The sequence below is a fragment of the Falco rusticolus genome, chromosome 7 (genome assembly GCF_015220075.1).
Source record: "Falco rusticolus isolate bFalRus1 chromosome 7, bFalRus1.pri, whole genome shotgun sequence".
NCBI lineage: Eukaryota > Metazoa > Chordata > Aves > Falconiformes > Falconidae > Falco > Falco rusticolus.
In genome coordinates, this window is record NC_051193.1 from 16,572,975 (window position 1) to 16,643,571 (window position 70,597).

At 43.4% G+C, this 70,597-nt stretch overlaps 2 protein-coding genes across 4 annotated transcripts; both read left to right on the forward strand.

The window, feature by feature from the left end:
* Positions 1–2,415: 2,415 nt before the first annotated feature.
* LOC119150909 (tropomodulin-3) lies at positions 2,416–27,715 on the forward strand. 2 transcript variants are annotated; one of them, XM_037394051.1, is made up of 10 exons: positions 2,416–2,531; positions 9,015–9,201; positions 10,633–10,789; positions 18,334–18,456; positions 19,060–19,149; positions 19,673–19,803; positions 20,989–21,096; positions 22,568–22,711; positions 23,064–23,208; positions 25,622–27,715. In XM_037394051.1, exons 2-10 carry the CDS (start codon positions 9,076–9,078, stop codon positions 25,651–25,653), a joined length of 1,056 nt encoding a protein of 351 aa, XP_037249948.1. In that variant the 5' UTR covers positions 2,416–2,531; positions 9,015–9,075; the 3' UTR covers positions 25,654–27,715. The 2 variants fall into 2 exon arrangements, with proteins under 2 accessions (XP_037249948.1, XP_037249949.1); XM_037394052.1 differs by lacking the exon at positions 2,416–2,531 and adding an exon at positions 2,803–2,822.
* A 1,314-nt stretch (positions 27,716–29,029) lies between these two features.
* Positions 29,030–42,552, forward strand: LEO1 (LEO1 homolog, Paf1/RNA polymerase II complex component). Of its 2 annotated transcripts, none has more exons than XM_037394456.1 (12): positions 29,030–29,150; positions 30,121–30,846; positions 31,107–31,211; positions 31,867–31,961; positions 33,210–33,355; positions 34,750–34,834; positions 35,172–35,266; positions 35,551–35,685; positions 36,289–36,424; positions 36,735–36,921; positions 37,190–37,287; positions 41,206–42,552. In XM_037394456.1, the coding sequence occupies exons 1-12, from the start codon at positions 29,093–29,095 to the stop codon at positions 41,308–41,310; spliced, it is 1,971 nt and encodes a 656-aa protein (XP_037250353.1). In that variant the 5' UTR covers positions 29,030–29,092; the 3' UTR covers positions 41,311–42,552. The 2 variants fall into 2 exon arrangements, with proteins under 2 accessions (XP_037250353.1, XP_037250354.1); XM_037394457.1 differs by having other exon boundaries at positions 37,190–37,286; positions 41,209–41,278.
* The last annotated feature ends 28,045 nt before the right edge of the window (positions 42,553–70,597 follow it).

The window sequence follows — 70,597 nt, forward strand, 5'->3', positions numbered from 1 at the left end:
TGTATAGGATTACATAGGATAGAGGATCTAGGCATCACTTTTTATTATCAACTAGTTGACTGACAATATCTTTCCTGTCTATATCCTGAGTGAATTCCCCAGCCAGGAAGATATTTCTGTCTCAAACCATATACACTGAACCCATGTTCTCCATTTGTACATCAGCATTGTGGAAAGTAGATATATTACAATTTAATCAGTTTAGGATTATGTCTGAGGCTTTGGATGTTCCTTCCCTGCCATGCGCAGCAGAGCTCAGTGAACGGCAGCAAGGATGCCTCATGCTGTATCTGCTCTTGCTTTGCATGTGCATCCTTTCAGCACTCGTGGCAGTTCCGCTGCTGTCCAAGTTTCCTATGTCCTTTGAGGTTTCATATTTGCAATACTTCCCTCGCCCATGTATGATTGTCATAAATTATATCACAGCCTTTGAAAAAGAAATCCCTCTACTAATCCTTTTGAGAACATTATGTTTGCCCTCTGATAGATGCATTGGTCTGTCAGCTCGGAAAATGCCAGCCTTCTAATGACTGGAGGATTATGAATCTATTGCTGAGCATTTGCAGAAGTGCTCTTGTGGTTATAAAAGCATCTCTTCATTCACCCGCGGGCTCGGTGCCAGAAAGCCTCAGCATGGCTTTGTGGGTCTCTTGCCTCCAGCACCGAACAAGTGAGACTCTCACACGAAAGCCCAGCTCCATCCCCTGCTGACCACTCGCAGCCTCCTCGGCACGCACTGGGAGTTTCTTCCTTTGCAGCGGAGCGTGCCTAGATGGTTCAGCCCAACACATGGGACTGCACAGTTCTGAAGTTAATATCATTTGTCAAATGGATTTCTGTTCCTATTAATAATAGTAAGAGCCTCAATAGTGACTTCAGCACAGCCAGGACTTTGCAAAATATCTTTAATTAATGTATTAGTCATAAGTTACTAGAATTTAAAATATTTTAAACAAACTCCCTATTAAATAAGATTATGTATTATACCTTACACTTTATGTATCTTATGGAAAGGAAACCTTGGCACTATTGAAGCAGGTGGCAGAGCTCACGCTGACACCAGAGGGGCCAACATTTCACCACCAGTTTCTTTTCCCAAATTTGCCAAGAGTTTCCAGTGAGTCTCTGAACAAATCAGTGTCTCAGTATTACCTACCATGTAAGCCTGGGCACCATTCTTCTCCAGGTCACAGCAGTGTTGTAGGGCCCTTGATATGTGGAAAACACAGGCTCAAACAGCTATAGCCATGCTGACGATTATTGGTTATTATTTTCATGCTACAAATGCCTTATCCTGAAGGCAGGAATGGCAGTGTCTACAAGGAAGGCTCCTCAATGGTTTTGACTGTAAAATGCTATTTTCCTTTACGTTGCCAGAATGTAGGCACTCAAATGGCACACGCCAGCCTTAATTTTAATTGAGTTTTGTATTTTTATTTTGAGGTGTGGGAAGTTTACGTGTTTCCAGCATCAAGATAAGAAGAAAGTAAACCCACGGTGAAAGATCCAAGCCTCTGCAGACTGCCGTCTTTAAGCAGCTCCAGCTTTCACATACACAGAAATGTGGTACAGAACCAGCTAAATCAAGTAAGATCTTCCACCGTTTTCAACACTATCTGTCCAGATCACTTTCACGTTATAAACCTTTAAAAAATTGTGCATAGCTGATGTTTTACTGGCACAAGGTGTTTACTAGTACATGGCATGACACGGCAAGAAATCAGTGTGCAGGGAGCACATGCCAGCCCAGCACCGGGGCGGGCAGGCACAGCCTGGGTGCTGAGCGCAGGGCGGGCACTGCCCCTGCTGCTGCCTCTGCTCCTGCCTCTGACACTACCCCTGCCCCCGCCCCTGCCTCTGCCACTACCCCTGCCGCTACCCCTGCCCCCGCCCCTGCCCCGCCAGTCCCCCCGCCCTGCGCTGCCGCTGGGTCAGGGCGCCCAAGGCACTCGCAAGGGCCCCGCCGCCCGGGGCAGCCGCGCAGACCGCAGGCGGAGGTGCAGCCGCTGGAGAGGCCCAAGGCAGCGGCTGCAAGAGACCCGCGGGGGGGCGCGGGGAAGGCGCACGGCAGCCCCACGGGCGGCCCTGGGCTGCCAGGGCGAGCGCGGCCCGGCCGCCGTGACCCGCCGTGCGCCGTCCTGCTCCTTCCCCGCCCGGCGCGTCCCCCGCCGCCCCCCGCCCGGCAGACCCAGCCCTCCCGCAGCGCCGCGGGGCCGGGGGGCGGCAGCCGCCACGCTTCGCCCCGCTCCGCGGCTGCGCCCGGGCCCCTCCCGCCGCCCCACTCGGCCCGCCCCGGCCCGCCCCGGCCCACCCCGGCCCGCCCCGGCCCGCCCCGGCCCGCCCCGGCCCGCCCCGGCCCGCCCCGGCCCGCCCCGGCCCGCCCCGGCCCGCCCCGGCCCGCCCCGGCCCGCCGGCGCAGGCGCAGGCCCGGGCGCACCGCCCCGCCGCCGGACTACGGCTCCCGTCGTGCTCGGGGGCGGCGCGGGGCTGCTGGTCGCGGCTGAGGGAGCTGGGTCGCTGCCGCCGCCCGGGTGAGTGGGGAGCGGCCGGTCGGGGGACGGGGCTGAGGCTGGGCAGCGGCCGCGCCGTGCCGTGCCGTGCCGGGCGGTCCCGACGGGGGTGCCGGGGCAGGCGGCGGCGGGCGCAGCTCTCTGCCCGCTGCCTTAGCGCGGCGGGAGCCCGGCGGGAGGGGCCGCGCCGGCGGCGGGAGGAGGAAGGAGAGGAAGAAGCAGCAGCAGGGGCTGGGCCGGCGGCTGCCCGCCCCGGTGTCCTGCGGCTGAGCGGGGGCACCCGGCGCCGGGGCTGCCTTCCCGCAGCGGGGGGTGCGGGCTCCCTTAGCAGAGCGCGCGGGGCGGGGTTTGCTCCGCGCACCGGGGAATAGGCGGGCGGGGGGCTGGGGGGCTGCGGGGCTGGGGGGATGCTACGGCGGGCTGAGGGAGGATGGGCGGGCTGGGGGGCTGCGGGGCTGGGGGGATGCTACGGCGGGCTGAGGGAGGGTGGGCGGGCTGGGGGGCTGCGGGGCGCCGGGGGATGCTACGGCGGGCTGAGGGAGGATGGGCGGGCTGCGGGGCGCTGGGCGGGCGTTCGCGGCTGGGCGCCGGGGTACAGCGCAGCGGCACCAGCACCCCGCGTTGCTGTGAAACCCGAAGACTGGTCACAGACCTCGCCCGTGGGTTTGGTTCACGTAACTTGCTGCTTGCTGCGTGCGGCGCCGGGCGAGGGGAGGCCGCTTCCCCCCGCCCCCCGCTCCCCCGCCGGCGCGGTGCCGGGCAGGGCCCGCAGGGGCAGCCAGGGGCTGCGGCCGAGGCCCGGGAGCCCCCCGCGCCGGGCTGCGCACCCACTGTCCCGTGTTCCCTGGGAATCTGGCACACAGACTCCCAGTGTAAGTCTCTGGAAGCTGTCTGCCCGTTTCTTGGCAGGTAGGCGCAAGTTGGGCTGAAAATAAGTGCTGTTCTAGGCAGGTTGCTGTATGCTTTAAATTTGCCATAATATATATTGTACGTATCCTTAGGACTCATGTTTTGCTACTGTGTCAGGTGTACGGAGCTTGAGGGGTGGCCTGTGATGTAAGGGAGACCCAGAAGCTGCCTACCACCCAGAAGCTTTCCCTAAGTAACATCATGGGAATAAAGTGAATTTCTTCTGCTGTCCTGATCAAGGCCTGGAAGTTTTGCCGCTTTTCTGTAATGGCAACAAATATCCGAACATTTCTATAAACATTCAGGTTTACAGAATGTATATATATAGCTTGCATCCGATGTTTCTTTCTGAATGGAACGCCTGTAGGCAGTTCCTCTGGGAGGAGAGACCGTGTGTCAGTGTCCACAGGCAGTCAGGCTCTATTGACAAAAATCCAGGTATTGTCAGGAAAAAAAAAGGTGCCAAAGCATCCCTCATCCTGGCCGGAGAGCAGCTCCCAATGCAGAGAGGGAACGGGCAGCTGGACCAGCATCTCTGCCAGAGGAGTTTCTCAGGGCGGGCGGTACCCGTGGCACCTGGGGGTTTTGGCTTACCCCGGCCATGTATTTATTTGGGATCGTAACACCTGCCCTGCAGCTAGTCTGATGAGCATGCCTGGAAGTGTCATGGAGATAGGTGCGATGAAGTGCTGCCTCGTGCCGCTGAAGCTGCCGCTTCCGTGCCCTGTGCCGCTTGCCGAACACGCGCTTCAGAGCTCCTGGCACTGTCACCCTGCTATTGCCTGGTGGATGGGTATGTCCGTATGACCCTGCAGCGTGGGTGACTGGTTTTCAGCAACAGGCACGCAGGAATAAGGTTGTATGGGACAGTGCCAACTTGGCAGCTTAGCTGTCACTCGGAGCACCCCGTCTGCAAGGTAGCTGTGTCCTAGTTGTGTGTAGTTGTATACAGGACACATAACAGAGCAAAGTGGGCTTTGTCTGGTTCCAGGTGCCCTCTGATACAGAGGAGAGGCTGTCAGGAACTGGAAATACGGGTGTCTTCTGATTTTATCAAGGAAGAATATTCGTGGTTCGTGTAGTTACTCTGCAGTAGCTGTCAGTCCCCCCTCCACTCCCCAGGGTCATTGAACGGACAAACGTGAAGTTGGAGAAGCTCACTTTGCCGGGTATAAAACTTGATGAATTGTTTCTTTGACCAGAATGAAGCCTCGGGCTTGCTTTTGTAGGAAATCAGCCCAGAACAGCTGTTCCTTACTGCCTGGAAAACACAATTTGCCTAAGCTGACAAAAAGCTTAGGCAAAGTTGAGCTGCCACCTGCTGGCTCCGTAAAGCTGCGGGCTGGGGGATGTCGCTGGTCGGTCCCCTGGGCATTGAGCCTGGTTGGCGTACTCTAGCCCAGGCTGGAGGTTTGGAGGGCTCGGGTGGGGTTTTGAGAGCTTTCTGCCAAGAAAAGCAGCATTGGGCTGTTCAGCAGAGTTATCGTAAGGCGTTACAAAAACACCCTAAGCAACCTGCTGGGATTATGTTAATATTTATATTTACTCTTTTTTTTTTTTTTTTTAAATGTCCTAGCCTTGGTAAATAAAGATAGCTCTTTTAAGTGCAGCACATTCTTCCTAAACAGTTCTGTATAGTCTTGCACAGTGGAAAATAAAATTGTTGCCATCTTAGGGGTTCCCGGGGGAAACGCTCGGATTAGGCTTCTCCAAGCAGCTGGGATGGTCTGGGGCCCTGACTGTGCAGGAATGCTGACAGCCCCGCGGACCCGCCTGCTCCGGACCCCCCTGCTCCAGGTCAGGGTCACCCAGAGGCTGGGTGGAAGGAGGCTCCAAAGGAACACATGAGATTAAAGTGAACTCCGCGAACGTGCTGGCCAAAACCGGCTGGGTTTGTTTTTCATGATGTCACTTCCATTTTAAAATCCAAGTTACGGAAACCATTTACAGTGGACTTTAACAAGACTGTAGTTTCCTGTGTGCAAGATATTTCTAAAGATCCTGTTAGGGTCCCAAGAAATTTTGTTCTTAAATATAATAGAAATTTCTAGGGAGTGAATTTTTGAAAGAAAATTGGAAGCTAGCTATTTTTAGTATCTCTTGGTTTTTAAAAAAATATTTTTGGAGAGGAGAAAATCAAAAAAATTACAACTTTTAGGTAAGACGTGTGTGAAAGTTGCTTGACAGTCTTTCACGGGATTATTCAGGTAATTATAAAACGGCCTGAAGTAAGGTTATTGCCGTCTTCTAATCTCTTATGTGACTGTGGAGTTGCTACAGTGAGGAACTTGCTTTACCTTATGGTTATATATCTGAGAAAAGAATACTAGCCCTTTTGACTTTTAATGCATGTCATGTTTTCACAGGGATGCTAAGAAGGAAACTTTAGAAGAAAACTAGCTCTGCCTATGAGAAAAGTGCAAAGTATTTGCAAAGCCAAAATTGATGGTTACAGTTTTGCCTACAATTTCGCAGTAAGATGTGCCACAAATATTCACAGTCTAAGTAACTGCTTCTTCTAAACCTTGTAATTTGTAATGCACTTACATTACAAATTACCTTTCTGCATGCTGCACTGCTACAGTGAGTGAGGGAAAGCAAATACAGTACCAAATGTGTTTAATGGGAGGTGAAGGGGCTTGTTTGATTAGATTAGGGCTTCAGCTGGCCTTTGTGCCCTTTTTAGGCAATGAGATTTCTTGACACCGTGTTCTAAAACCTGACTTTTAGCACGTTACGTACGAGTGTCATATATGCTGTGTTTTTTGTAGGGAATGTTTTCGAAAGTTGTTACCAAGCAATCTCTGTGCAGTACAGATATGCTAACCAGTGCTACCATCGTAGCTTTTTAAGGGTGCTTCATATTAAGTATGCTTTTGTATTTTAAAAAGTACTTTTGATTGACATGTATTAGAAAATGTGTTGAAAACTCTTTACATTTAAATTTGCCAGGCTACATGTGCTTCTCTTCCTCTTGCTGAAGTGAAGACTCAGTTACAGAAATAGTGGGGTTTTCTGCTCTGCTGCTTTATTTACACATTTTTTATCTTTTTTGTCTTTTTTTTTTTTTTTTTTTTGGTGTCTGAACACTGTAGCTCAGGATTTGAAATGGCTACTTTTATCATATTATAGAAACAAGTGAGACTATGGACTATAGGGCTATGACCTGAACGTTAATTAATGTATTGTAAAGGATGAGTAGTTTTCCAATGTAAAACTAAAACATACCCATGCAGTGAATAAAAGGCAGTTAATTCTGGGTGACAGCTTTGACCTGAACATTAATTAATGTATTATAAAGGATGAGTAGTTTTCCAATGTAAAACATAGCAATGCAGTAAATGAAAGGTAGTTAACTTTGGGTGACAGCATTGTACAGCAATACATGGAGAGGAGATGCAGCCTACATGAATGTAATGTATGGTTATGCAGCGCTACTCTGTATCAGAGCAAGGGGAGCATTATTCTGCAGTATGCCATCTATTCTGCTCCATATAATTACCTGTTAAAACTACACCTTTTAACATTTGAATGCAAATGGACATGCAGAAATGTGGTAAATAGCAGTGTCTTGATGTAGGATACAGATGGTGCAGCCTGGTCACAAGCATTGCAGTGTAATCAGCTGCAGGAAATGTTTTTCCCTTATGATAGTGTGTAATGGCTTAAACTGTAAGGAAGAGCAAAACATTAAGGCTCCTGGAATGAGAAGTTTGCATGCAGATTGTGTAGCTTCTGCTGCAGCTATCAGCTAATTGTCCTTCAGCTGTTGTGCACCTGAAGAAACAAATGCCATGAGACTGTGAAAACTGTTGAGGTGGCGTGCCAGGCCACAGAGACACTCCTTCAGTTACTTTTGGAACACAGCTTTGAAAAACCATGGGTGTGCTACCCTCTGCATTTTCTGCAGCCATTAAACCTGGATGTTCTCAGATCTGTAGCCTCTTGCAAAAGGTTCAAGCTCTTCCAATATGCTTGGGTTTAGTTCAGAGGAAGCCAGGCGTGTTCTTCTGATGTAGTTTGCCGTGAAATTGAGAGTTTCTTCTATTTTTTGTTATGTTTGAGAAAACTTTACCTAAGTTGGTAGTTCAGCTTTGGAATTATGTCCTATCAATGTCAGCTGTGGTTTAGAAGTGAGCTCTAGTGTTTATATCAGTAATATTTTTTAAAAGCAGACATGCTGAAAATAGCTGTAAATGTATTCCTCATTTAGGTATAGATATTGTTAGGAACTGAAAATTTACCGTTCTTGCGAAGGCGATTGTTAAAACCAGATTTACTTCACAGGTAAACCTGACAGAATGGTGTGGGTGAACCTTTATGCTCACGTCTGTTCAGTGTCCCTGAGTTATAATATCTGTGTGTAACTGACAGCCAGGGAGACCTTTCTTGATGTAAGCATCTGAGGTGAAGGAATCCTGTAAGCAGGGTTCCGTGTTGTAGTGTGTATATACAGCCCTTCTGTTGCCTCTTGAGTCGAAGGAAAAGATTTAAATTGATCTCGTTTTGAAGTACAGTCTTAAGTGCAGGTTTGAGGTAATACAGTTGGTATACGTGGTGTGAGCATCTGCGCTGAAGTGTGGGTTACTAGAGAACAAAAAACGTTTGCTGTACGTCTGATCTGTGTTGAGCGTGTGTATAGAGCTGAGCAAGGGGTTGGGGAGGCTCATGAGCCTGAACATATGGATCTAGTTTTTGCTCCCCAAGTACATGGTGGACACTCTCGCTTACTTACAGGGTCACTCAAGTCACCTTTTTGTGTCTGCTCAACTTGAAGCTGAACAAAAGGAGAATCCGAGAACTTCTTACAGAAAAATGAGAGAAACCAACTTGTCTGCTTCAACCCTGTTGTGATTAGCTGTTTGTTTTGTCCAAGCCAAACGCTCAAAAATTGTGACTGCTAGAAAAAAAGGTTCCTTGTGCTGTCCTTGTCCATGAGAAGTACTATATAGACTGCACATCTTCTGAAGGACCCCAGTTTCCTCTAAGTATAATATTTAGTGAGCAGTTACACAGTCTGTTCTGGTTTGGGGGTTTTGTTTGGGTTTTTTTTGGTAGTAGGATTGACTGGAGTGCTGCTACTTAGGAGCTGTATTCTGTAAGCCTTTCTTCAAGGTATTTTGATTTTCCTCAGAACAGAATGTTACTTCAGTGGTAGTGCTATAATTAACTCAGAGGCAAACTTCCTTTGTTCCCTCTGTACGTAATAGGCAGGGATATGAGTCAGTAATAACCAATTAACTTGTTTGTAGTGAAGTTTTCCTGCACCGCCCTCGAACAGCAGCAGCAACAATAAATGTAAAGCATCTTAACTCTTCTTTTGACTGCAATATCTGTAAAAACCAATGGCATTAAGATGGACTCATACATGTAGCTTAGTTACTGATGGAAAAGGGCATGGCAGCACAGGATTCTTGTCAGTGGAGAAGCAAGGTGTAGACAGCTTCCATGGGCTGTAACCAAGAGTAACAGGGAGATATGGATACTGGATGAAAAAGCCTTCCTTTCAGGGATGTATTTGGAGGTTGAGGGTGCTTTGTAGTTGGGATATTTACCTTAACAATGGTTATTTCTTTTTAAAACCTTTTTTTATAGATTTGGGTGAGAATAAGAATTGGGTTTTGAAGGGTTTGAGCAACTTGCTACTGCCCAAGTCATGACACTCCCATTTCGAAAGGACTTGGACAAGTACAAAGATCTTGATGAGGATGAAATTCTTGGCAAACTTTCAGAAGAAGAACTGAAACAACTTGAAACTGTTTTGGATGATCTTGACCCTGAGGTAGGTATTAGCCAAAAGAAATTTTATTTTTTCATTTGTTCAGAAACTAATCTGAAATAAACTGAGACTGATTTTTTTACTTGTACAATATATTTTTGGACAGTTTTTTCATAGTCTGCTAATGATTTTATTTACATATATATATGTGTATATAATGTTTCAACTGTTTATTTCCTGTTTGCAACGTGACTGCAACTGTAATAGAGGAAAATGGAAGAAGTGATTGTTAGGAGGAGCCTTCTGGGATTTATTTATAAATAAAAATTGGTTCTAGTCATGTTCTTAAAAAGAAAGTTTATTTAGAAAGGCCTGTTTAAATTCCCTGTTTCCAGTGTCATCAGGTAACCAGCCCTTTTGCATCCAGTTTTAGTTTTTGCTTCAACCATTGGAGTTTGATGGGAGAGGTAAGGTACTGACCCCTTCTAAAGAATCCTGGTCCTGTATCTGGTAGCCTATACCTATTCCTGTCCTTGTGCTGACTTTGCCAAGAGGAGGCAAGTAATTACTCGGCTCCTGAATGATTGTCAGCTTGCGGTATTGAATAAGGACTACTTTAGGTTTCTGTTATAAAGAGCTGAATTGTGTCCTCTACTGCAGCTAACGTCAGAGTCCAGGACTTCTGTTTTCACCTCCTGATTCTCTGTTCTTGCTTTAATAGTACTAGGATTAAGTTTAATCCTGCTGTTCAGACGTCACTTAAGAATACTGTGATCATCTATTTTGTGGCAGTGCAAGCTATTCCTGATATTTTAGTTGGCTTTGGCTTTTATAGACATTTTAACAGAGGAGAACTGGCAAAAGTGATTGGCTGTCTTTTATGACAGCCTGAGTTTCTGTAAGCTCTGTTCTTTCCATGCTAGTATCCTTGTGTGTGTGTGTGTTCAGTTTTGTTTTTTCTTTAGCTGAAATATGTTGATGATCACAAAAACCACCCCATCTTGAGTCAAGGCCAAAAGTAGAAATACTGTATGTTAAAGGCTGGACGATAGTAGAGGCAGTTGTCTTAAAAACCTAGAAACATATGGATGTAAGTGTTGGAGGAAGCAGTCTCTTGCTGAATGTCTAAACTGTAAATAGCTGAGCTGTATTTACTACTACTCATTAAACAGTGTTCATTCTAGAAAATAAATGCAAAGTAACTAGTGAGTCTAGTGCTGGGAGCTATTGTACTTAAAGAATTGCTTCAGTCCTATTCAGAGTGCAGGGTGCTCTGTTTTTAATTGTATTCTTGGTGTATAAAGAATAGATTATCTTGTATCCTCCCCTGCCCCAAAAAAAGGACGTTGGCAAGGGATCAAAGATTGCCTAAAAAGTATGGTGTATCAGGTTTGAACCTTGGGGAGAGAGGGAGAAGGAAGAGGGAAATGAAACTAAATGGGTGTTCACTCAGACTTTTAAAGCTGTACTTATTTGCTCCGTTTTGTTTTGCAGAATGCACTTCTGCCTGCAGGCTTCCGCCAGAAAGACCAGACTGCTAAAAAGGCTTCAGGTCCCTTCGACAGAGAACGACTCCTGGCATATTTAGAGAAGCAGGCTCTTGAGCACAAAGACAGGGAAGACTATGTGCCTTTTACAAGAGAAAAGAAAGGTAACGCCACCCTTTCCGGTGCAGGTGGTTATGAAATCTCTGAAGAGGGCTAGCCAGAACAGCTGTGAACCCGTTTATTGAAGCACTGGCAGCTCTAATGCTTTTTTAGCTCACAGTCTTTCCAAATGAGTGCTACTGTGCAGGGGTGGGATGCTTCCTGTTCGAGCATTTTGTGGCATTGGGCCTGGTGTGCTGTTTGCATGTAGCGCAGGATGGAAATAAGACTCAAAGATATTATCAAAGATTGCAAAGTTCTGATAGGGATGGTATCCTGGAAGTAAGAGCTACTCCTGATTTGTGTCAATAGTAACAAATCCTGTTGTGGCGCCTGTGGCTTATGCCCTGTAGTGCTGAGTACAGATAGCGATGTTTGTAATGCTAAGCTGAATTTTAAAAATAGCAGTAGAATGATGTCATAGTAGATACTCAATAATGTTCAAAGATGTAGAATGACAAGGCCAGGCAAGTGGTGTATGCAGTCATGTTGTCTTTCTGTTATCCTTGCTGGGAGGTTTAATAAGATTGCATAGTTATTATTAACCAATTACATAGCTAACATCACAAGAAGTTTTGAAACCTGGCAGTGGTTTGTGTTCTAAAAACCATGGAGGCATTGACCTAATGAGTGGACGCATTACTAAAGCCTGAGGTTTTAAATCTTTGTTTTGGATTGAGTCTTCTCCTTGACTTGATGGGAAGCATTTCCTTTTTCAGGAGAAAATTAAAAAAGAATGTGCATGAATTTATTTCCCCGCCAAAACAAGAGTTCCCAGGTTTGTTGTGCCTTACTAAGCATTATTGGTAGGGACAGAAACTTCCACCCCTGTGTTGGGCACATATGCACAGGTTTTTAGCTGTCGACGCAGTGTTTGTGTACTGCTTGTGATCGTAGCTTGCCTAAACCTTCCCCAGCGTCACAGCAGAGCTGCTGTAGTAAGACTTCAGTAAATTGTTTGGTAAGTTGTAATCCAGCTGCCAGAGATGTTCCTTTCTTCTTAAGGGTTTGAAACTCTTGAATTCTACTTAATTTTCTGGTGTGAATCATTGCTTTTTTCAGACTTGAGTCTTCATTCATCTGCTGGGTTTGTATGTATGATTGTGATTGTGGTGTATATTCAGTGAAAATTTTATTGCGGGTATTTGTATTTTTTCTGCCTGTACCAGTAGCTGTTACTTGACAGCATTGGTCTCTTTTTCTTTTCCTTGAAGTAATAGAGAGACTTTATAATGTATGCACTGTATATGACGTACTACCTCCTTAATACACCGTGTTCTGCCTTATTTGTGTAGTTTAGCACCACTTCCATTGCGAGATGGTAACTGTGATACTCCTTTGCTGATAAAGGAATGGGAGTTTGCTGCCTGAATCAGTAAGACTAACAGAGTTAAGGATAACGTGATGTATTGGATGTAGAAGGCAAAGGTACCTATAGCAGCACGGCCCTCGTGGTACCTCTGCTGCTGGGAAGTACCTGCTGGTGCCCTGTTGGGCTGTGTAGTGTGCTGCTGCTTCCTCCCGCGTTCTGCTTCTTGCCTGACATTTGCTAGTGTATGTTGGGTTTTGTGATTGAGTTCAAGTATATTCAGGCCTCGTAGCTAGTTTGGGGAATCCCTTGCAGCCCTGCTAGTTTGTGCACAGCCCCTTCAGGATGTGAGGCTGGGCGTGGAGGATTGGCTCTAGTTAGTAGCACTTCTGCTGAGTATCAGTGCTTCATTCACATAAGCGGCACATGGCAAAACTATTTGTTTGGGTAGATAAAATCTGTGAGAATCATGCAGAAAAACAGAAGGGTCCAGCTGTAACGCAGATCTTGGTTAAGAAAGACGTCATGTCCTTTATGTAATAAAGCATTACTAAGTAGCAGTCTGTCTGGATGTTGCAATATGTCATACCAGTTTAGTTAGTAAAATTTCCCGTATCTCTTTTAAAAAAACCCAAACACTAAACTTGCTATTTAATAACTTTTTCTACCATTTATTTTAGTACTGTAGAAGAAGAGAAAATAATATGAAAAATGAAATGTAGCTTACTTTCATTAAAACTAAAAATGTGGGAACAAATGTTTACTAAGGAAATTCATGCTCTTAGATGGGCAGGAGGAGGGAAGAAGGCTAAGCTAATTTTGTAATAGGTGAGGGATAACCTTTTCTTTTCCCCTTATGAATATATCATGGCTCAGCTTTGACTTGCTGCTAATGTTTGTAGCCATTTTGCACAAAGTGGCAAACCTATGCAACTTAATCCTTTAAATCAAGAAATCATGATCTTTATCTAGATGTAAAACTTGGGAAGGGAGTAGAGCAAAACTTAATACTTGTGTAGGATGTTTTTTATCTAGAGGGAGCTTTTATCCTCATGTGCTTTTCTTTAATATTAAAACAAACAAACAACTAAACTGGCTTATGATTTTTATGTTTGGTTAGGTGAATGTATTTCTGGAGAAATGCTAACAAATTGTGGAATGGGGTAGGTGAAAATCTCACTTCATTATCCTGTTACTTCAGAAGAAAACTGACAATCGTGACCTTCAGATCTAGAGGGTTTTTGGGGAGACAGGTGGATTAGAGTTGCAGCTATTTTCTTGGTGCTGTTTTTGTGTGTCAGGCTTTGCTAAAATAATTCTGTGTGCCTAGCTGGTCTCCTTGCTTTAACTTGGTCTAATTTTTTATTTCATGGAGTAAGCAGGGGAAAATGCATCCTCCTCTTTCTCTTTCCTTTTCCTGTTTTAGTAGAACTAATGTCTGCATGGCAATTTGGCCTGCAGGTTTATCAGAGAAACTTACCCTAGGTTAATTTAATAAGCATCCAGGCTTGCTACTGGTTCCTGGTAACCTTGTTTCCCTATTACAGCGTGCAGGAATATCCTCTCTTCCGTTTGTCCCAAGTACCTCATTTCGGGGTAACATGCTGTTATGATAGATGATGTGATTTCTCCAAGTCTTTGGAACCTTTTTTTGCTGTGTGCTATGAAATGTGGAAGATCTGAGAAAATGTTAAGTGCCCTGATGTGGTGAGATGAACAGCACTAAAGAAATGCGAAGCTTAACAATCCCTATATCATATTCTGTTGCATTTTTCCAGTGCCTGATTTTGTTTCTAAAAGCATTCTTAAAAACATACTTTGTTTTAAACATGATTTAATGACTTAAGTCACATTCTGTTCCAATTAAGTGTTGAACCATACAGTAAACCATTGTTCAAGAGATTCATGAGAGCAATGTGGTAATAATTTCAACAAAACTAGCTTTGTCTCAATCTGTGTACGTAAGTATGTCATAAAGATTTTACAAGGCGTACTGCAAGGAGAAGGATCTCTCATCCGAACAGTGAAGCGAGGCTGCAGGCTGTTGCCCTCAAGTGTGTTCCACGCATCTGACCAAGTTAGATCCATGCTTCTCACTTCTCTTGGAACAGCAAAAGACGAGAATTATTGCACTTGAGATAAAAACACATCTAACGTCAGTAATGTACTTTGTGCTGTATAGTGCAAGGCGTTAGCAAATTATTACGTAAACTAAGCTTTGCATTTCTACCCTTTGCACTCTCCTATTGTGATGCCCTCTTCCAGCTTTCCCTCTACATTCCTGCCAGGGTATATTTGTTCTGTGTAGATTTGCATTTCGTGTAACTTCTGCTTTAATGTTGGTTTGGCTGGGTTTTTATCCCTGCTCTGTCATCCAGAAAATATTGCTAGGCTGAAACTCTAGCCAGGTGACTAGAGCTCTTTTGTCGCTGCCCTGCTCAGTTGTTGCTCTAGATTGCCATTTGTGTTTGTTGCAGCAGGATTTGGGACGTTGTGTACGCCGTGCTCTCTGTTTGCCTTTCAGTCACTGGTCTTTAAAGGATGTGTATTACATGTTGTAAAATGAAGCTAATATCCTGTAGGAGCTTTGGAGAAACAAGTTGTCAAATTGACATTCCCCATACAAGACCACTAGAACAAAATAACATGTGATACTCTAGCATTAATGTAAAACAGTTTTCTAACTCACTGCTATGTGGCCTGTAATCAGATAATGAATAACAGTACTGTTTCTACAGTAAGACACTAAGTCACTTGTAAGCTGAATTTAAAAAATTAAATTGTATTAAAATTTGCTTACAAGTCAGTTGATGAACCTAAGTCTGTCACGTGGTAAGAATTAGTGATTGATGAATTGTAGATTGCATCAATTTCTAGGTTGATGAAACTTTAAGGAACATAAGATACAAGGGGTACCTCAGATGTTGCTCACTTTTCTTCATGAAGTCACTGACAAGACGAGCTTGTATTTGGATGTCCTCAGGTGACACTTGATTCCTTCTCTGCAGAGTACCGCAAAGTGGATTTTAGACTTTCTCCTGATCGGCACGTTGTGGCCGTCCGCTGCCTACTAGCATGGGTGTGGGACTGTGGGATATGTGAGGACAGTACCAGCAACGTGCAGTGCACGGGCACACTGAACAGACCCGATTCCTGCAAGATTTTCAGTCCCACCTTAGATGCTGTGAGTCTGTTCCTGAATGTCTGGGGCACTTCAATAGCCATCGTGCAGCGTTTTTGCCTGTTGAGCAATGCGACTGTGTGGAACTTGGAACTGGAGGTTCATTCTGTAGCAAAAAGCTTGTAAATTAATCCTGGGACGTGCGTCATTTAACATGTTAGCTAAAGGCACAGAAGACCTGAATATATAATTATTACAGAAATTATGTGACATCTCTGAACATCTCTGAAATTTGCCTCTTCATGTTGTATTGCTTAATCTTTGCAGCGTCTTTGTTGGTGAAAAGGAGGATGTCATGTTCCTTCATGCAATCAGATCCCTGCTATTGGAAATGTTCCACCTGAGGGCCCAGAAAGCTATTAATCTCATGGGCTGCACAGATGTGTAGTGGTTTTCGTTTTTTTTAAACTTTTTTTCCCAAGCTTACATTAGTAAGAGAGGGAAGGGAATTGCCAAACTGTCCTGGCAGCAGGCCTTGAGTTAGGTCATTGTCCCCAGAGACACAGGGGTCTTACAGTTTTTGAAGTAAGTTTGTTAACAGCAGTAGGGAATAGGGAAAGACCTGCTTTGGTACGTGCATTATAAACCTCTGAACTCTGGGCTAGAACGAGATGAAGCCAATGGATGAGAGATTATATACACAAGGGTGTGACCTGTTCTATAACAAAAACTGCTCCTGACCTGGTTCATTTGACTGGAGTTGGCTGCAATGAATATTTCTGGAGGGGAGTGGCTTTTAACATGTTTGCTTTAATAAAAACTGAATATATTTCTCTCTCTCTTCAGGTTATCTTAAGAGTCAGGCATTTAAAGATAAATCTAGTCTCACTCTTAGGAAGCAAATGTTTAGAACCAGAAGCTCCTAACCTATGAATTTAAGAATTAAAGTAACATCAGAAAAAGTAGTTCTTTTTTGTGAGTACTGTGTAATGAACCAGACAGGAGGCTGATCTGGGTTGAAGCATGTTTTAAGAAAGTTGCTTTTAATTGAGATGAGTTTCTTTCCAGTGCCTGCTGCCTCCTGCACTGATGTTGTACATAGGATGACATAAATGATGCCGTAAATAGGATGACATTCTCTCCCCAGCAGGTGATGCTGGTAAAAGAAAATGGGGGTAGAAATGTACTGTATCAGTTATAGCAAAATAACCTGAAACGTTTGCTACCTAAGCCTTCAGTTCATGAAGGTTTTCTTTAGATCCTGAAGCACCACAAACGTAGTTCCTTTTGCACTGTCCATCAGTCCTGAGGTATGGGTGGTAATGCCTGTCAGCTGCTTTCAGCTACTGTTTGTAGTCAGTACAGTTATGTAAGGAGATTTATTTTCTGCTTCTAAATATGGATAATGACCATTTATACAACTTTCCAAAGAGATAGCAACCCAGGAACAAAAATACTGTGTTGCTAGCAGCAGATCTTGATCATCAGACTTTGTTGTCAGAGAAAAACCCGATACGCTTCTTTGCTAGCCTGTGCTAGTGGTAATGCATTAAGTTCCTTTAAAAAGAAAATGAACCACAAACTATTGTAATCTGGGATGGGAATTTGGAGAGAGAGAGAAAAGGTGGATGTGTTTTGTTATGCCTGTGTCTGCTGTGGGGCACAGGAGCTGACTTCGGGCATTGCTTCCCGTGGTGGAAAGCAAAATCCTGCTTTGTTGGAATTTCCTAGAAATAAAACTGAAACATCCCTATAAAGCTTCTTGTCATTGGGAGATATTTAAAAATGCTAAACTTAGACTTGGTCCAAACATGTAACGATGCATATGTATGTAGTCCGAGGAAAAATATCTTGGGCTTCTGGCTTCTGCCCAGCCGGTCTGATTCTTGTGCGTCATGGGTTTTCATCATGTAATTGGGATGAGCTACGGTGATTCATGTGTGGAAATGTTTTTTAGCTATGAGTATGGAAGAGGGTGTGTTCCTGAATTAGCACTGAGACTCCATAGGAGAATTTAGTGCTGCTTCCTACCCCAGGAAATAACTGAAGGAAGTTGGAACCCCTTTCCCACAGCTCGCTCTGCTGATAGCTCAGGTGACTTGGAAAGTTTGAAAAACTTTGAGTAACTGTTGAGATTACATTTACAGTTTTCTAGTTGTGAATTACTTCTATCAAATGCATCAGTTTTGTTCTCTCATACCGTACTGGCGCTTTTATTTACCGCGTTAATTTGTCCTGAACCTAAGCACCCCTTACCTCTCCTGGGTTCTTAGCCAGTGGTAGACTTACTTGTTTCAAAAGGCCAATTCTAAATCATTCAAATCTGAACTGTTTTCTGAATAACTGTTAGAATAGCTTTTTCATATTCTGGTTTCTTACCCTCACTTTTCAGCTGAAGATACATGCAGGAATTTTGCTGACTACACAGACCTCTATTTATAATGCATGTCTCCTAAAATAACTTTTCCCATTACCTGTCTGTAACGACTAAAAAGTCGGTGCAGGATACGGTATTAGTTCTGCTCCTTTTGCCATTGAGTTGTCTGTGACCTTTCTACGTTAGAGAAATCTGTTCTCCTGGGTTCTGCTGTTCACAAACCATGGCTTTCTCAAGTAGCCCAGGCATCTCCTTTTTGACTTTAAAACTGGGTTAACATCTGAAATCAGAAATATTGTGTATGCTGTAAAACTGCAGTGAATGCTCCCGTCCATGATTTCAGATGATTCTTTGGTACTCTATTTCTCTGACACATACAGATTACAGTTCTGTCTGGGTCTCTTTCTCCCTTGAGAAGACACCAGTCACCATTCTCTGGTGATACTAAATTTTCCTTACAGGTGTTTTTTCTATGCTGTTTAAAATGTATAATGGAGGCTTATATAATATAAGATTTATAGACACCTGAAAATCTCTGGTAAGGTTATACAACTGCTTATGGTCTTTCCTCATCTCTGACTTGAAAGAGCAAACAGAATAAACCTCATTCTTCTATGCTGTCCTTGGTGCGCTTCTCAGGATTTACTAAATGTAATATGTATTTCTTAAGTATAGCAAAGTTTAAAGATAAGTAGCTATATAAGACAAAGTAACATCAGACTTTTCTTTTTCTTTATGCCAGGGAAAATATTTATCCCCAAGCAAAAGCCTGTACAGTCTTACACAGAAGAAAAATTTTCTCTGGATCCAGAACTGGAGGAAGCCTTGACTAGTGCCACAGACACAGAATTAGGTGACCTCGCAGGTTAGTGTTTTTTGAAGTTTGAATGTATTGTGCGTATTTAGACAAGAAAGATCTATAATTAATGTGGTAATGTATTTGCTGGCTGAAATGTGACTATAGGAAGTTGTAGTTGTGATAGAAACTAGATCACGTTATATGCCAGTTTGCTTGTAGTATATCAACTTTGTTGATTTATGATCATTTATAGGAAGGTAGATTATTTTGGCCTGCAAAAAATATCTGATTTTCAAACTCAAAACCTTTACACTGATTCCTCAGACTGGCTGATCTTTGAGGTGTGCTTCACTTTTCCTTGCATATAAGAATGTTGCTATCTGCCTGTATTCCTAAAGCTTCAGTCAAGAATTTTGTGACTGAGCCGCACCTTTAACTTTAATGCTTGAATCTGGTGAGATCAAATCTTTCAAAAATGTGAAAGCCAACTAAAAAGTCTATAATTAATTATTTTTTTTCTACATTTACTGAAGTTATTAAGAGATTGAATGGCTTACTGTACTGGTAACCTGGGGGTTTTACAAAAAAATTATTATTTAAAGGATCTCTGCATCTGAGCTGAATTAGGAACAAATTGGTTTTTTGCTTTTTCTTTTTTTCTTTTTACAGCTATACTGGGAATGTCTAACTTGATAACAAACAATCAGTTCTGTGATGTAGTAGGAAGCAGTAATGGGGTTGACAAAGACAGCTTCTCAAGTAAGTGTGTACGCAAGTGCTAGATAAATGGGTTTTGTACTGCATGCTGTACTATAGCATTAACTATTTCATGTTGCACTAGCATTCTTTATAGACTGTTCAGTCTTGAGTTGGAAATGTGCGTGTCTATAGCATTGCTGAGTTCTGGCAAGGGTAGAATTAAAATATATGTACGCTGCAATCTGTCCTGCTGTTAAGTCATGTTTTAGGGGATAAAAGTAGGCATAAACATGCATTTGGGTGTGTTGGTGTCTAGGTTTCATGTTTGTGTTTGTAATTCAACTCCTATGGGCTTTCTGAAAAAAGCTGGTACGCAAGAAAAGCAGAAAGGCTGTGAGGACGTTTGGAAAAGAATTGAACTTTGTGAAAATAGGGTCAGGGGAGGATGGTATGCTTTTTAGGTGCAGGAGAGATGTAAAAACTGATGAAATGGTCTTTAAATACAGTAACTATTTAGTATGTGTATCATTTATTCACAGTGAATGTATGTGACCTGTGTGATTACAATTAAATGTCTTTTCAGATATAGTAAAAGGTGAAAAAATGTTGCCTGTTTTTGATGAACCGCCAAATCCCACAAATGTGGAGGAGACACTGCAAAGGATTAAAGATAATGATTCACGTCTTGTTGAAGTTAATCTAAATAACATTAAGGTAATTAGCTGAAGACTGCAGTAAATATGTTGCTTTTTCTTAGTAGAAGACACTTTAAGCTGCAAAACAATATATAAGAGCATGATAGGCTTATTTTAAGTACAGCAGCCTTTCTGCTAAATGCTGTGGTGTGTGTAATCTCAGAAACCTGGAGCTAAACCGATAAGCCATCTTGGTTTCTTTTGCCAAATGTGTACTTAAAAAGTCTTAGATTTTCTTACTGCCAGCCCAGCTTTCTGTTTCTGCCAAGTTGGCAACAGTTCCAGCAGTTCACCGTCCTGGAGTTAACTACTACTTGGAATCCTTTGTCCTCGATGAAGCAACGTGCTCTCACTTACTGCTGTTGCAAACAAAGTGATATTTGTACCTGACATCCTTCTAATTCTCTTACAAAAGAGCTGTCAGCAGTTGGGGCCACTTCTGCTCCTAAGTGTAACAGTTGTGCTTTTAAGTATATATGAGTGAAAGAACACACAACTAGAGCACTTCTGACTTAGAGCGCAGACGGCAGTGCCGGCTGCTAGCTGCAGCCTCTCTAGCAGCCTAGGCTATTGGTGGCCCTTACTAAAGGAAGAAAATAAAATACATGGTTTAAGAATATTGTACAATAGAGAAATGCTAGCCAAGAGAAATGCCTAAAAAGGCAAGAGAACAAATTTTTTTATATAATAAACTGAGGAATTTGCTACCATAATTAATGTATCTAAAACTATTCCTTGGTTGCTACTACACTGTAAAAATCACCAAACTATAAATTGGCACATTCTGGAATAGGACACACTGAATGAAATGCCAGTCTAAAGCTCTAAATCTTTTCCTATCTGTAAGAGGTCAATTTGATGTTGATAACAGAATATTCAGTTCATGTAGATGTTGCTCAGTAACAGTTCCAAGATAGCGAAATATATATTTTTAACACTTCTATTGTGGCAATGGCATCAATGTAGAAAAGATGACTTCGCTTTATAGAGCTGGTGACTCTTAATAGCCATTGCCTCTTAACGTATAGCTTTGCTATACGTGTAGGCCTTTACTGTGATACTGCTAGAGACCAGCAATATTATTAGAGACCAGTTAATATTATGCTACGTTTTACTGTAAAGAGAATAAGGTAATGAAACAAGTTGGGAGGGAGGGGATAAATTTGTGTATCTCAAGAGAGTGAAATGCTATTTTTAATTCAAGAACATACCAATTCCAACGCTGAAAGAATTTGCAAAAGCCCTAGAAACCAACACACATGTGAAGAATTTTAGCCTTGCAGCCACCCGAAGCAATGATCCTGTCGCTGTTGTAAGTACTCCTGCTAACGTGTTTAAGTGGAGGTACAAGGGAGGTGAGGATGGGAGGACAATGGTAAGGAATTTAATTGAATCCTGTTTAAATATTTGGAGATTAAAACAATTAAATTCCATTACACTGCAAAGTATGTTTTCTTCAACAAACCTCTGTTGTATCAAAGTCGGTAAATGATTACAAGCTGATTAATATGCAGCAATGCATCAGATGAATGAGCATGAGAAGAGTGAGAATTCTTTTTTCCCAATCCCTTCCCCCTATTTTTCATTTTGCTAACCTCCTTCCTGTTTTTCTGTTTTTCCTAAGTGTATGGTTTCTGATGTTCATTCCACAAGCCAATAGTATATTCAAAATTAACAGTAAAAGAAGCACACTGGAGGACTGAAAAAGCTCATAATCTTTTTCAAGAGTTTTCAGAGTTTTAATTGAAGAAAGTTGTAGAATAATTGCTTCTCTGACCTCCTTGCTGCCAAAGATTGACTTAAAGCATTGGCGTATAAAGCATAATATTAGACCAGGTATCTAGTTTGACATGACTGAAACTGAAGTATTTATCTTCTGGTTCTGTTTTTCTTATGTTGAATCAAAAGCATAACTTTTTTATTTGCAAATATAGAGGTAAGAGGACAATGCTAACTGTTTTTCTGGGACAATACTTTGAATTTGTTTTAATTTCAAATTGCAAAGAAAACTTGTTTGAAAGACTCCATTAAATGAACATTTGAAAGCTTTGTTTTGGGTCAATTAAAAAGTTCCTGTTCAGTAGAACTGAAACTCTTGTAATAAAAATCTCTAAAGGCTTCTTTTCTTGGGTGTGGCTTGCTTTGGATTTTGCATTGTGACTTGATAAAAAAAATAAATGTAACGGTTGTGATTTTTATGACAGTAAAACTCAGCAGTTGCCTATTCTCAGTTTCTTATTTTCTCCAAAATAAGATCAGGTATATGCCATTTCCATGAGTGCTTTTAGCTACGTGCTGGTACTGTGCTTAGAGCTTTGCATTTTACTTCTTCCTACCAAATCTGTAGTCACAAGCATTTTGAAAGTCAGATCTCCTGTTTACAAATTAACCGTACCTAATTCTCCATTCAGCTGACTTAACACCCTTTCTTTGGCCTTTACTTAGCAGCTTGCATTACTCATTGTATGCTGTGAAGGCTTACAAAATGGAATTGGTCCAGTATGCTAATTTCAGATAATTTATATTCTGTGTAGCTTTTAGTTTGTAACAAGAGAAAGGCAGGCCTTTTCTTGTCTAAATGCTATTAAAAAGAGGAATATAGATAATGCCTGGTTGAAGAGTCACTTCACTGTCAAACAATAAATGAAAACCTGCAAAGTTACACCGTGCATCTGTGAACTTGTTGCTCCTATTGAACTAGTAAGTGGAAATGGTTATCACTGTGTCCTGTGATGTACTGTAGCAAAATTCAAAAGTTTAACGATGCTTTCTTGCATTCAAAGGCTCTTGCAGATATGCTGAGAGTAAACAAAAAATTAAAAAGTTTAAATATAGAATCAAACTTCATCACTGGAGTTGGAATTCTGGCACTGGTCGATGCACTGAAAGACAATGAAACATTGACAGAGATCAAAATTGATAATCAGGTAAGTGAGGTGGTGGTAATATCATAATTAAAATCAGTCTATCCTAGTTGATGGAATATTTTTAGAAGGCAGCTTGTAATAAACTTTCAAAAATATTTTATTTTTAACTATCTTAACCCTATGAATGATTGTCCTTAAGATTCTCAGAAGCATTCTGTTGAAATGGATTCCTAGTCACTTCTGTGCTTGTTTGTGCTTTTAAGTGCACAAATGTATTTTATGGCCTTCTGCCTTTTAGATTAATCAAAGCGAAGCAAAGTGTTTATTGACTAATGTGATGGAAGTGTTCTGATCTTTTTTAGGGTGAATACACATAAGCTCTGTTGTATTTCTGTACCTTTCATTTTAACAGAGGCAGCAGCTGGGCACTGTTGCAGAAGTAGAAATTGCCAAGATGCTTGAAGAAAACACCAAGATCCTCAAATTTGGATACCACTTCACGCAACAGGGACCTCGAGCCAGGGCAGCTGCAGCTATCACCAAAAATAATGATTTGGGTAAGACCTGTCAGTAGAGAGTGACTATTAAATGAATGTACAGGTTTTAAAGGTGTCTGGTTTTCTGTTTGACATAACCAGGATGGCAGAATATGAGTAGATCGGTTTCAGAGTTCTCCTGTGCTTTACTTCTGCTCTTCCGTTGCTGCTTGATGGCCTCCTTTTATTTTGTTGCAGGGTGTTCAGGTGTGTGAGTTGAGGATTTTTATCGTGGTCTAGAACAAGAACATTCAAATTCCACATGAGTTGTGGCAAGGAGAGGGGAAAAATATTTTTATTTTTTTTCAGATAAGATTCATTGTTTCTGTAAAAGAAGTACTTGATATGAATATTGCAGGATATCCTCTTTAATGCCAGTACGCCCAGTTTCATTTGGATTGCTTAAGCAAGGAAATGGAAAGTACTGTCATGTACAGAGGCTGGGACTGGATCATCCCTTCCCTTCTAGTTCTGTTCGTGCACAGGTCCTTCCCTGCCTCTCTTAAAGATAACTGGTAGCAGTGGCATCTTTATTTGCTGCAGGAAGTTTTGTTGGAGCTCAGCTGTTAGAATCCAAACTAAGTGGACCCACAGAATATTCATTAATAATATAGCATGTGAATGGAAATAATTTATATAACAATGTCAAATACTTGGAAGCTCTCAAACAAGATAATGTGGTCCATCTATTCAAATAGAATTACATTTTTAAACTCTATTTAATTAAACCTATTGGCTTTAGGTGCTTTATGGTAATGATTGCACATCTCAGCAGCATGCAAATAGGCCAGGCAGTTTAGTAGTAGTAGTAATAGTTCAGGAATACATTAGAGAGAATGACATAGGAAATCGAAATTTAGTTTCAAGATCTGCTTCCCCTCTTGGGTAAAGTGGAGGAAAACAACTCTGGAAGAGACAGAAGAGGAGTAACAGAGCGTAGAGAAGAATGGCAGTCAGGCACTGCATAACTGTTTCTCAAAATGGATTCTAAACCAGTTATTTTTTCATTGTAACACTTCAAGTGTGTCTACTTTCTTTTAAGGTTTGTCTTTTCACTAGTTCTCATTTTAGTGTTTAACTGTTGGAAATCTATGTTTCTATTGATATCTTGCCTCTTGTTCTTTGCTTTCTTAGTCTGGAGTATGAGAGTAAAAGTTTCTGCAAATACCTTTTCATCTCTCCAGCCCTGAAGCTACAGAGACAGGTTACTCTGAATACCCAGCTGGGTATTGAGCACTGACAACTGAGATGTTCAGAGTCTCTCATTTCTGTCTTCGTACGTTTCTTCTAAAACAGTAGCCTGTATCTTCCTTCTCGCTTGTTTACACTGAATTGTGCTACTTCCCTTTGTCTGAAACTGTGTACATGTTGCTTTTAACTGCATGATTGGAGAAATCAAAGGTTGGAAGCTCTTCCATCTGTTCTTGCAATCTGATGAAAGCAGGTGTGCATCACTTCTGTCACCGATGAAAACAATTTGGATTCAAATGGAGATAAGTCTATGGGTTACTCTCCAAGTGAGCAATACATTTGTAAAGGGTAAAATTCTAGTGTGATTTTATTCTGATTGTTTCTTTAGGCTGTTTCTAAATCATTTCTTGAGACAGGAAGAGGGAGGGGAAACAAAACAGCTTTCCCTCGATTATTTTGATTTGAAGGTAAAGAAGATCAACTCAAATTACAAATAGCGGTAAAACTGCATGACTTCCAAAGAGTGGATTTGAGAACAGAATCACTTTCTTGTATAAATGTGCTTGCTCGACTATTTTAAACAAAATGGAGACGCCCTATGTAATTTCTAAGACCCTTAGCCTCATTTGCTATGTCTACACAGAAAAGGAAAATGCAATTTGATAGGGAAAAAATAAAATAGCAATTAAAAATACTACAAATATTGAGCAAAACTCCAGTCATTCAGTCAATCTTGCATATTAAGTCTAAACAGCATGTGAGCTTCTAGCAATCTTATTCACAAATTTTTGTTGCTCTTACGTTTTCTAACAATTAAATATTTTTTGTTAATAAGTAGAATGTTTTAGGCTATTGACTGTAACGTATTTTTTTTTTTTGCCAAGTGTATACATAATCTTAGATATACTGTGCGACTCTTGTACTGTTTCTTTTGAAGCCACGCAACCTTAATTCTCCAGCACTAGAAAATTGACATAAAGAGTACTGGCTACATCTGCTTACCAAACATAAAATGATTGTCCCCCACAAGTCCTCCCTCACAAATACTTGAAGCTGTTCATGAATAAGGCAGTAAGCACTGCAAAAGCATAAGCTTAAAGTGATGGATAATACAAAATGTTATTTACCTTAAGTTGTACGCTGTGAAACTTTTAGTGGCAAAGTAACTGCTGATGGTGCAGAAATGTGAAAAGTAGTTACAATGATAAAAGAATAAAACTTTTTTCTCTCTCTCTTGTTACAGTTCGCAAGAGAAGGGTTGAAGGAGACAACTAGCAGATCTTGTTAACAGAACTGTGGAAATTTCAAGGGTCGCCAGGGCACGGTCATCACCGTCTGCTTTGGCAATCTTGGACTACACTTACCTGGGTTAGAAGGGAAAAGACTGGAAAACTCCATTCCTTTTAAAGCGAAGCTATATTAATAATCTGCTGGTATGCATCACGTTTTTCAGATTGAGACACAGTAACTGCACCAGTCTTTGTACCATAGTTTTTGATTGTTTTTTTAAGAACTTTTTTGTATTTCAAGGCTTTGGCTGTGCTTTCTGCTAAAAATATAATTGCAAATCAATGGTATAATTGTCTGTAGTCAAAGAATGGGACATTCAAGATCGTTTGGCAGATAATGACCCAATTGAAATGTTTGTTAGAAAATCTGGGGGTGCTTATTTACGTGGAGGGGTGTGTATATTCTTGAAAACAATGTGTTAGTGATAAGGGATTCTTCACACAACAGTTGGACTCATTGTCTAGAGCTGTTCAGCCTTGTTCATATGCACTGATGAGAAATCTTTCACAGCTATCTTATTTTTAATTCTACTTTTTTTAAAAGTTTTATTAGTTCTTGATACTGTGATTAAGTTTAAGACATCCTTTAAACCAAACAAAAATAAATTGGCTAAGGACTTCTCCCAAGAGGTTTGAGGGACTAATAAAAAAACAGAACCCTTGGGTGGGGAGGGAAAGGTGTAGGAGCCTTGCAAAAGGACAGTTTTTCTTTTGCACCTAAAGCTTTAAAGTCTTTTTCAAAAGGTCCCATAACCGTATCTTGTTCTGTATCTAAACTGGATATGTTTTTAGGCTGATTTCATGTGTTCATTAGCATTATTTAGTTTATATTCTTTGTTTAAAAATCCTTACCTACGTTGATAAGTATCCACTTCTCTAGAAGTAGTGGACATGCATTTTTTTATACTACTATATAGTCCTGTACAGAAAAAGAAGCCTTAACTGTAAAACCACTGTTGAAAGATGCTGGCAAATGGAAAATCCTTTTTTTCAGGCTGTTGCATTAAGCTATTAGTACTTCATATCAATCTATCATTTTTTAAATAAAGCAATGAAGTAACACTTTTAAGAAAGGATTTTTCTGTTGTGCTTATGTCTTGCTGTTGAAACACTACATAAAGTGTGAAGAAATTAATATGCAGTGTCAAATCTGTAAGGTGTAGTAATTATTAAAGTATTTAAAGTTCTGTATCTAAGAAAACTAACAAAGCAACAAGAATCACTTCAACTTCTGTACATAATCACAGTAGACTTCTTTGAAATAATATGAATATCTAGAGGTTTTTTGGTGTAGGTCTGTTTGGACTATACTGTACAAAGTTTGCTCAATGTTGTCATGAGACCACAAAAATGTTCCAAAGGACTGCTTGGCTATATTCAGAGCAACAGAGAATTCAAATGACAACTGTTTTCATCGAAGGATCATAATATGGTGAGCATTTTATGTATAGAATACATATTGGACTGAGATTTTTGCATCAGGTTCTATATGCTATAAAAATTTCACAGAGCAGCTCTCTCGATGCTGTGCCCATGTCGTAATTTGCTGCAAATCTGATTTTGGACCTTTAAAGACAGGCTTTATTCCGGAGGTGACTTTGGATTTTACTGCAACTGTTCAGAGAATTTTAAACTATGGTGCCTTCAGTGCGAATGTACATAACTGGTTTATGCTTGTGGAAGAATGTTTTTTTCCCCCGTTTTCAAAATCAGCCTTTTATTATAATTACAAATGAATGTGTTAACAGAATTCTGACTTGTTTTTCAGACAAAACCAAAGACTATACGTACTGTAACACTGACAAAACTAGAATGATCTCACTAGTAAGAAAAAGGGCTTCTTTTGGGTTTTGTCAATTTTCAAGAACTTTTTAGATTCTGAAATTTAACTTCTGATACAGTATGCATAAAGTCACAAGTTGAGTGTCTTTTTAAAGACAGTGCTGCATAAACATGGCCAAAGCATGTCACGTGCTGAGTTGCCTAAACCTTTATTTTTTATTTGCTAAGCACCGTAATAATCTTGTGTCAAAAAACCAGGCTGTACATTGTCTGCATTTGTTGAAGGGCTGCATGTTCATGGAATCTGTTCATGTATTGTGATTCTGTGATGATTTATTTTATCATAATCTAACAATATTGGGCAGTTAGCTCCTACCTGATGGAGAATAATGACAGGCTGGATTATGGAAATGATAGCTGAAATCCCTGCCTGCCTTTGTTAAATCAAGTTTAGCTGCTTAATGATTTCTATTCCAAAGGCAGGGGCTTTGGTTTGACTCTCAGGTGCCCTGTCACAGGTGGTACCCGTGGACATCAATAACTGGTTTAACTCTGCAGACAGAAGCTAAATCTGTGACCGTATGTCGGCACGTCCAGGACAGGTATCTACTACCAGAGAGAACTGGGGCTACTTTCAACCAGAAGCATTTGGGCCTCCACATTGTTGCAAGACGAGGCATCGTGCATGGAACAGTTAATAACAGTCACTTTTGCGCCTCCAGTGTGTATCCTTTTTGGAATAAATGAAGGAATTCTGTCTGTAGACGGGAATCACACACGGTCTCAGCAAAGTGAACGCCACTGTAATGCTGTCAGATGTAGTGACGTCTTGTGCGTGACTTCATTGCTTCCGAGTGCAGAATGGCATCGCTCTGGTAACCGGCTACCACAAACACAGGGGCTTTTTCCCCAAAAGAGGTGATGCTTTTGTCATCCTGATTATTTTCCAGGTGTAATGCAGAAGTCAAACGAACCACGGGTGTTGGTTCTGTTGGTTCCAAGCTCAGCATGGAAAGGCAGCCTCTCTCCCAAAGCAAACTCTATTTACTGTTGTATGTTAAAGAAATAAGTCATGTTCTCTCTGCAGCTCGTGCAATACTGTTTGTAAGCTACAAACGAGCAAGCGTTCAAATTAAATTTCCATTGAGGAAACACGGACAGAGTGGTTTGGCCTATCAGCACTACACGCTGCCGGATTGTAAACGCGTCTGGCAAGGTTGAAGTACCGTGCTCAGCTAGGGGCTTGGGCCTTCTTTCAAAAAAAAAAAAGTCCAAGCAGCAGGCGCGCTTGCTTACGGCTCCCCCGGGCCTTCCTGGCAGAGCGATCCTTGTTCAGCGGGAACGGGAACGGCTGGCTGGGGGGGCTGTGGCTGGCAGCCGGCACCTGCCCGGAGCCCCCACGCCGGGGCAGGCTGCGAGCGGGCGCCGGGCGCCACGTCCGCCCCCGCCGTTCCCCTCAGCGCCGCCGGCCGCCTCAGCAACCGGTTCCCGCCTCCTCAGGGCGCGCGCAGCCGCCCGTGACGGCGGTGAGGCGTAGCCCCTTTAAGGGGCGGGGCCCCGCGGCGCCCTGTAGTGGCGTCACTGCGCGGCGGCGGGCGCGGGGCCCTTGTGCGGCGGTGGCGGGGCCGCTGTGTCCGCTCGCCATGGCCGACATGGAGGACCTCTTCGGCAGCGACGCCGAGTCGGGGGCCGAGCAGAAAGGTGCGGGCGCCGCGCTCCCTTTCCCCCCCAGCTCGGTGGCGCCCGGCGCGGCCCGCTCCGCTCCTCTCAGCCGCGGCGGGCGGGGTCAGCGCTCGGCCCCCCGCGCCCTGCCCGGGCCGACGCGAGGGAACCCGGCGGCTGTGGGCGCCCTCCCTCGGGAGCGCCCCGCTGCGCCACGGCTGGGGCTCTGTGCGCCCCCATACGGGGCGTCTGGGGCCGGGGGGGGGTCGGGGCCCGGCGGTGCGGGAGGGGGGGGCGGGTGAGCGCTGCCCGCAGCCCCCGGCTGAGCGCGGCACGTTTAACCGTGGGCCGGCTCGGAGCCGGTTGCAGCCGGGACGGTAACGCAAGGCGTGTTGCCTCTTTGCCTCCCGCTGCCTGGAAAAGTTTCAGTCGTTGTCGGCATCTAAAGGAAAATAAGCGAATGCCTCCTGACTGGAGTCGTTTATATGCTCTTCAAACGCTCGCCAAATTTCTGTAAATTATTTTCCAAGGCAGATGTGCCTTTTTTTTTTTTATTATTCCTGCTGGGAACGGCACTCCCCAGCCTCAGTTCGAGGGCACACCAGATAGCTGGCCTGGGTTAGAGGCTCTAGACTGTAGGGTCTCACAAGCCATACGTATGTATTTACGTATTTTAAGCCCTTGCTAGTTCAAATTGTATTTACCTTTGTGTTGTTGTTTGGGTTTTTTTGTACAACTTCAGAATCTTACATAACAGGTTGTGTTTGAAACTTCGTGGCGTCCATCAATTTTCATTGTGTCTTTCACTGGCTGTGCCTTTATGAGTAGACATTTTATTTTATTGTTCTAGGTAACTTCTGTAGGTTTACAGTTCTCTGTAGGCTCTCTTTCTGGGTTTTGGGGTTGCTTTGATTTTTTTGGATTTTTTTTTTTTAAGCAATGATCATCACATTACGTGCATCTTTGTAGGGACATCTTAACTCTTGGAAGGGTGGTGTTTGTTTTGCAGATTCCGATTCTGGATCTGAATCTGATTCTGATCAGGAGAATGCTGGCTCTGGTAGTAACGCTTCTGGAAGCGACAGTGACCAGGATGATGACAGAGAGGCAATAAAACCTAGTAATAAGGAGTTATTTGGAGATGATAGTGAGGATGAAGGGGCATCCCATCACACTGGGAGTGACAACCACTCTGAAAGATCCTACAATCACTCTGAAGCTTCGGGACATTCGGAGCATGAAGATAATGACCAGTCAGATGTGGACCAGCACAGTGTTTCAGAAGCTGCTCATGATGATGAGGAGGATGATCGTGGGCATGGGTCAGATGAAGGTAGTCATCATTCAGAGGGAGATGGTTCTGAGAAAGCGCATTCAGAGGATGAGAAGTGGGGCAAGGAGGACAAAAGTGATCAGTCAGACGATGAGGAGAGACAGCAGAACTCTGATGATGAGGAGAGACAGCAGAACTCTGATGATGAGGAGAAAGTGCAGAATTCTGATGAAGATGAAAGGCCACAGGTATCTGACGATGAGGAAAGACTCCAGAACTCAGACGAGGAGAAAATGCAGAACTCCGATGATGAGGAGAGGCCGCAGGTGTCGGATGAGGAGAAGATGCAGAACTCGGATGATGATGAAAGGGCCCAGCATTCTGACGAGGAGAAGATGCAGAACTCGGATGATGAGGAGAGGGCCCAGCACTCTGATGAGGAGGACCAAGAGCATAAATCTGGTAGGACTGAGTATGGTAGTAATGATTTGCGTCTGGTTTGATTTCTCTTAACTCTTTTATTTATATTGGCCTGGAAAGATTCAAACTTCAGTGTGAAGGCATTAATCACATAGTTTTCAGCAGTAGTCATCTCGGTAATTTTTTTCATGCAGCACTTTTAAAATTCCTTTTCATCTGAATCAACTTACTAATAAAAAGGAATTTTAAAATAGGTGGAACAAAATTTTTAACTTACTGAGTATAATTATGCTCCTTACTAGAGTCTGCAAGGGGCAGCGATAGTGAAGATGAAGTTCTGCGAATGAAACGAAAGAAACCGATTGCATCAGATTCGGAAGTGGACAGTGATACAGAAGCACAGAAAGGTAAATGGTGGGGTTTTCGTTCATTTAATCCTCACCTTAAGCGCACCGTTCATCTGCTACAGAACTCGGTAAAATTGATAGTGCTTGCTGTACAGTGCATGGAAGTCTGTAGTGCTATGGAGATAACAAAACAGCACAGCAAGTCTCCTTCATGTGAAACAGCACTTGCCTGTTCCTCTCATGTTTTTACTGAAAGATGTTAAGAAATGGTGGCTCCAGTCAGAGCAGCCCAGAGAACCTGTACTGGGTTTTGTGATGTTTCGCTGGCTGAGGAAGAGGTGTTTTCATCTGAGAAGCAAACCCTCCAAAATGTGTAATGAAGTTCCTGTTTACAGATATTTAAGTTGTTTACTTGAAGTAAAGGATGATCTTATACTCTTAATTCTTCTCTTGCCATTTTTCAACTAGATTCTGGTATTTGATAGACCCTTTCCAAGAAAACAAAGCTTAAAAATAAGGATATAGAATAAGGATAAGAAAATAATGTGTGCTTCATAAACATTAGCATTTTTTAACCTTTGTAGGTGATTTTTAGTGGTAATAGAAGTGAAGAATGTCTTGACCTTTTTTTTTTTTTTCTATGAATGTGCTTGCATGTAGGGGTGTGTGCATGCATGTATACCTGTGTTTTAAAATAGTAATTTTTCTGCTCAAGAGCACGCAGATGTCATGGATCTGTTTGGAGGTGCAGATGACATTTCCTCAGGGAGTGATGGAGAAGACAAGCCACCAACTCCAGGACAGCCCATTGTGAGTAGACTTGTCTTTTGGAATAATTAACATGCCGTTCCACTCTGAAATGTAGAACGCTGATTGAGTTTGATAATATTTTAATTAAAAAAAAAAAGTAAGGGCATTAAGTAAACATTACAGATAATTTTGCCGTAGCTAAAAGAATTATTAAAGTTTTATACATAGCAATATCAGGTGGATTCATTTATCTGCCTTCCCACATCCCTGCTCCGCTTCTTGTACTTGAAAGAAATACAATGAGTAACCTTGATTGCAGTTAATTAAAATACTAGTTCATAGCTGTCTTTGGTACCTTATTACAGCTCTTTGACAAATCTTTTCATTTTGAGTCTTGATGATAATATATAAATTATTATGTTTTAATCTGGGAAAAGTTGTCTCCCATTTACTCTGCAGTGCTTACCTGAAAACTGTATCTCAGCTCCTCTGCTGTTTCCTTACTGTGTTTGGTCTCTTGAGTTTGCACAGGTATTTGAAATAACCTTAAATGGCATATGGAAATGCTGAATTGAGTTGCTTTCACTGAAAATGTGCAAGTTCCTCTACCCAGAGCTTCCTGATCTGTCTCTGTGCATATGGGTGACATTTCTTTAGGCAAAATTGTCCTTGTTTCATCTGAGATAGAATTAATTTTCTTTTCAGTGGCTGGTACAATGCTGTGTTTTGGATTTAGTAAGAGAATAATATTGCTAACACACTGATGTTGTCAGTTTTTGCTGGGTAATATTTATGCTAAGTCAAGGGCTTTTCAGTTTCTTAGGCCCTGCCAGTGAGGGGGGCCTGGGAAACTGGGAGGGGACACAGCCAGGCCATCTGACCCAAACTAGCCGGAGGGATATTACATACCATAGAACATCACGCTCGGTATATAAACTGGGGCGGGGCTGTTGGCTGGGGCTGCTGATCACTGCTCGGGGGCTGACTGGGCATCAGTCAATGAGTGGTGAGCATATGTATTGCGCATAACTTGGGTTTTATTCCCCTCTCTCCTTTTCATTACAATTGTTATTATTTTATTTTATTTCAATTTTTAAATTGTTCTTCACTCAACCCATGGATTTTACTTTTATCCTGATTCTTTTCCCAGTCCTGCTGGGGGCCAGGGGGAGTCAACAAGCTGCTGTGTGGTACTTAGTTGCTTGCCAGCTGGGGTTAAACCACGAGGAAAATTTAACTGCTTGTTAGAGCAACATTAGCTAGACAGACTTTTTTCACTTATACTCATACTCTCCTTTTTTTCATTAGGATGAGAATGGACTGAGTCAAGAACAGCAGGAAGAAGAGCCTATTCCAGAGACTAGAATTGAGGTAGAAATACCAAAAGTAAACACAGACTTGGGTAATGATTTGTATTTTGTGAAGCTGCCGAACTTCCTTAGTGTGGAGCCCAGGTAATTGCACATTAAATACATGATTGATAAGGTTTTTTAGTGTTTCCCCTATATTGCTTTGGTTTTAGTAACACAAATACATTGGCCATATTTAAAATGTCTGACATTAAGATGCACACTTTTAGTTATCATCAGTCAGTAGTAATATCTATCGTTGTTATAAAGTGCTGAGAATTTTTCTTGTGAGCTTCGGTTTCAGCTCGATTGAATAACTATTTGTTTTCAAAAAACAGACAAAAATATGGTTTAATTGAAAGCATGTGCTATCAGTTGAATTTTAAATAGAGGCTCAGGCTCAGAGGTGTGAAAGCCAAATACACAAGATCTTTATGCACTTTTGAGTGATAAAAACATCATTTTGAATTTCAGAATAAGCCCTTTTTTATTTGTGTGTGCTAAATGTACTAACTATGAAGGGGCTGATTATTCATTTTGCTGTTTACCTATTCCAAGCTAAAGAATTTTTCAGGAACTCATAAGGAGAAACAAAATAAATTATTAGAATTGTTTGCGATGTTGGGTTTGGTGCTTATGCCCACCTTCAGCACTTCTAGCAAACTGCAGTTAAATCCATCTCTTTTTGTTAAGCAACTTTATTGCATTGTTTAATAGGTGGCTTGTTAGCTGGCAATGTAGCATTGATTCTGTTAGACATTGATTAAATCATTCTTCCTGGCTTTCGTGCTAGACACTGATTCAGGAGAGAACTGTTAAGCATCTGGCTAGTGGCTGTAATCAGTGAGAGAAGTCTGTGGGTCAGACAGGCCTGAAAATAGAATTTGCAGTAGCAGGGGCTGTTTATCACTACTTCCCCTTGCAGCAGCCTGGAAGCTGTTAGGAAGGAAGCTAGTGTATGGCATTCCCCCACTCACTCCCACCCCACTTGTCAGGTTTTTTTGAAGGAAAAGAAGACAATATGTCATCTTCCTTTCCCTTTGGTTCGTTTTGAGATTCAAATAAAAAAAATTACAAAGATTGTGCTCTTAGAAAATCCCTAATTCACCACATCTATAAGATGGGGGTTTTCTTTTTATTTTCTCTGTATAGTATCATATATATTTTGTTCCAGACTTAACCCTGACCTCATCATCCTGATACTAAGGAAACAGTATTTTGTGAGGCAAACTTGCTTGCTTTAGCTAGAGTAATTTATAGGGTCTGAAGTGGTGGCTGTAATTGATGGTAGTGAAGACATTTGCGTAGGCCTCCTGTGGTGTGGAATCAATGCAGTAAATTGCATGACTGCAGAAGTGGAGGTCTCACTCACAGCTGCAGTGCCTGTTGTGTACAGCGTATAATTTCAACCTTTCAAGCACCTGTTACTTTGTACAACTCTAGAATAGTCTGGATTGATTTTTAGAAGAATAAAGACTGTATTATATAATTTATTGCAGACCTTTCGATCCTCAGTATTATGAAGATGAATTTGAAGATGAGGAGATGCTTGATGAAGAGGGTAGAACTAGGTTAAAACTCAAGGTATAATGTTAATTTCCCTTTTCTCTTTTATACTCACCTAGCCACATTTCTTCAAAGTGAGCTTCAGGTGTTTTAAGTTATGGTTCAGATTATGAAAGTGTGGACCAGTTCAGCACTGAGGAAAGTTGATCCATTTTAGTAGTAAATTTAGAAAAAACTTGACAGCTTTATTTCACCTATAAAAGCAATACCTTTCACTTTAATTTCTCTGCATCATGCAGCAAATTATCTAGCCTTTCTAATTGTAATTCTTGACCCATATAGAGTATATTTTATCATGGTATTCCCTACTATGAGTTAGAAACTAAGTGTTCTGATTTTTTTTTTTCCCCCACAGGTAGAAAACACAATACGGTGGCGGATGCGACGAGATGAGGAAGGGAATGAGATCAGAGAAAGTAATGCGCGGATAGTCAAGTGGTCAGACGGAAGGTTAGTTTGGACTTTTTGCTGTTGAAAGAATACAGTTGTTCTTACAGTGAAGTGCAGTGGTGCGCAAAATTGGAAGGTCAACAAACTTTGATGTCAGTTCTGCACAGCAGAAATTAGTTTAGCCTCAGTGCTTTGAAAATTTTACGCTCTGCTTAGTTTGGATTGAAATATGATTATTGGCTGTATATAAAAAGGAAACATGAAGGCTTTCTGCGTTCAGAAATGAGGCAAAAAATAGACTGTAGTGGCTTTATCAAATAACTGATATATGAATCTCTTTTAAGCATGTCTCTCCACTTGGGCAATGAGGTCTTTGATGTGTACAAGGCGCCACTACAGGGAGATCACAACCATCTGTTTATCAGACAAGGGACAGGTCTGCAAGGACAGGCTGTTTTCAAGACGAAGTTAACCTTCAGGTAAACATGCTATTCTGTCTCAAATGTTGAAACTACTTTTGCAATTAAGTATTGTAACTAGTATATAAAGACTAGAGATACCAGTTCATAAATAAGCCTTCAATGCTTAACTGTTTAGTAAGAATACACTGTTTTCCAAAGTCAGTCTTTTGGTAACATTTGTCCTAAATTCGGTGTCCCAGTTTGAAAGGTTAACGTGCCATTCACTGCAGTATGTGGGCTACGTGTATTTTTTAATATCTATTTTAATTTGCATTTTTAAGCGCAAGTCCTTGTCTGAATCAGAAAGAATATTAATATTCCCTGAAATTAAACCTTTCTTCTGATACATGGTTGCTGTCAAGGTGATGACTTCATCTTGGGCTATTGATGTAAAATAAGAGGATGATTATTTGGGCTGGTAATGGACTGCAGATGGTTTACTGAGAGAGGAATTGATGTCTCCAGTAGCTGTTACAATGCACATAAATAAATAAAAGGATGACGCTTTTACTTTGGTGCAGATGAATCTTCGAAATTTTAAGTGTGCTGGCCCTACCATTGTCCTTCAAAAATGGATGTGTTCCTTGTAGAAGTATTTAACCCATAACAATTTTTTGACAGGCCACACTCTACGGACAGTGCCACTCACAGGAAGATGACTCTGTCTCTGGCAGACAGATGTTCAAAGACCCAGAAAATTCGTATTTTGCCAATGGCAGGTCGTGATCCAGAGTCTCAGCGCACAGAAATGATTAAGGTATTGTGGTATGGAACTCCCTTACCTGCTGATTTGATCTAGAAAATCACAACTGTCATTTAGCTGAACATTTCAGAACACTTTATGACTTCATGAAAAACAGAGTGTATTTTGGAGTTATAGACAAGAGTTGTTAGCCATGGATGATGCAGTTTGCTTAACCTTACAGACTGCAGAAAAATCAGAATGTGTGCAGTCTTTACACTGCTGTGAAGTTATTTCAAAAGTTACAGTAGAATACAAGGTGCTCTTGAGCTGGTTTGGGGTTTTTTCCCCTCAATCTTTATATATTGATTCTTTCTTTGGACAGAAAGAAGAGGAGAGATTAAGAGCCTCCATTCGAAGAGAATCTCAACAGCGAAGAATGCGGGAGAAGCAGCATCAGCGTGGTCTGAGTGCAAATTATTTAGAACCCGATCGCTATGATGAAGAGGATGAGGGAGATGATGCAATCAGTCTAGCAGCTATCAAAAACAGATACAAAGGTGGCATCAGAGGTAATAATAAACCTTAAGAGCACGTAAGCAGGGCCTGTGTGATTTAGATGGATTAATTCCAGAGGAGAGTCCTGATAAAGTTGTATTTTGCCAGTTTATTTGATACCTGAGGAGACATGAATTCAGTTCATATAAGTATTCTGTTCATTTGGGGGTTAGATTCTGCCAGCTTTTTGTGGGGCTAAATGTAAGAGATTTATTTTTAATACTCCTTCATCACCAATTTCAGATTAAAGGTAAATATTTGTCTTTCCTTTTTTCTCTGTAGAGGAACGTGCTAGAATCTACTCTTCTGACAGTGATGAAGGCTCAGATGAAGATAAAACGCAAAGACTACTCAAGGCAAAGAAACTTACTAGTGATGAGGTAAGAAAAGAATTTTGTTCTTAAGCTACTTATTTTCAGTCCGGAACATTTACTGCACTAGATCTAGTTCTTAAAGCTGAGACTTTTACAGTTTCACTTATGCGGTGTTGAATGTATTATTTGATTTGGCGCGCTTTCCATGGTAATTATTCACCAATTTCTTATACACTGCATTAGTTCATAGACCAGAGCAATTACCAAAGGAGGTCACTATTTTTATTGCTGATTTAAAGATGGAAAAAAATATGCAAAGTTATGTAAAATTATTTTACCAAAATTATGCAATGAGTAAGAAGACTTGATACCAGAATCCTAGTGCAGTGTTGTCTCCTACCCTACGTGGTCCTTTCTTGCTTATTATGGAAATAGCAAAAGCATTTTCACGTAGTATTTCTGCTATTTTTAAACAGAATAGTTAAAAAATAGTATTAAAAGTAGTTAGTGTGTTGCTAAATAGACATTATCCATCACCTAAGTATCATCCTAAACATCTAGGCCATGATCAATTTAACTATTAGCTGCAGCAGTAGAGCTGTTTCCTCATCTAAAATTGTGTTTTATTGGTTTGTAATCTGTCACTGCTGGGTATAAGCAAATGAATCTTTGTGCATATCATGTCTTGAGGTTTAGTTTGTTTCAAGAAATGTCACTTCTAATACTGATACAGCACTGCAGTGTAATGCTTCTCAAAATTGACAGATACCGTTTCTGAAATTAAAACTTAACTGTTTTCACCCAACGGTGGAAGTGGAAACAGGAAGTATACGGACTGTGTCCTGTATCAGCTGCCTGTGTCGTCTGTTTTCCTGACTCTTGCTCCTCATTGTAAAACGCTTCTGAGGTGGAGAGCCATAGGGTGTTTACTGTGTACCTTGGGAGGCTGGAAGAAGAGGGAGTTTTGGAATTCATGACAAATGGCAATTGGCACTGGGCTTTGTGGCTTCCCACTGCCCCGTTCAAGAGGGAATTGGGTTGGGTCATGTGTTTGGCCTCCTTGGTTTTGGTAGCCCATGAGTTTGCTTGCTTTCAGACATCACCACTTCTCCATTGCTGTCATCTTCTGTTGATTAGTGGAGCGCAGCCCTGAGCTGCAGCTGTGCTTGCGTTTTTCTCAAGCCAAACATGGCTTGGGAGTGGTAGTTTGGACACACCTGAGCTCTGCTGATAGTCACCTTCACTTATGTAGCAGAATAATAAATACAAACTAACTTAGCTTAATAAATGTTCTTACTACTACCTTGTAAGTTATGAGAGATGTTTTTACACTGGCATGCTAGTTTGATTATAATCTTCCTGTCCTGTTTCACTGTGAACTATATTTAAAAGTTTATGCGTAGAATATCATGCAGAAGTTTGGAAAAGCAAGTCTGAGTAGCTCTGTGTAAGCTTATGGAATATTTTTTAAAGCTTTATGTCACCATTTCCTTTAAGAGATTATTTTAACTGTTTAAATTATTTCAACTATTGCCCTAAGATTTCTTTCAGTTGATTTCCTGCAGTCATATCTAGTGTGCTACTCTAATAGCTGGTGAAGTGCCTGGAATCTTCTTGAATTTTAGAGGCTTCCGTGATAAAACATCCTTTTCTTCTTAAAAGAGTAGTTTTGCAGCGTAGCTCATTATGTGTCCTTCTATTGAATGAATGCCCGTCAGAATTCCATAAGCAGAGCTGCTGAAATTCCAAACTTGTGTTTAAATGACCGATAGAGGACCTAGTTCTCAGTATGACACATAACCTCTATACTGTAAGAAATACTGATTTTTGAAGGAGTAAGTTTGCTTTCATTTGCGTTTCTATATTGTGCTTCCTGCAAACATCTGGGGAGGCACAGCTAATTTCCCAGCCTTTTGGATGCTTGCTGCATTCTGAATGCACATTGCTGCTGCTGACACTGCTCTTCTGACACTGCCAGCTGAGTATTTGCAGTAAGAGGCATTGTAATATGAGGCAGGAGTAAAAATTAGTTTTTCTTTTAAAGACATAGATTCTGGCTTTTTATTATACGTTGAGGACAGTCTAATATTTCAGAAAATACGACAGTAATCCTGGAGACAGCCATAGTGAGGCACGTAGACAAAACTGTAGTTTTATGAACTCTTCGTGTTTGTTGGTAAAGATTTGTTTATTTGTAAGACACTACTGGTTGCTGGTTCGTGATACGGCAGTGTCAGGATTTTGCAATTCCGGTCTCTCAGAAGAAAAGGTCTAGTCAACAGCATTTCTCTGCCGCTCGAGGAACAATAGCCTCCATTTTAAAATTAAATGGCTTAAAGGTAATACTGCCATCAGGGCCACGGAGGGGTGCTGCAGTATTACAAAAAAGCCCAGTGATGCCTAACCGCTTACTTTCAGTCCCCCCATAGGAAGTATGGCATCTGTAATATGGATCTGCATATGTGAAACACGGACTTCATTGTACACAGGCGTGCGTTTGTGTGCCATCAGTCAACAACACAACATAAATCTTTGTCCCAATAACAATATGTTACCATTACTGAAAACGTCAGTCTATTATTAGCACACTGTAGCACACCGCATTGCACATAGTTTTACTGTTACTGTAGGTAATGGGGATGTTCTGCTAAACAGGAAGATGAATCATTTAACGATAGCCCTGCTAGATTACGGGAGATTGCTTGTTCTGAGGAAGAAGCTATCATTGAGATTCCCACCCCTACTAACTTCTGGTTTCCATGTTTAGAATTTCTTCCTAACTTGAGATGCTCGCTGTACTAACTAATATGTCAATGTAGAATCCGATGCTTTGAATAAAAACCTACTCATTAGACTTCTGAAACTCTTAATAATTCGTGAACATCCTGAAACTCTAAACTCTGAAAATTTGCTGCTTCTTAAAACCCAAATGTGTTGCTTTAAAAAAAAAAAAATAATCTGAACCCACAACCCTTCCCCCCCAAAAACAAATCCAACAAATGGAAGAAAGGATGAAATTACTTAGGCCTCGAGGGTATTTTTAAAGATACTCTTCTTTTTAAATAATAATTGACAGCTTGTTCTTCATGTCAGAATTGACGAGTTTTGCGTTAACAACTAGTGATTTGTAGTGTGATTAAATATTTTCAGAGCGTTTTGATTTAAAATGCTGTTTGGAAAGATAATTTAAACTGAACTGGTGTAAATGCACATGGAATAGACATCCACTTGTTGACTCTATATGTAGGTGCTAAAAAATGGGCATCCAGCCTATAAAAATCATTATGGTGTTGCTTGCAAACAGGTAATTAACTCAGCGGCTTGAGTTCCTTTGACCATCTCTTTGAAACCTCCTGAACAAATAAACTGTGGTGTTAAGTCTTAGTACTAGTGGTTTCTCATCAGTCTTTTTCCTTTATGCCGGAGAGTGGTTTAGTTTGGTTTGTTTTTTTAAATGAACGAACAAACAAAATACCTACCCGCTTACTGAATTTCTTTGTTGCTTCAGTAGCTCTAGTTTAGGGTGTCAGTAGTCTGAAGACTTAGCAGAGCTGCAAGGCTGCCTGAAGGGAAAGCTGCTGCATGGTGAAGATTTCTCTGCAAATTCTAGGAATTATGTGTGCTCATAAGAGTTGCTGAGGATGATATTGCACATGCCATAAATCCAGATTATGACATAAATTACTTTCATGCCTTAGTTCAGTTTGAAGCAGATATGGTTGCACGTTCATTGAGGTGAGTGGAGCTGCAGCTGTGTTACAGACCCTCTCAGGCTGGGGTTTGAGACTGCTGGCAATGTTGACTGAACTTAAAGTGCAGATACATAAGCAGTCCTGCATCACAGGAGCACAAAATGGGACAAGTAGAACTAGTAATTTTGCTTTTCTTACCAGAAAGACTTGGAGGTCTTGTTGTTGTTCTTCTGAGTTTTTTACTTTACCTTGAAGTATGTTGGTTTATTTTTGTCCTTTTTTTGCCTTTAAGGAGGGTGAACCTTCTGGAAAGAGAAAAGCAGAGGATGATGACAAAGCAAGTAAGAAGCATAAGAAATATGTGATCAGCGATGAAGAAGAAGATGACGATGATTAATACTAAGGAAGTACAAAAGTTGATTTTTTTTTATATATATATTTATATATATATTGTACAGTTCTCTTAGAGCAAAAATGTAAGTAACCATAATGGGGTTATTTTGATAAAGAAAAATTCCATTGAAGTCTGCATTTCTGGTGTGAATAAAGTTTTTTTTTGACTTCCTTTTACTTCTTAAGATTTTTCTTACTGCAGCAACTGTTGCACCAGGGATCATCACAGTGCCATTTTTTTATCTTGCACAGTACATTTCAGTTTTGAGAACTGTAGCAACTAGTTATCCAAGTGGATTAATGAGTGATTTTTACCAAGTTCATTAGGAGAAACCATTCTAATCTTTATAGAATGCTTAAATGATATTTGACTGGCAAGGGTATGGCGGTTTAGCGTAACAGTATGGAAGAGCTGGAAGAACATACAAGTGGTATACAGTTCTGGGGTTTTTTGGATTTTCCTTATTTCCTGATGACTGTGGACTGTACATTACTATGCTGGTATATTTTGATGACTGAAAGTATTTATCATGTTTGAGTAAACTGAAGTTCCTGCAGTTAGAACAGTTAAGTGATTGCATAAGACATTTATTTTTCATGCATTGAAGCCTAGAATGAAGATCGACATCTTGCCCGAGTGTTAATAACAACAGTAATAATTATTATTGGCACATGCTAGTGATGTAAATGTCAGAGGAAAAGCACTTATTTAAAACAAAACTCAGGCATTTCTGCCAGCAGAGATGAAAGTCTCCTTTAAAAGGTGAGATGAACCACAATGCAAAAATAGGTGGTTTATAATGCTATATAATCCTTATGGTGCTATTTCCTGTTGTTCCTGGTTGGGTTTGTGTGTAGGTTTGTTTAGCTGGGAAGTCACTGGAGAATGTTCTGGACAGAATCATTGCTGCTTTGCCACTGATTCTGAACACCTTATTTGATGATGCAATACCAGTTGTAAAGTGGAGAAAGGCTAGAAGAAATACCTGAACTTTTCCACGCTTTGTTTCCAGCATGAAGTATCCCTTGTGTAGTTTCTCTCACTGGTGAGAGAACATTCAGATGTTATCTGTGTTGCTTTTTTAACTGACTTTTCACACAGTCCTACAGTTTGGATGCGACTAACAGAAGAGAACAGAACTACCTTAATGCTACTTTAAACGAAACCATTGACTGATGCTGTGAAAAGATTATGATGTGGATTTGTGTTACCTAAGGCGAAATAAAGTAGCTGATAGTTACGTGAGAAGGACTGTTACCCCATCTCTCTCCTGCCCAGCTGAATTCTGCTTTTTTATAAAACAGCAGAAGGGTGCAAGTGCCTCATAGTGAGCACTTTGCTCTCATGCCATTCCCTGGTTCTTTGAGATACAGCTTTCAACCTGGACATCTTGCTTTTGTCATCTTTAATTAGGCTAGTAGCTTGTCAAAATACTCCACCTCCCTTTCTCCTGCCTGGAAGGTACGGGACGTGTTGTAGCTGCAGCGGGACGGAGCTCTCTGCATGTGTTAATGTATTCTGCTGAGCAGCTGACTGCAGGGTAGACATTTGCACGTATGAAAACAAAGTGAAAAATTTCAACTCGGAAATCTGCCTGAGAACCTGTGAGTTCTTGTGCCTCTATAATGTGCAGATAAAACTTTTTTCCATCTGTTGGAATTTTGACCCTGTAATCCTCTTAGTTTAGACCTCTGCAGGGAGCCTGGTTCCTTATTTGAGGTTACCTGCTTTCCATTTGTAACCTTCTCGGGCAGGAAGATGCCAGCTGTTTAGAAAGGGACTCATTCTGTATGGATGCAACGTGCTGTACATTTGTGTAACAGCCTCCCAGATACCTCTTAAACAACAAATTTGGCATATGGAAACACACCACCGTTTCACTGGTGATGCATTTGCTTTTCTGTCAGTTTAATTAACGTGTTGGCTATTTTTATTTTTCTAGATTCCTAAGAGTGAAAATGTTTTAATCACTTCCATAGGTTTGATGCTGAGTAAGCCTTTACTTGGTAAGTGGTCTGCTTTAGCTTCGAAAAATGAGTCTCTCTGTGGATTACAAAGATGAAAAGAAGTAATTTTTTACACTGTCATCTTTTGTAGATTGCTCTTTTAAAGTCTCATTTAAACGTGGAATTTTAGAAAGTGTTTTCTCATCTTAAATTGGTTTAACAATCATCTTGTAATTAAAGTCACTTGAATGAACTCAGCCTTACCCACAATATTTTTTTAGTTGTGAGCCTATTGTATAGTTTTATTTAACTTTATTTAACTCAAAGGCCGTTTTTGCTGTCCCTTTTCTTAGCTTCCAAGTCTGAAAGCGCTGCTTGGAATTGTTTCATTTTACCCAAATTAAAAATGTTAAGCCAAAGGAAAGGGAACGTGGATTGAACTGTGTTTACTTTTGTACTGACTGGTCAGAATACTTCTTCAAGAAAAATTTTTTGAAGAGCTGATACTAAGCTGTGTGAGTACTAGATTTTCTAGTGGCAGGATGTAGGATAAATTCTCTTGAAACAGTCACTGAAAACTGTGCTTGGCTACGTAGTTTTGCCATTTCAAGTATAACCTTCAATTGTATCCTGGTTTCCAGTGTTAACTTGGAGGTTTCGTTCTAGTAACTGGCAGCGTTTTCCACCAGCCGTTTTTCTCCATCCCAGCCATGCAGCTTGGCACAGCCTTCGTGTTGCAGCACAGCTGCCGGCCCGGGGAGCGCCCGCTGAAAGGGGCAGCCGCTCCTGCACTCCTTCCTCCTCAGAGCTGCAGGTTTGGTGATAACTAGCCCAGCTCAGTGAGGCAGCTTGCTAAACTGTCGGGACATTTCTTTTGCGCTGGTTCTTGCGTTCCCTGCCAGGCAGTGCCTGTGGAACTGCCCTGCTGGCCGTGGGAGCATCTGCGCCAGCGCAGCCAGTTGGCATTGTCCTGACTTGGGGGACATCAGGTGGGGGCGATTGCTTTGGCAGAGGTAAACATTGACTCGCTTGCTTTTGGGACGTTACCCTGGCTGTGCAGAGAGAAGTGAATGGTTTTCTACCAGTGTAGCTGCCTGGCCTGGCACATGGAGAAGTTGGCTGGGGGCAAGGGGAAGCGGAGGTGAAGCAGGACAGATCCTCTATAAGGCAGCACGATTTTAGCTCAGCTTTGATACAGAGCTGCAGCCTGAGGAATGTTAAACATGAGATGAAGTCATGGGCGTTTAGTTCTCAGCCAGCAGGCCCCGGGGTCCTCGGTGTCGGCCCGCTGTGGGGTGCTTTTGTTTAACAGCATTAGCTGCTAAAGCTCTCTGGGCGGTGTTGAATGTATAGAGATTGTTACATGGGAATTGTCGAGAAGATTATCTCTTTCTGATAAATGTGCTTTTAGGTTTTGCTGTAAGAGGTGCAGTGCCTTACATTTGTGAAACCTGGGTAGGCTGTTCCCATGCTCAGGATCTTGCCTGTGGCTTGACTTGGAAGTGCTTCTTGGAGAGCAAGAATGCCTGCTGCTGCCTGGTGATGCCCTTTGACTTGGGCTGGGGTTTTTTTAGTACTTGTCTGGACGACATGAGACTTGCAGAAAAGCTGCAAACTGGTATTGATTACTAGCTTGTATCTTTAATTGCTTTAAAACTCCTGGGCATTCTAAGGAATTCCATAACCTAAGTAGTTGAGAAGATAACATAAAATTAAGTAAACTTGTGCTGGAATGATTCTCTTAACACAAAGCCTTTTTATTTTAAATATATATATATTTTAAAAAAAGAATGCTTTGACAAGACTTTTGGTTTCTTGAGGGTTTTGGTGGTTGTTTTTAAATGGTATTTTTATGCTTTAAAAGCCTATGAATCTTAGCTTACTGGGTTGATGTTTGGAATAAATCAGTTATTAGGCTTTTGTTTTGATCTGTGGGGTGTTTCTTTCCATTAAGGCTTAGTCTTGAAGAAAGAAGAGGTGGTAGAGCCAGTTTATGAACAAACGTAACTTCATGTCTCTTGGTTATATTGAAATTTTCTGGGAAGCAGTAGCCTTCATGATGCAGTTACTGTTAGTCATGAAATCATACCTATGTTGCATTCTTTATTTATTGCAAATTAAAGATAAGTAAAAGCTTATAAAACAGTGGAAGTATTAACTAACATACCCTCTTTTTTTATATATCCTGTAACTGAGTCAGATTATATCTCATTTTATATGGTTTCGTGCTTTTCCTGTTCTTTGCAAGATACCTCACTTCAGAATGTAACTGTGGAAGTGAGGTGCTAATCTTAGCATGGTAATTTGGCAGTTTTCTGAGGTTTTTCTTCTTCAAATGTAAAGATGTATGGTAAACATTCTGTACAGGACAGGTTCTCATGAGAAGACTCATTACTGATCTTATGATAAAAACATTTTTGGAAAATTTACATGGATGCTGAACGAACACTCTTATTTTCAATATGTAAAGGAAATAAACATTAGGGTTTGGGTAAGAGCAGTACCAGCGCTTCCAATTCAGGTGTTCAGTGCCCTTGTATTTAGCGTCCGTGTGCTTGGCTGGGGGGTGTAATTTTGAGCTCTATAATCCTGCTGTAGCTGTTGGTCCAGTGTTGGTTCTGATTGTGTTGACTGCCTGCAGCTTTGAGGTGTGTTTACTGGTATAGAATAAAGTCATTATTGAAACTGCATGAGCTTGCTATCTCCTAGTCATAGTTTTCAGTTTAAAAATAAACTGCTACTTGGACTAGGCTTTATTTGTGAAGGGAGGAGTGTATCCCAGAGAAGATAAGGAAGGATCAAGCCTAAGTGGTGTGGCTAAAACATGGTTTGTTTATTGTTGGTTTTCTTTTCTTGTTTTTCCTTCTTAAAGTGAACTGGAAAAAGCTCAGACACCAAAATCACACTTTTGCAATTTAAAATTGACCCTGGGCAGCTTGTGTGTTTCCAGAGTCACACCTGATAATGTTAGGGGGTTTCTCCTTTCTTGCAAGCGAGTTAATCTGTGTTGGTTTAAGGGAAACTATTAATTTAGACTCTGAAAAGTATACTTCCTTAATTAAAGACAGAGCTTTCACATTTTTCTGAGAGGATACCTCATTTTATATTAACATTAACACAACTTGAGTTACTAACTCTTTTCCATACCCAGCTTGCTGCACTGTTTACATCAGATCAGTAATTCATCTTCTGGATTGAATTTCCTGTGTTTTTTGTCTCAGTACAGGTTTTTCTGGTGATTAGAAAAGGAAATGAGAATATTCTTTCTTTGGGGAAAAAAAAAATGCAAAATACCAACTGTCATTTTGAGAAGCATTGGTGATCATTTACAGCCTCATGTCTGATGATGAAACGAGGCTTAAATAACAAGGACAGAAATAGTGGAGTGTTAGCTTACTGACTAAAAAGGTTTGTCTCTTATTCTTCCCAACAGTTCTGTGACTTGCCTTGGGGTGTTGATGGTGTTCCTCTTTTCCTGGAACTTACACCAAGTGCTTTATCAAACATAGTCTAATGTAAAAAGTTCATGGTTTGATAGAACTGCAAATTTTGGCCCAAATATGTTTGAATTCTTTCATCAGTCTTCTGAAAATGACTGGGACACGTTTGTACATTGAGACCAACTACATTTAGATCAACCGAGTGGGAGAGCGTAGGATACAGATCGAACTCTTGCAGTACCTACAGTAACGACATTTAATCCTGTAGCAACCTCCTCTATTTTAAAAAGTGTTAAATTGATGAAGGCTAAACTTTCAAATTACGGTTTCAGCAAAGTGTGTAAGTTTTCTAACGGTCCGGCTGTGTGCCAATGATCCAAGATACCCAAGATGGGGTCTGTATGTAACAGGGAATGGAAATCACGTGGAGGCGGACAGCCTTCGATCACCAACTTGACTTGACAGGCCTGTGGTTTTTAGGGAGGGCTGACACTTGCAGAAGTGTTTGGGCTTATGGTGAAGGATAGCCAGCCCGAGCTAAAGTACTGTAGAGGTGAAATGGTCGGCATCTAGAATTAACACACGGAGTCCTTAACCCAGTGAACTATAGGTTCCCAGTCTAGGATTTGAAAGCTGCCTTAAGGAAAAAAATATGTCAATTCACCTAACGAGGGTGTATAAAGCCTGTTACAGTCCCCGGTGAGTATTTATGGTAGGTTTATAAAAGATTTTAGAAGTGTTTTGTACAGTGAAAACACTAATTCAGCCTTGACCTGTCACTGTGTGACTAGGCACTGCTATAAAACCAAAAGATTTAGTTGTTTCGGGTAAGAGGGAGATCAGATTCCCTGAGGAAACAAGTTTTCTTGTTCTGAAGTAGGATGTGCAAATCAAGCATGCTTGGGAAGGAAAGGTAGACAAGTATCTTCAGGAAAAAATACAGGAATTGTCCTATAAAGTTATCAAGACTGGTCTTCATTTCAGCACGCAACGAACTGTCCTGTTACAGGGCGTGCCTGGTCACTCCGTATTAATTTCAGGTCTGTACTGAAACTTTTCCAAGAATTTATGGAACAAGCCAGCAAGCAGCAATACAGCCGCCTTATGGGCGGGTTGTGGATAGGGTCTGCCAGAGCCCAGAGCGAGGAGTGCAGCCTTATAACGGGCAGCAAGTGCTGGTGCCCAGTCAGCTTCTGTGAGCTGGTTTAACCTCCAGCTTAGGAGAGCAAAGTCCAGCCGAGCCCAGCACCCTTAAGGCATTGCTAACCCCTGGGTCCGAGTATTCCAGTATGGGATTATGTCTTCAGCTGTACTCGAGCGCTTTTTCTCTTGCAGTCATGTTTAGTCATGGATAGCGGGATATATATATAGTGAATACATTGATTTTTATCTTGACAGCCAGCCAACTTCATCTGGCTGCCTGTACTCTAGAGACATGTTGGATAGGACGTTGCTGTAAATAAAGAGGTTTGATAGGTATTAAAATATCCACATCTGAGTTAAAATATACTTAATTGCAATGGGATGAAAAAATGACAGGGAAGGGCGATGAATATTCAAGGACAGCAGGAGTTGTCCTATATTGGCCGAAAGAGACCCAGAGTTTTCTGCAGCTCTGACTGGCCCTGTTCTTATCACAGGAGTAACATCTGTGCATCTATTTAGGTTATTTATAGTGCTTGTCTGGTTGATAATTAGGCTTGTGACTGCTTTAACCATTTAGGTAATGTTTTCCCAGGACCTCCACTGGCAGGTGGCTGCTTTTCTGCTTTTGGAATAGAGTGTGGTAGAAAGCTCCTTCCGAAGGGTCCCTTCCTGCCCATCAGGTCGGGTCAGTGGTTTGATGCTGCAGGCAGCTCAGTCCACTGAGCTGTATTTTCCTGTGATCCAAGTGGTCTGCGTTTTCTTTTGGAAGCAGTTCCTTCCCAGTTGCCATGGGTGGAGGCTTTTCTGTTGTGAGCTGAATGATACTGCTATTTTCACAGCGGCAGAGCACAAAGCATTTTTTTTATGTAAGAGCAAAGACTTGGAGGTTTCATACCTCTGCTGTTGTTAAGGGCCTTGTCAACAGTGAGCTCTGGGAAGCTCCTCAGAACTGTTAATTGCTGTAATTGCAGGTATGGTTAGGCTTGTAGAGCCACAGAGTATCTCAAGTTGGAAAGGACCCATAAGGATCATAGAGTCCAACTCCCTGCTCCTCGCAGGACTACCTAAAACTAAACCGTATGACTAAGAGCATCACCCAGGTGCTCCTTGAACTCAGACGGGCTTGGTGCCGTGGCAGGGAGCCTGTTCCAGTGACTGACCACCCTCTCGGTGAAGAACCTTTTCCTGAAGTCTGAACTTGCCCTGATGCAGCTTCATTCCAGCTGCTGGTGTCCTGTCGCTGGTCATCAGAGAGAGGAGATCTGCATCTGCCCCTCCGCTGCCCAGGGAGGCTGTGGGCTGCGTGAGGTCACCCCCTAGAGCTGCCTGCTGCGTTCTAAGATGTGTCATTTTAGATTGACTGAATTAATTGTAAATAATAGGAGCATGGACTTCATCTGCTTCAACGACTGGTGTTTTGATAATATCTTGAAATACTTTCTTCTGAAAAAAACCTTGTTCAGAGAAGTTGCTAGAGAATATTGATGGGCTTTTCTTTGCTAAGAGGAGATGCTGTGCTCTATTGTTGTGGTCCCTGTGTTGATAGTACATATGGCTGTGGGAGATCCCTCCACTACCAGTGAGCCAAATTTTGTATGAGGGGTAGATAAGGGGGGGATTGGTGTTTTATCAGTTCCATTTTTTTCATGTATATTCATATCTATGAATGTATATTTTCCATATAATCCTCATGTCTTTGGACATGGTCAAAAACTTTCTTTGTATCTACAGATGAAAAGGCTTTCTGAACTTGATTGCAAAGTGACCACACTTAAAATGAGAACATTTCGCTGATCTGTGGATGTGTTACCCTTTTACAAATCCTGTTTGATCTCGTGGAACTAAATAGGATTATTCTGTCTCTCAGACTTTCTCAAACACTAAACCTGGAGTAGCTGCTGGCGTGTAGTAGGCAACACCATGTATGTGGTTGTCTCTCCAAGATTTAGTCCTTTCACAGCATGACATTATTGGGTGCTGGGGAGAACTAAACCTGTGAATGCTGCACTGCCAGTTTGAAGACTTGAGTCATCTTGTAATTCGGCACGATACTGGACTTCAGGGCTGTCATGTTCCTTAGGTATTTTCTACCTCTGCTCCTGTGTTTTTAAATTTTAGGACAACTTTCCCTTCAATTAGCCAGCAAAGGTTTTGAGTAAGCAGGATTATCGGAGCTCTTTCAAGTCAATTTAAATGTCCTTAATACATGTGACTGACATTTGTTAAAGGCAGTTTTGGATTTACGTCATGTGAATTATATAAATGTGTAATGCGTTGTGATTGCAATATGTTCATTACAAATACTTACAGCTCTGCATAAGGCACTTTAGCTGCATGGAGCAGTGCTTTTAAACGTGATTTCTGTCTCTGAACTTATTTGCAAGGGATCCACATCACCTAACGAAGAAAAGCTGGCCAGCTGTGAATAGGCTTTGTCGGCTGTGCAGAAGGCTAATACTACTGGCAAAAACTGAGGCTGCACATGGGAAAAGGTTGAGAGTGCTCACCCGGACACTTGGGACGGTTCATAGTTTTGTATGTAGTACTGGGTATGACAGTATTTTGCATCTGAAATACACTTGGCTGCGTAGAAAGAATGCAATTCCCAGAAAAGCTGGAAGTTTTTTTAAGGGAAGAAAGTATTTTGAGGCATGTTTCATAAATGCCTTTGAGCCCGTCTTTATCCCCTCTTTGTTTTTGCCTTCCTTTCACAACATCTTATTAAATCTTTTCAGACCTTCCTAGGCCAAACAGGTTTTTGTTGTTACACAACGTCATCCAAGGTGTGCTGGCGGATCAGCATTGGCGGTGAGCTAGAAACAAGAGCTCAAGCTTTTTGACACAGTTAAGAAGACAAGGTGTAACATTTGAGTTGGGGATCTCTGGTTGTAGTTTGACAGATGCATTGCATGCTGCAGGGCTGAACTCTGAGCAAACAAGCATTTTTTTCAGCAGACTGTGATTATAAAATTCAAAAAGGCTACACAGCTTTCAAAAGTTGTTGGAGATTTTAGGTAAACTGGCTTTTTTAAGGCCTTTGCTATCGAAGGGGTCCAGCTTTTAGATGTTTGTTAAATCGGGTTGTATAGGTGTTTCAAAAACCTGAAAAGCTTTAAAATTCAAGAAAGTCTGAAATAGATGGAATAGATGGGGGGGAAAATCTGTTGTTCTGGAAGCAGAGAAATAGCAGAACTCTTAACAGGTGTTTGATCTAGCAGAGGGGCTTTGTTGGATGGAGCTGTGGCTGTCTGAATCTGCAGTGCTTGTCACCTTCCCTGGGCAGAGCCCTGCAGGACTGTGCAAGGGAGATGTACAGAATGTGTAGGGGGGAATGAAGGCACAAGTCACAGTCGTTTGTAGTGTATATTATATCTTGGTCTTGTACACAGGGGTTTGCTGCACCTGAGTTTGAGAGGCGGAATGTTATATCTTGTTCTTTGGAAAATGTGGTAATTAATGAAGTGGGCTCACAAATGAAAAAAACCCAAGCATGCCCTGTCTTTCTATAAACACACACTAATTACTCAGAAGTACACAAGCTGTCTGCCAGACGGATGTGTTTTTCAGGACATGATTCCAGATGGTTCTTTCTAAACCATACAAATATATGTATTTTAGAACTGGTAACAAAGACGACTGTAAAATAAACTGAAAACTTGCATAAAAAAAATTAGAACGCATACCAATAGAATTTAGGCTGAAAAATTATTTGTATTCAACAACAAAAGTATGTGATACTTCACATATGTGCACACGCACAGATTCTGTGTCTTTGCCAGCTCCAGGCTGGGCCCTGCCCGTGGGTCACACCAGCCCCACACAGCGCTGCAGCCTGGGGCGAGTGGCTGGGCCCTGCCCGGCGGGAATGGGCCTGGGGGGCTGCCTGGGCCGGCTGGGCATGAGCCCCCCGGGGGCCCGGGTGGCCAAGGAGGCCAGCAGCGCCTGGCTCGTGTCAGACACAGCGTGGCCAGCGGGGCCGGGGCAGTGACCGTCCCCCTGCGCTGGGCACTGGTGCGGCCGCCCCTCGAATCCTGGGGTCAGCGCTGGGCCCTCACTGCAGGGGGGACACTGAGGGGCTGCAGCGTGTCCAGAGCCGGGCAGGGGCTGGGGAAGGGGCTGGGGCACGGGTCCCACGGGGAGAGGCTGGGGGGGTTCAGCCTGGAGAGGAGGGGGCTCAGGGGGGACCTCATCGCTCCCCACAGCTGCTGCAAGGGGCTGCAGCGAGGGGGGGTCGGTCTCTTCCCCCAGGTCACAAGTGACAGGACAAGAGGAACCGGCCTCAAGTCGCACCAGGGGAGGCTTAGATTGGAGATTAGGAAAAATGTCTTCGCTGGAAGGGTGGTCAGGCACTGGCACAGGCTGCCCAGGGGTGAGGTGGAGTCACCGTCCCTGGGGGTGTTTAAAAACCACACAGATGCCGTGCTCAGGGACATGGTTTAGTGGTGGGCTTGGCCGTGCTGGGTTAACAGTTGGATGTGATGCTGCTCTCAAAGGTCTTTTCCAACTGAAATGGTTCTATGATTTGCACCCCACCAATTCAACCAAGCTGTGCATCCCTGCGCGTGCAGCATGCTGGGTGCCAAGCGGAGCCCTGTGCTAGTGCAGCACGGCTTCTCGCACCCGGCTGGCCAGTGCTGGCCGGCCACATGCATGTCTTCCCCTATTAGTCATTTGTTTATCGTTCCATCTCGATGGCTGAGCTTTTGTGGTGTGTTTCTGCTCTCGCTAGGCAGGGCTACACTTTTCCGTGTATGAAATGTTTGACTGTTGCATAAGTTATGGCCTGGTAAGTGTTTTTCAGACGAGGTGCAATTCTGTTCTGCTCCAAGACAGTGAGTTCACAGGCAGGATCCTGGGGCTGTTGATAGCACTGGGGTTTATCCTGCGCGTGAAGCCTCGCCGAGGCTCAGGTTGTGAGTTTGGGGCCCTGGTGTGACATGGCAGGGGAGGACCAGCTGGGGGGCCTGCTGTTAGATGGATGGAAGCATAGCTTACAAATTTTATGAAAAGTTTACTTAAATGTTTAGAAAGCAGGAAAATGTTTGCTGAGATGTATGGAGTTGCAGACGTATGGCCAAAATTCTGCAGGACGGAATACTGAGTGCTTTGCTTGGTTCTTGGGTTGCTCAGCATGAAACATCCATGGTTTTAGGTTCATAGAAAAATGGGTTTGGAATTGGACCTCCATGCTCTGAGACAGGATAAACTTGATGTAAGCCTTCCTGACAGCTTTCAACCTGTAAATTCTCAGTGATGATCATGCTGTTTAGCTGTCTCCAGTTTTCCAAAGGTTTTTTGAATCTTAGCTCACCTTTTGCTACAGCTTCAGTCAGTACACTCTCTGCTTTTGGGGGACAAGGACAAGCTGCAATTTTCATAGCTGTTTTTTGACCTTTTTTAAAGATGTGGTGGTGTCTCTCACTGAGTTGTGGACCACCGAGCTCTTGCCAGCTCCCATTTGTTTGGACTTCTGGATTATTCCTGCCTCTGGAAAAAAACCCCTGTATCCTGAGTCCTTACAGCTTAAAGGTCTTGTCTGTCTGTATGTGAGGAGACTGTTTTGTGAAGGTGAAGCAGGCTGCGCGTTGCATGAGGTCATATGGAGATGGCAGGTGACATCTCTGAGCTTTGGTGTGACCCTTGATAACACCTTGGCAGAGCTCTGATGTGAAAAGCTTAGATTGCTGCTTTGGGCTGGCTATAACCAGCCCGTGTCGCCGTTCATCAGTTTTAGGGTTTCAGAAGGGAACGGGGCAGATTAGGAGAGCAGCACATGAAATTCTTGTCGTTGGGCAGCTTTTTGGTTCTTGTGACCGGTTTCCATGGCAGAAAAATACACAGCTTTGGTTAAACCTGTTATGTGTGACTTTGTTGTTGTGCTCTAAAATGATTCCTGTATTTAACAGCAGTGTTGAGCCGTGTAAAATCTGCTGTTGCCAGATAGCGAGTGGGTGTTGTGCCAGTGTGTTTGTGCAGATAGGAACTGCTCCGGCAGCTGAAGGGCAGCTGGCAGCTTTCCTGCCTTGTCATGCATGCTGGCGCGCGTGCTCTGCTGCCTGGTGAACTGATTCACCGCACCAAAATAACGTGCTGGGCCGGGGTGTTCTTGTGAACCCCACTGGCATGTCAGCGTGATCAGGGTAGAAAATGAGTTTGCCTTCAATTTGCACCTGGGAGTTGGGAGTTTGTGTATTATTAATATGGAATAAGAGGGGAATTTGTATTTTGAGCTGAAGATCCCAGCATATGCCGGGACTCCTCTTGTCCAAAGCCATGCATCTTTGGGAAAATAAGTTAAGCAGTGATTTTTTGCTGCCAGATCTACCAAGGTGATCCCACAGGTGTGTTTCCTTGGGGTTCGGTGCAAATATAGGGGCTTGCGTACTATGTGTGCTTTTCCACTAGCAAAAGAACTCCTGTAATCCCAGTGCTGATCAAATTATAATCTGTTCAATAGCAACACCTCATGGCAGTTTTTCTTTCTTTTTCTGAAAATCTGCCGACTCTACAGCACAAGAAGAGCGGTTCACAGCTGCCGTTTGGAGAAAGGTGGCGGCAAGGAAGGGTTTCAGATTTTGTAGGAGTGAGGGGTGTCCTTAGGGAATGTTTGTAGTAAAAGCCTGATCATTTCCCCGCCAGCAAATCCGAGGCGCTACTTTCTGAAGCGGAGGGATAGCTCACATAAATCCCATTCCTGTGTTGGATGTGGGCAGCCTGCTGCACTACAGCAGCTCTGGGAGCAGCCTCGGAGGTACCGGGGCAGCCATGCAGACCACCTTCTTGCCAGGGCACTCTCTGTGCTGCATTCCCCCTCTTCGCTTTGTGTCCTCCAGCTTCTCTACAGAAGTCAATAGTGCTGTCGTCTTTCTGCTTGCGCTACATTCTGAGGCAAAGTGGGTATTTAGCAATGGTTTTAATCTTTAAGTAAAATGTTGTCACGTTTGTTTCTGTTTTGAAGAGCAGCTGAACACCTTGTTTCTCTCCCACCTCCTTCCACTTCCCCAGCTCTCTGTCACAGGCTGCTGAGGTGCAGAATTGCTCTATCCGTGACTGCTTTTAACTGATAAGAGTTAATCACCACCTTTTGCAAAATGGCCTGCAATGTCTTTTCTCTCTCTTGCTCTTCTGCTGGCCTGCGCTGTTCTCCTTCATTTTGATTTATAGCTCTGCACGTGGGTATGTTAATGGAAAAACCTTGAAGGGACAGATTGTGTATGCTCAGACAGCCACTTCAGGAAGAGTTGCATTTAGCTGCTTAGATTTCCATGTATGTACTGCATTATGGCTCAGTGGAGCAACCAGGCTGTGCATTTAATTTAGTAAATGTCTTTCCTAACCTGTCACAGTGCTGCTTGTTTTCACTAGAGCATATGCTCTGATGGGGGCTGTTGATTCAGCAAAAATAATGATAGCCAGTAGAGCTATCAAATGCTCCAGAAATAGTTTATCACATAAATTATTCAGTGACTGTTGCGGTTTCTTATCACATAATGTGTTTGACCACTTGGAGGTTGGTCTGCTCCTGTGCAGAAGCTTGCCAAGGGGCCTTTTCTGCTTCATCCCCTTTGGTGCAGGCACAGAGGTTTCCCGTGCTCCTCACAGGCGGTACAGGTGGGGAGGGGAGAGGCTGGAAGCTCTGGGAAAGGCTTGGAGTCCTCTTAAAACAATTTCCAGTTGGAGCCCTCCAGTGAGCGAAGCCATAGAGAGCCCCTTGGAGCTGCAAACTGTGCATGTTAAAAAAGTTACCGCTCACTTTTGCCCAAGAGTTGGGCAGTGCGGGAGTTGTGCCAGCAGAAGGGATCCTGGAAGGTGCACTGGGTGGTGACCAGCTAAAGTGGCTGGCTGTGCCCAGAGCTGGGCTTGCGCAGCTTCTGGGGCTAAAGGAGCCGTGGGAGGGGGAGGTGACCTCCAGCAGAAGCCAGCGGGTCCACTGGTGGTTCAGGCAGTGAGCATCTGGCCGGGTTGCAGTGTAGGGTTGCACCAGCTCTGCCAGCAGCAAACCAGGTCAATAGGTTCTCATGCACTCCAGTAATTTGTTCTTGCCTCCTGCCACAGCAGCTGTAGAAATCAAGAAATTTAGGTTCAGAAGTCTGTGGCGGGTCTCTTTGGGTGAAGAGATTGTGTGTCTCATGGTTTTCTACAGAAGGTTTGTTAGCTGTCTGATGTGACACATCTATACTTGTGTCAGGGCTTGTGGGTTTTGGGGGTTTTTGTTTTCTGGGCCAGGTAAGTTATTCATGCAATTCATGTAAACCTTCTATGATACTGATAAATGAGTTATATACCAGGTACTGAGGGCACTGTGTAAAACTGCACTGAAGAAAGATCTTTTGTTGTCTTCTGTGGTTGTCCCTGCCACCTGCCTGATTTGACACTGTCTCCCCATGGGAGCAGCCTTTTCCCTTCCCCAGTGCCGGAGTCAGCCTACTGGGGATGTGCAACATCAAACCACCTCCTGATGCTGGTGGGTGGCTTGGATGTTGATCTTGGTAAAGGTAGGCAGTAACAGGGATGGGTATGTTGGGAGTGGCAGAGAGACCCCCAGGACTTTGGATTTTTTTCCCAAAGGGACCTTTGTTGGGTTACATTTGAAATAGTTGGCTTATCCCTCCTCTAGTAGCTGGCTGCTGGGCAGTGCTTTTAATGCATGAACATCGTAACAACATGGTGAAAATCCCGGTTTCCCTTTCAGAAGGGAAAGATCAAGCCTGCTTATCTGCCTAGGGTGGTATCTCTGCACTGCATTGAGGTGTGTTCCCTCACGGGCCGAGGCTGGAAGGCAGGCTGTCCTCTGCAGGCACCCAGCGCTGTCCTTGCCTGTTGGGCACTGCCTTTTCCCTCAAGCTCTGCAGCTTCTCCCAGCAGCTTCTGCAGTATTTTAATCCAGTGCTGCTTGGGATGGTGAGTGGCCAAAGTGGCTGGTTAACCCTTGCTCTGCCAGCCCAGCACTGTTTCCTTGGCGTTGAGATGCCTCCTAGTTGGTGTCTGGTGGAAATGTTGGTTTCTGTGGTGTTTTAGATGCATCCGCTCTTGCACCCTTTTTGAAACAGTCATTAACAAGATGTGGGTCCTCTTAGATACATGAAGAAAGGTGGTGGCAAGCAGAGAAGGTGAAGCTGTAATCCTGGCCTTGCTCCAGGATGCTGTCGTGGGTGTGCGGAGCTTAGGAGGCACCGTTGACGGGATCACCTCCCACAGCCCTGTACTTTTCCATGGCCACTCATTTGAAAAAGAGGGGAGATGAGGCTTCCCTTGAAGGGGTCTGGGATACACAGGGGTCTGCAGGCTCTGCTTCACTGCCCAGCTTGGGAGGGCTCTCAGGGGACTTGTCCAGCTGAGGACCTGCAGAACAGCCTGCTCCTCAGCCTGGTCAGTACTGCTGACTCTGTCGTGGTGGTTCGGTGGGAATCGGGGGGGTGAAGGACAGGGCTGTTCTTGCAGTGGGCTGGTGTGGGTGTAGTTTCATGGGGCAGGCACTTCGGTGGCAATGTTCCCCGCTCCACCCTTGGCTTCTCATCCCAGCTTCTGGAACTGAGTTAACCTCCCCTCGTGGTGATGCAACTGTGCGTGGGACTCTGCACTGAGCAGGTCTGCGTTTAAAGCAGAACACAAAACTGATTTTATCTTTCTTGCTTTTAATATTATTAATTTTAAGACCTAGATCTCTTCCTCAGTTAGTGAAGCCCCATAAAAAGTTCTGTTGCTGACAGCCCGAGGGGGAGCCTGGTGTGAAGTGAGAAGATGTCAGCCACTTCTGCTGCCCAAGCGGGGTGAACTCCACCTTGCTGCAGAACCAGGCAGGATTTTCATCTTCTTGGTGACTGATCATCCCTAGGTTAGGTGGACCTCACAAGTGTGAGTTTGTGTGGCAGTTTGTGCCGCTCTGCCATCTTGTACACTGAGAATTCAGCAAACTGTTTGGAGAAGGAAGGATTTAAAAGTCACAAGCCAAGAGCTAATTGTCTCCTAAAGTTACCTCGGTGCCTGTAACCACCACTCATCCCATGCCTCTTAGCGGGGTGGGATTCAGCCTGCTCTTAATACATTGGCCTGTGTAGGGAGAACAGGGGGGAACTGCCGCTGGTGAGAATGTCTCACGTACTAAAATGTGACTCAAGGTGCAGCTCAGTGCCATGTTTTCTTTAGCAACAAACCCTTTTGACAAAACAAACCAAAGCCACTTGACAAAATTACTTCTGCTCCAACAGGCTGGTTGCCTCCCTGGTGCTGCTTTGCTGATAGATCTACCTGTGGGGCTACAGTCTGAGTGGGAGTACTGAAATAATCAGTTTATTTTTAGAAGAAATCCTTTTAAAAAGAGGAAAATTTGTTCCTGAACTAAACTCCTTCATTTGTGAGCTGTAGCATCCTTCAGCATCTGATAATATTCCAAAGCAGTAGAGAGCATTACCGGCCTTGCAAATGTGTGTCTGAGAAATCTATCTCCACCCTGAAACCAGGGGGGAGGAGAGGAGGCACTGTATTTTTGGCAAAGGTTCCTTCGTGTATTTACATTTTCTGCTGAGACGAATTGCCTGTGATGGCCAAATTGGAGTGATTCAGTTCGTTTGGGTTTTTTGTTTTTCTCTCCAGCCTTGTGGTAGCTCTGCAGCCCTGCACGGGGAGGCAGATCTGAGGTTGTTTAAATACTGCTTACTTTCGCAGTTGTATCACAATCCTTCTGGATCTTTCCTCCTGCCAGTGAATCGATGCTTAAATATCTGTCGCCTGGCAAGCGTTCAAGTTAATTGTTAGGGTCAGCTTGTTGTTAATAGCTGAGAAGACCACGCTGGACTGCCTCGGCACCCTGAGGGCACGGGTACTAGCCGGGTTGGTGAAACACAGTTGGGAAAACCCCTCTAAAAGCCAGCTGTGGTACCAGTCTGTCCTTAGGAGAGGCGAATGAGGCAGGTAAAGCTTAGATGTGCACCACGGTGGTTCATCGGGGCAGGAGCTGATGCCCTGCTTCCTCAGGTAGATGTTTTGGAGCTGTTGTTGAACTTCCCGCTTTGCAGCGCAGTCCTATCTCCCCCAGCAGTGCCAGGTCTCCCTCTCCAAGGGCAGCAGCACGTGTGGAGCGAGGGCAGGAGTCGCAGCAGTGATTCTGCTCCAGGTCAGCTGGCTTCTCCCACAGCCCCTGAGTTGGGGTGGCTCTGCCAGGCCCAAAGGCTGCCTGAAATCCCACGCTCAGGACAAAGCCCAACGCGTGGAGCGGAGCAGCACGTTGCAGCAATAATCAGTGTGCCATGGTGGCTTAAAATAGCTGCTGCCCTGGGGCTGTTTGAGGAAGGACAGGGCTAGGAACCTGGGCCGCCTTCTCACAAACCTTCCGGCTGCACAGATGTGCCAGGCGAGCCGGCGTGGTGGCTCCTAGGTGGGATCTGGGATCTGTTGAGAAACTGCGCCTGAGAAGGGAGCTGCTTGCGAGACTAAAGTTTACAGAACAAGGTGTAAAGCACATGGGCGGACATCACTGTAGGCATCCAAAGTCATGCCCCAGAAGGTATGTTGCTATTCTGACTTGCAGTTTACTTTCAAGATGTTACTCTGACCAGGTTTTTTAATTTTCTTTCATTTCAGCAGCTGAATGAATGTGTTTCTCTCATGAGAATGCACTGTACCAGGCAGAAAGGAGTAACATCTGGAGTGATACTAATTCGGGCGGTGCCAGGCTTTTCATTGTCATGGCAAAGGGTCTTATGCGGCATGAAAATAAGATGAAATCTGCTACCTTTTCCATCACCAACTTCAGCAATAAATGCAGCATCCACCAAGGACTGCGAGTCCTGGCATTCGTTCTGAGAAAAGCAGTGACACTGCGGGGCCATAGCAGATGGGTTACACACAGGTAACTTAACCCAGCAATAGTAAGGGGAAACTGGCTTGAACATGAGAAGGTCACGTTGCGTTGCCTCTCTGGTTTCCCAAGCTAAGGCCCACTGTGTGTCCCTGAAAGACCTAGGTAAAGCTAAAATTAAGTCAGTCAGATAAATATTTATAGTACATATGTTAGGATATAATCCTCAAGGGGTCTGATTGCTCTCCCTGTGCTCCGCAATGTGCAAAAGGGGAAATAATAGTGCTATAAATACTGTCATGATTAGCTAGGTCATTACCTTAGGGTTGTTTATGGTCATTCTCTGGGGCTAGAGTTGCAACAGTGAAAAAAATTAACAGGGAACTGAAGAATCAGTAGAGGGTGATCCCTTTGCAAACGATACTTCAGTTACGAGGCTTCAGTTGTGCAACAATTCATCATTACAGTAGCAATCAGGTTTAAAGTCCTTGTATATGCAAGTCATGGCAGCAACTAAGTGTGGTGTTTATACTGGCTGGTCAGACCATTTGTTGCAGTTTCTTTGGAGAAGCCTTGGCCATCAGCTCTTTTGGTTCATTTGTGGTGGGGGTTTTTTTTAGTTTCTTTTCCCTAACATTAGAAAATAAAACCATACACAAGATTTTGAGGATTTAGGTAAAAATAATAGAAGTATTGTTATTTTTCAACTGTCAGTTTTCCACACCGATCTACTTAGACAGCTTCTGAAGTATTTAATACACAAAGTGCATTTCAGTGCTGCTGAGTATGTGCTTCCCTGGAACAGGCTGCTCCAATTTCAGTAATAAAGTGGATAGAATTTGCAAGAATTAAACCAGGCTTGCATAGAAAGTAAAAGGATCTAACTTTCTTACACCCATGATCCCCAGCTTCTGTAGGAAAAACTTTGAGGATAATGTACTGCTCCTTTTACCACGAAGTTCCTGGTATGTGCAAGTCTTGCTGAGAAATGTTTAGTTTTTAATTTGATGCAATGATCCCCCCACGGAGGGAGGGAGGCTGGCTCCCTGGGTGAGGAATGTGGGGGTGTGCTTCCTGCCCGCAGCTGCACCAGCCTTTCTACTGGCGTGTTGGGAAGCACTCTCCAGAAGAGTCAGGAGGGAGTTGTGCAGAACGATGCTTGCTTTATTTTCTGAGGGGGAAGCCAGCATGCATGCAGGGACTCTTCATCCATCCTTTTTCCTGTCCGGTAGCTTGAGCCCAGGTTACCTCCTTAGTGTCATTTAGTCTGTACTTGTTAGACCTTGGCAACCTTGCTGCTTTAATTCCTGTTTCTCTAGAGTTAACTCTGAAATTAAGTTTCTGTACAATAGCAACTTTTATAGCCGTGGAGACGTTTTGGATAAGCGTGTATTGTTTATCCTACACATGGCACCAATCCTGAAATAAATCTGTTTAGCTGGTCCATGCATAGTGTTTTACTCTATGCAGATAGTACATAGGGTATCTTTAGGGTCACGACTATATTTAGTATGTCATACTGAAACATCTGACAGCCAAAAGGTCTGGGTTGTGGGCACTCTGACTTTTGAGTATCAACAGCAGGCTGAAACTCTCTCCTGTGTCATTGGTGTTTGGGCTACATAAACAGCAAAGAATTGTTTCTGTTTGAATTTATGCCATCGCTCTCTTGCTGATTTTCAGCTTTCCATGATAATAGGAGCTCTGGAAGAGAAGGAATAAAATCCTTTGTGGAATATAGTAGCAATGATGTGGATGAAGTAAGTGGACAAAGTGTGCTGTGAGCTGTGTTCTGGCCTGGGACTCCTTGGATCTACAGCCGGTTGTCCCAGTGTATCTGAATATGCATACACCTGTGGCTGTCAGCGTGATAGAGAAGTACCCTGTAACAGCGACCAAGCAGCTTGCCCTCACCTGGAAAGAGAATGTCATTTCTCTACTGTAAATCATGTTTGGCACAAGTTTTATCTAGTTTCATCATTCATCTTCACACCTAACTTCCTACACTCTTTTTCCTTTGACCTCTGTTTTGGATCTTGCTTTTGTGGTTGTGTACTGTTGTGTTGCATGGGCGGCTGCAGTCACTCCCCAAACACCTGCTGAGCTCTGGAAATTTTATCACAGATCAGTCAGTGTCACGTGGTGGGACTAGATTATACTGAAACAAAATCCTCTTTACGTCTCTTTTTTTTTTTTTTTTTTTTTTTCCCCTTAGGTGAATAGCTGAAAACAGCCTTGTTCAAACAGACCTCCCACAGAAGCCTGTACGAGTCTGGCAGACATTAGAGATGGAATAAGTGCTTCATGAATTGGTTTTGACCCTCTGATAGCTCGTACCAGCATTAAAAAAAAAAAAAAAGGCGCTACCCTTTCTTCACTGAAGAGCTTTCAACTTTGTACTTGACAACTGCATTTATCTGATCATGTACAACAAGACTGATTTTCATGCAATTTTGTTCTGATGTCAAGCCATAAAGCAGCCTGCAGTCTGATCCCAGAAGACCTTACCCAGCACTGGCTGCTGGCTGCAGCAAACAGTGATTTCTTGCGAATAATTAAATCCCTGGGGAGCATCAATTGCTGGGTTCCTAATATCACATTTAGATAAGGAGGAACTGTAGGTGATGCAGGAGAATTGCTTTGAAGAATCTGCTGTCTCTCTAAAGCACTTTCTAACTGAGGGTAGATATCTATCAAATCTTCCTCTTGCCAATTAAATTTAGGGCTGAAATTGTTGCTACTGTAGAGCTTCAGGAGGTCCAGCCCTGCGTCAGTACATCAGCTGGTTTCTCCAGTCATCTTCTGGATTGGCGCAGGCTAAGGCTGCGGTGAGACAAGTCCAAAGTACCCCAGACCTGACACGCTCTCCACGCTCCTGGCACCCTTCAGTTGCAGGTACCAGGGCTAAAGCTGGAGTCAAACCTTTCTTGGCAGGTGCAGCCTATTCCATCCCTGCTCAGGGCAGCCCCATGCTCAAAGCCCGTGCTCACAGCATGTGACAGGCTTCCCTGAGCATGTACTCACACTTGCCCCTCACATCAGGAGTGGAAACTTGATGCATCTTGAGCCTTCAAGTCGGAGCAGGGGTGCTTACCCCCCTCTACACATCAAACAGTCGTGTTTCAGAAGAGCTAAACACTCGCAGATTTTGCCACAGCTAATGGGAGCTGCAGTAAGAGCTTGGCAATCATGGAAATCAAGCCTTCAGTTGCACTCCTGGGAATGAAAGGAGGTGGCTTATCCTGCCATGAACCATTAAAGGCCCCGGTAGTGCGGTGGAAGTGGTTTGTAATAGCAGGAATTCATTTGTTAATAAATTTCCCCTTGCTTGTCCTGTTGCTAATTCCGAGGGTTTCCAGTGCAAGCTCTGCTGTGGGGTAGCCGGTGCTCAAGCTGGGGAAACGCAGCCAAGTGTTTCGGGAGTCTTGGTGGTATCGTGATTCTGAAAAAAAGCTTCCTAGCTCATTTTAGTGTAGATGGGGTAACAGATGTACCTATTTACTAGCTTGATTAGCAGTTTGTTTCCTTCTGGAGTATATGCTGTACAGAAAGAACAGCGGCTGTAATATTTTTAGGAGAGTAAGTCTGAAGATAATAAATAGGAAAGAGGGATTGACTATATAAAACACTAACAGGCAACAGCCTTGCACTGACAGGGAGAAGAAAAATGTTTTAATGGGTTTCTCTGATTACTGAGGAAATCCCAAACTGTGTGTTTTTCTATTTTAGATATCAAAAATACAAAGGCATGGATCTGGAAGGCAGACAGACGGCTACTGGCATTCTTCAGCCTCGTCCAGGTCTCTTGCCAGCAGGAAGAGTCCTGCCAGGAAGAGTGCTCGTTGCTCCTGCAGCCCGCTGTGTAGTGGCAGTGTCCAGCACATGTCCCTTCATGCTCAGCACTGCTTCCCGGGCCCTCAGGCTCTGACTCTGTCTGATGGAGTAAGTGGCTGCAGCTGCAGTGTCACCTTGAGCCATCCCCTGGGCTTCTCAGGGCAGCAGGGGACGCGTGTCCATATCTTGGGGACTTCAGTTCCCAGCCAAGAATCTTAGTGCAAACCTGCCTTTGGCAGCAGCTGAGTGCTGAACTGGTAAATGAACTGACCCAGGTGCAGACCCAGGAGTGGTGGGAGGTGGCTAAGGAGGGTCATGCATCTTTGCGGGGCTGCAACCAGCTCTGCTGCAGCTCATCGGCTGGAGCCCAGCGCCAGCCTGCTCGCCCCCACGTCTGGCTCCTGCTGCTGCATTTTCTGTTCTTGAATTTTCCCATAACTTGTTTCTCCTGCTTATTTTTGGTCTCTTTATCATCGGCCACAACCCCACTGCAGCCTGGCTCTTTGCCCCAGGGGTCCCCTCACCTAACCATCACCGCATTTGGGGACATTATGGCCATCATTTCCTCTGGCAGGGGGCAGAGTTTGCTGTTTGGTCTGTCACAGTGGTGGGTTTTGTGCAACGTGAACAACAGCTGGCCTTTCTGCTCTGCCACACTAGAAGTTGTTTTATAATTAAGCTGTAAGACAAGACATGCCGTGTGTTTGTGGGTAACTGAAGCGTGCTGTGAGTGATGGCAGTTTTGAGGCAGGAGGATAAAGTGACTCCAGTGTAATACTTGCCTGCCTGAAGTGCATTCCCAGAGCCTGCAGTATTTGTATAATAATCATGTTTAATGCTGCGTACTTAGCACTCTTCGAAGCACCTTGCAAACATTAACTAATTAATTGGCACAACAGCCCAGTGTGGGAGTTGAGACCAGGGAGAGGATGTTAAAGCAGAGCGGGTCCTCAGGGGAGAATTAAATGGGTAAGATGGGTAACGTTTTATTGCATGACCATTTTAGCACAGTGGAAGAACCCAAAGTGAAACGTATGAGTTGGACAAATGCCTTTCTTGCGTGTTACCCAGGTAGGAAGGAGAAGACGCAAGTTCCAGGAGGCCCAGCTGTGCCCTGAGTGCCAAACCATCGAGGGTCGTGCAGTGCTGCCTTCACAGGCTGTTATTCCAGGGCTGCTTGTGTGCATCAGGGCTCTGTTTTCTAGTGCACATCTAGCAAAGCCGCAACACAAACAGATCTGTTTGCAAAATGAGGCTGTGACTTCCACTGAGTTCTGTAGCTTTTCTGACTTAGTAGGACTTGCCTCTTTCCTTAATGACAAACTGCTGAAGTCTCCTGCCTTTAGGAGTGACCTATGCCTGACATCTTTGCTTGAGGGAGAGCAAGGTGGAGCAGGATTGGTGTTCCTGGAAGAGGTGGGAATATTGGGTTATTTATGGTTAAATCTGAAAATACTGAAAGTTGAAAGAAATAGTACTTAGTTGAAAGAATAAGTCATTGCATCTCACCTGGTTTTTATCCTCTCCTGAATACAAAAAGTTAAATATAATCAGAAATTTCCAAACTGGTGTTTCTTTTGTTATTTTGTTTTGAATAAGTCTGGCTCTTAAATACTAGAGAGGGTTATGAGATTGGTGGTGTTTTCAGAATGGCTTCTCCATGTCAAATATGGAGGGGTGCTGCAGAGCCTCTCCAACAGGCAACAGATCCCTCTGGGAAATGATGGCAGAGCAGAGGCACTGGCACTGAACCTTTGTGCTGTGTCGTGGTCACAAGTGGAAATCAAGTTTCGTAAGTGGAAATCCAAGTCCAAAATGAAGCAGGGCATAGCCCTGTTTTCCCTTATGGCCTCTGTTTGTACCGAATCGGTGCCCAGGCTGTCAGAGCAGCACTCTGTCACATGCAGCGCAGCACGCGTGACTGCAGGGCTTTGGCTAGGGAAAGCTGTCAGCTGTGCCCAGTCCTGGTGCAACTTGTTTTCATAATCCACATTCAAGAGAAAAGCATCAACTTTTTTTTTTGGTGCTGTGATTAGACTGCTGCCCTGTCCTTTATTGGGACTGACCCTGAATTCAGCTTCAAATAGCACCTTGTAGGCAGCACTGCTGGTGCCTGCTGGGGCAGCTCTAATGCAGGGGCACAGGCGAGGGCTCTGCCCTTTGCTGCAGGCTGAAGTCCAGGTTTGGTGCAGCATGGTCTTCCCAGTGCCTTCCTTTGGAGGCAGGGAAAACTGATGGAGTGATTTCAAAAGGTGATGGTGTGGGAATGCAACACTGAGGGGAGGAAATACTGGGATCCTCCTGGCACTAGGAAGTTTTGCAAAAGTAGCCTCTGGTGTGGAAAAGAGGAGAGGTAGTGAGGAGGGTTGTACATGGGAGAGAACTTGGTGTTTCACAGTTGATCTTGTCGGTCATTTTTGGTGCTGGTAAGTTCTTGTGCGTGCACGATTATTAGTGAGTATATACAGTTAAATATTGAAGAGATAGCTCTTACAGTCAAACAGAACTGAGTTCTCTGGAGGCCCTTATCATGCCCAGCACTTCACAAGCCCTTGGGCCCTGGCTCCTTTACGAAGGTGAGGGAAGGTAGCCTCCCACGTCCCCTGTGGTCAGACTGACAGCTGGAGGGGAACACCAGCATGATTTGTCCATGTGGTCATAGAAAGTCCCAGGGCTTCTCATCCTGGAATAGATATAAGAGCTCGTGTGCTTTATGCACAAGCCCGCCTTGCAAGGCCATGCTGTTTCCTGATACTCCTGGAAAACAGTTTCCTGCCCTGAGATATCCAGAAATCGGTAACCTGAGCTAGGACTTATCCAAATACTAATTATTGGTATTACTACCAATAGCCACGTGGGAGCTGTGGGAGCAGATGAAGCTGTTGATGTGCCAAATTCTTCCATGGGGCTCTTCAAGCCAGAGCAGGAGAGGCAGTCTCTGCTTAGCTCATGTTATTTGAGGGAAAAGAGGAGGAAGAGGGGGAAGACGGAATGCAAAGTGTGTCTTTTCTTTCTTTCATTTGCATGTATTTTCTGGACAGATTTTCCTGCTCTGACTCAACATTAGTAAGCCCTTGTTTCCCAGTGTGTAATTGTTCTGTGCTGATAGAGGAGGAAGGAGGCTGTCGTCATGTGCAGTTGGTGCAATGGCCTCTGACATTTCTGTTAACTTGTTTAAACAAATACATTTCAAAACCAGTTCTGTTTAAGAAGGTAGTGCACAGAGGTTAACTCTGTGTGTGCTAATAAGTATTTGTATATGATATTCTACTTTTCCAAGGAGGCATAGATATATTTTCATAGGGCTTGAGCTCCAGGCAGCAGCTAATTTGGGGTTGTTTAGCAAGATGTAGCTCCATTGCGAATAAGTTAACGTGGATGCATTTTCTGCTGGTTGTGGAGTTTATCTGGCTCTCTAGAGGAATATATTGAAAATATTTTGTTTGCCTGTCCAGACTTTCATGTATTTTTGTAAGTGTGGTCTTGTTTGTGAAACTGGTAAGATTACACCATAATATTTTCTGGTTTTTAAAAGGGCTGTGACACAGAGCTATTATGAATAGACAAAAATTACCAAAGCCTGTGATAGTGTTTAATGCGATCTCTTCATATCCTTTGTTACTGCAGGCATGTAGTCTGCTTTCTCCCAACAAATTCATGCCATCCTTCGATTAATCCCTTGGACTGCACACGTTTTAGTCTCATGTTCATGCATGTCTTGGAGGGTGAAAGAAGCACAGTCTGTGAAGAAGCCACTGGAAATTAGGATGGATTTTATGAGTTGTTTTCTGTTATTTTTGTTTTGCTGACCAGTTCCAGTCTGCCCTAGGGTGCTGCTGCCACCTCTCCAGGACCGCATAAAGCCTGAATGTGAGGAGCAGTGTGCTCTGACTGAAGCCCCCTGTTTTCCATGCTCCTGGAAAAATGTGATGAGTTTCCAGATGACTAGCAAAATGTTTTCAAGTGAAATAATGCCCAGGCTTGTCCTGTTCTTTACATCAACCCCCCTAGTTCTCACTCCGGCAATTCAGACGTTTCGTGAAATTCAGAAGCCTGTACTATACCCTGTGTGCAACAGGTTTGCCAAGGGCTTTTGGAAAGTCCCTGACAAAGACCTTCCTTGGTGTGCTGAGATAGAGAAGTCTCTTAAGGATTGGGGTTAGCTAAATTGCGATAAGCTGCCGGAAAAGATTTTTAGGTTGCATTGAGCTCAAGGGAAAAAACTTTAATCCACAAATCATACCTCGCTGAAGGACGTTTTGTTTTGCGTAACTGGTCAAATGGCAGTTTTTCTGTGTTTTCATTTCTGTTTAGAGCTTGGGAAAAACACTGGCCTATTTGAACCCTGGAAAGGGCTGTAAAGAGGCTGATGATGGGAAAGACCTTCTCCCTTAGAGCAAGGAGCCGCCAGCCTCGGGGCTGCATTGTGTGAAGGGCAACAAGTGACCCAGTAAGGGTGTGAATTTAGCTCGTGAATTGGGAGCTGGAAAAGAGAGCAGTGCAGAGAGCTGCTAGGGATAGCCAGTGGTCCAAGAGGAGATTCCTGTCCAGGTTTATGCTTGCTTTTCAACTAAGAGTATTACTAATCACAGAAAGTCACACTTGCATTTCTGCTGGAGTTCCTGTCCTTGCTCCTCCACCCTCAGGGGAGGCCCACAGAGATGTGGGCAGCAGCTAATATCGCAGTGTTTGAGGACATACTGAGGGGAAACGCTCTCCTAAAGCACACCAGACAGTGCCAGTGTCCTTAGCCTGTCACCTCTCCACTGAAGCCGCTAGTGTGCATCCAGTTTGTGAACCCAATGTGCTAGTGGCTACGTGGCACACCGAGTAAATCTCGGACAGGTTGTAGTCAGCCTGTGGGCCTTACAGAGCTCTAGCTTGCATTTTTGCAAAAGTTTAGCATGTAGGAGCTATGTTTGCCCATAAGATCAATTTACATAAATTGTTCACCAGTCAGCATGTTTTACTGCTGCAGGAATCCGTCTCTTTGATTCCTCTCCAGTGCCCATCGGCATAACTGGAGGATCTCTCCAAGAATCTCATTGTGTTACCATTATTTTTAGCGTTAAATTACACTTTATTCTTTGCCAGTTCAGTAACCCTTCCCAGAATAAGCTGTGTGGTACAGTCAACATGCTGAGGAGCAGGGATGCCGTCCAGAGGGACCCTGACAGGCTGGAGGGGTGGGCCCGTGCAAACCTCATAAAGTTCAACATGGCCAAGTGCAGGGTCCTGCATGTGGGTCAGGATAACCCCCAGTATCAATACAGGCTGGGATCGAGAGCCCTGAGGAGGACTTGGGGGTGTCAGTAGACACGAAGCTCCACATGAGCCAGCAATGTGCGCTCGCAGCCCAGAAAGCCAGCCCCATCCCAGGCTGCATCACAAGAAGCGTGACCAGCAGGTCGAGGGGGGAGATAATGCCCCTCTGCTCCACTCTCATGAGACCCCACCTGCAGTGCTGCATCCAGCCCTGGGCCCCCAACATAAGGAGGACATGGACCTGTTGGAGTGAGTCCAGAGGAGGCCACAAAGATGATGGGGGGCTGGAGCACCTCTCCTGTGCAGACAGGCTGGGAGAGCTGGGGCTGTTCAGCCTGGAGGAGACCTTATAGCAGCCTGCCACTACCTAAAGGGGACTTATAAAAAAGATGGGGACAGACACTTTAGCAGGGCCTGTTGTGACAGGACAAGGGGTAAGGATTAGATATTAGGAAGAAATTCTTGACTGGTGAGACACTGGAATGAGTTGCCCAGAGCAGCTGTGGATGCCCCATCCCTGGAAACATTCAAGGCCAGGCTGGATGGGGCTTTGAGCAACCTGGTCTTGCGGAAGGTGTCACTGTCCATGGCAGGGGGTTGGAACTAGGTGATCTTTAAGGCCCCTTCCGACCCAAACCATCCTATGATTCTTGCTTCTTTGTTTTTTCCTCATAAAACATGACCAGCAAGCTTTCTAGCTAACAGATGACCTTGACATCAGAAAGAAGTGCTTGTGTTGCTGATCGTCTTGCACATAAATGTTTGACACAGTTATTTAGATGGTTGAGATTAGAAGAAATCCTGGGAGTGGAGCCTTTGCAAATAAAGTTTGGATGAATTCAACTACCTCCAGGGAACTGCTTGGTGGGAGCAAAGCACGCCTGCAGAGATCTCCTCACCTCTCAGTGGTGCACCTGAGGTGGCTCACTGATAAGCATCAGGCAGGAGTGATGCTCCTGTGACAGTTTCTGAATGCATGGTGTCACACAAACACTTGTAGCTGGTTGTATTTCACCACCTGAGCGCATTTCCATAGCCCAAACCTCAGCTGATGTGAACAGGCTTCAGTTCCATGCACGTGTCTTTCCATTTCCAGTATGACCTCTGTGCCCGAGTTAGGAGAACCACCCTTGGAAAACTGGCTGTCAGCTGACAGTCCTCCCTGCAAACTGCTGGTGAAGATCAACCCCTCTCTGAAGCAATACGAGCCCCATGGAGATTTAGATGAGGAACAGCTGGCCAGCGCTGGCACTGACCTCTATCCAAGAGCTGTGGTTCTGCATGCTACAAACATCTGCAGTGGGGGCATCTTCAGGAGTAATGAATGGTGGTGAGGTTTTCTGGCAAAACGGTTTTTAAGAAAGTCATCCAGTTTGTGTGGAAGGTTGGCAGCATGTCTTTTCCTTTATTGTCTTCGGGACTCTGCATGTGCTTGGAGCTGCACTCTTGCCAGGAGAATTGTCACTGGTTTCAGTAGACGGCCTTGGGGGAGAGACCTCATGACTCTGTGTTTTGGTTTCCTTTGCTGTAAAATAGGGTTAGTGATGCCTCCCTCACTGTCGCACTGAATCCACCTTGTAGATAATGACGTATTTCGAGAGGACAGTTAATAAGTACAGACTGTCACCGTGGGATTAGGTCCCATGAAGCTCTTTAGAAATGGAAAGAAAAGGGAAATCACTTAATCTCTGATTTCTCTATTGCAAACTATCTTTTTTGGATAATATATCAAATCAGGAGCATTGCACTGAAATTACAGAGTAATCTTTGGTCCCACATGTTACTAAGTTCCTCCTTTTACTGTTACAGACCCATCTGAAGTGGTATGAAATGCAGCAAGTCACTTATAACATGTCTGAGCA

Bases quoted from the DNA above. Each gene is read 5' to 3' on its own strand.
- LOC119150909 (XM_037394051.1), top strand. From the start codon at position 9,076: ATGACACTCCCATTTCGAAAGGACTTGGACAAGTACAAAGATCTTGAT. The intron at 9,202-10,632 runs GTAGGTATTAGC...TTTGTTTTGCAG, and splicing joins TGGATGATCTTGACCCTGAG to AATGCACTTCTGCCTGCAGG. The intron at 10,790-18,333 runs GTAACGCCACCC...TCTTTATGCCAG, and splicing joins TTTTACAAGAGAAAAGAAAG to GGAAAATATTTATCCCCAAG.
- LEO1 (XM_037394456.1), top strand. From the start codon at position 29,093: ATGGCCGACATGGAGGACCTCTTCGGCAGCGACGCCGAGTCGGGGGCC. The intron at 29,151-30,120 runs GTGCGGGCGCCG...TTTGTTTTGCAG, and splicing joins GTCGGGGGCCGAGCAGAAAG to ATTCCGATTCTGGATCTGAA. The intron at 35,267-35,550 runs GTTAGTTTGGAC...ATCTCTTTTAAG, and splicing joins GTCAAGTGGTCAGACGGAAG to CATGTCTCTCCACTTGGGCA.